The sequence below is a fragment of the Salvia splendens genome, chromosome 11, assembly GCF_004379255.2.
Source record: "Salvia splendens isolate huo1 chromosome 11, SspV2, whole genome shotgun sequence".
Taxonomy (NCBI): Eukaryota; Viridiplantae; Streptophyta; class Magnoliopsida; order Lamiales; family Lamiaceae; genus Salvia; species Salvia splendens.
Genome location: NC_056042.1, coordinates 28,607,972 through 28,680,060, shown reverse-complemented (window position 1 = coordinate 28,680,060; position 72,089 = coordinate 28,607,972). Strand labels below are relative to the sequence as shown.

At 38.0% G+C, this 72,089-nt stretch overlaps 3 protein-coding genes, 1 long non-coding RNA gene and 3 pseudogenes across 4 annotated transcripts; 4 read left to right on the top strand and 3 right to left on the bottom strand.

The window, feature by feature from the left end:
• LOC121756084 overlaps positions 1-1,066 on the bottom strand; it is a 4,423-nt pseudogene extending 3,357 nt beyond the window's left edge.
• A 4,475-nt stretch (positions 1,067-5,541) lies between these two features.
• LOC121754735 lies at positions 5,542-12,410 on the top strand (annotated as a pseudogene).
• A 3,936-nt stretch (positions 12,411-16,346) lies between these two features.
• LOC121755209 lies at positions 16,347-18,631 on the top strand. The gene is made up of 3 exons (XR_006040656.1): positions 16,347-16,448; positions 16,584-16,717; positions 18,596-18,631. It is a non-coding gene; the product is annotated as an uncharacterized LOC121755209 (long non-coding RNA).
• Positions 18,632-20,744: 2,113 nt separating this feature from the next.
• LOC121754297 (S-adenosylmethionine synthase 2-like) lies at positions 20,745-22,879 on the bottom strand. Its single transcript, XM_042149675.1, has 2 exons — positions 22,775-22,879; positions 20,745-22,137 (listed from the first exon to the last, which is right to left on the bottom strand). The coding sequence occupies exon 2, from the start codon at positions 22,126-22,128 to the stop codon at positions 20,968-20,970; it is 1,161 nt and encodes a 386-aa protein (XP_042005609.1). The 5' UTR covers positions 22,129-22,137; positions 22,775-22,879; the 3' UTR covers positions 20,745-20,967.
• Positions 22,880-27,509: 4,630 nt separating this feature from the next.
• LOC121755930 (ATP-citrate synthase alpha chain protein 2) lies at positions 27,510-31,540 on the bottom strand. Its single transcript, XM_042151374.1, has 12 exons — positions 31,273-31,540; positions 30,468-30,644; positions 30,225-30,386; positions 30,049-30,129; positions 29,798-29,849; positions 29,393-29,507; positions 29,219-29,300; positions 28,650-28,745; positions 28,421-28,522; positions 28,211-28,327; positions 28,010-28,126; positions 27,510-27,738 (listed from the first exon to the last, which is right to left on the bottom strand). Exons 1-12 carry the CDS (start codon positions 31,369-31,371, stop codon positions 27,673-27,675), a joined length of 1,266 nt encoding a protein of 421 aa, XP_042007308.1. The 5' UTR covers positions 31,372-31,540; the 3' UTR covers positions 27,510-27,672.
• A 24,698-nt stretch (positions 31,541-56,238) lies between these two features.
• LOC121754097 lies at positions 56,239-60,924 on the top strand (annotated as a pseudogene).
• Positions 60,925-66,804: 5,880 nt separating this feature from the next.
• On the top strand, positions 66,805-71,316 carry LOC121754905 (putative RNA polymerase II subunit B1 CTD phosphatase RPAP2 homolog). The gene is made up of 6 exons (XM_042150194.1): positions 66,805-67,599; positions 67,686-68,279; positions 68,378-68,571; positions 68,671-68,934; positions 69,427-69,585; positions 70,845-71,316. The coding sequence occupies exons 1-6, from the start codon at positions 66,993-66,995 to the stop codon at positions 70,947-70,949; spliced, it is 1,923 nt and encodes a 640-aa protein (XP_042006128.1). The 5' UTR covers positions 66,805-66,992; the 3' UTR covers positions 70,950-71,316.
• Positions 71,317-72,089: the final 773 nt, after the last annotated feature.

Below are 72,089 nucleotides of genomic sequence, written 5' to 3'. Positions count from 1 at the left end.
TAAATCAATTATCAAGCTCCTCATTTCTGACTCCCATAACCTTTTTTCTCAACTTCTACTGTTACTTGTAAAGGTTCTTGGGCAGTTGCTTCTAGAGGGAAGATTAATAATGCACAATAATGATCATAACAGAAGCTACAACAAAGCACCACTAAACCTTGGTCAGATTCACAAAATCAGGTTTAAAAAAAAATAGTTTAGTTTAATAGTTTAATATTTCTCTAAAGATTACAGCATTACATGTGAGGTCAAAGCAAAACAGAAGTATAGGATTCGCAATATGATCAGCCAATTATTACAAGAAAAGAAAAGTAGATCAACAAAACACAATTTTGAAGAAGACCACTAATTTTATGCCAGTCTAACAAAAGCAAAACTCTTTTTACCTGGAATTACTTTATTACATGAATCTTAACTAAGAATCCAAAGCTTATTGTAAGAAAAAAAAGAGACATTATATGATATCTGAAAAAGCTTAGCTCTTACCTTTATAAGAACTGGATACAATAAAGAAACCTCTGAAAGCCCAGATCTTGAGAGCCCCTTTTCCACAGTATAATTTTTTTTCAAACTACAAAAGAAAGACCAAGTCTTTAACAACAGATCTCTACCCAAGATAGCTCTATAACCACCCACAATGCCATTTCAAGAAACTTCAAGTGATAATGGAAAAATGAAATCTTTTTCATCCATAAACCCTTGAAAATTAGTAGATTGCAAATCTGGGTGAATCTTACAAATGGGAATTGAGAAAAACACACAAAATGTGAGTGGTGGGTGTTCCACACTTACCCAGATAACAACAAAGAAAGTGTTTTGGTTGCAGAAGCGGCATAGGTAAACGCTGCTGAAATGAATTAAAAATGGTAGTAATGAATTGCTAATTGTTGTCTGTGGTGGTTTCAGGAAAGGAATATGAAAATATGATCAATTGATCACGGTGGATATACACATTAAATATGTATTGATATTGATAAATACATTAAACAAATGAGAGAGAAAGAAGGACTAGTGGAGTTTTCAGAGGTAGGTGATGAGGAAAAGGCGTCAGTAACACTTAAAAACACAGCACAGAGAAACGGTAATAAAACACAAACAGTAAAACGGAAGCATACATTTTGGATTTTCTTATATTCATTTATACACACACAAATGGTGTAGTGGTTCTTGATATTTTCCTGAGCTCACTACTCTATCCACAAGAGAAAGGGGATTACCTAATCATGTGCATTTTTTGTCCTTGATTGTTTGAATTAGTTTCGAGGAAGGGATAAAATCATAGACAGCAAATGCTGAATGCTGACCTTGAAACTTTAAATATTGATATGGTAACTGCATTTGTCATCCTTGAACTCTTTTTTTTTGGTCATCCTTGAACTCTCTTTACTGCTTATTATTTCATTAAATTCATACAATATTGAAGTTGACCGACAAAGTTAGAACGGCCATTTCGTCGTCTTAGTAATTTATTACTTTTAATGCTAGAAGTTAATTTCAAAGTTTCCATAAATCAACTAAAAGATATAGCGCTTTTTTGTCCTCCTCATAAAAACAAAAATTGTGGATATATACGCGTGCAAGCACTGCCACAGTTATGCAGCTGTCAAACATTCTTTCTAATAAATGTGCATACTTCTTAGCTTTATTTTAGATATCTTCTTTATTCTTTATTCTTGTTTTACATACTTAATTACAAAAAAAACAAATATGCACATCGTACTATACTACTCCTTAACTAGCATAAAAAAAACACAAAATTAGGCTTCTTCTTCTCAATCGCAAAAACACATTACCTAGTTTTGGGATTTATGGTTTCCGACTTTTTCCTCCTAAACAAAGGATGGAGGATAATGTAGACCTCAAACTTGTGCATAATAAATAAAAAAAGCATAAAGTGTTTCATCCAAATAAGTATAAAGTAAAGGCTAAAATTAGTCCTGAACATATGGTCGTTTTACGATTTTGGTCCCAAGACATTATATTTTGAATTTTTGCATCCCAAACATTTTAACTCGGATCACAATCAGTCCAAAACTGACGGATCCGTCAAATTTTAACACTCAACGCATTTACCAAATTAAGTTGAGTGATAATTTTTAATTATTTCAAAATTAAAATTATTTTGAAAAGGAAGACAAATGGCACGTCGTCGCCAAGATCCCCACCTCTCCCGCTCTCCCCCCGCCGGAGAAGACCGCGCCGCGCCAACAAGAAAAGTAACCTCCTCCTCGCTTCATCCGATCCGAGAAACGCAGCCCTTCCCCAATTAAAACCCTAGAAACCCTCACCGACGGAGCAGGAGATCGATCATCATCCACCAAGCGGGCGCCGGCTGCGGAGGGGGAGACGACGCCGGCGAGGCTGTCAGTGTTCAAGAAGCTGATATCGTGCACGTTGGAGGGGAAGGTGAAGGAGAACTTCGCTATCGTGAAGAAGTCGAAAAATCCACTGGAGGGTTTCAAGAGGTCGATGATGGATATGACCGTGGAGAAGCATATGTTCGACAAGAAGGATCTGGAGCAGCTACTGCAGTGCTTTCTCTCCCTCAATTCCACAAACTATCACGGGATTATCGTCGAGGCCTTCTCCCAGATTTGGACGACCATGTTTGCGCTGCCGGTGGGGCATTCCCAACGGCGGAGAGTATCGTGAGTAGCCTCGTTATTGCTAGATGAATCATTAGTCCATCTATCAATAATTAAAAATTATCGATTAACAACTTAATTCGCTCAAAATCGCGTTTAAACACATTGACTGTTACAATTTGACGGTTCATTTTTTGGGACTGATTTTGATCCGAGTTGAAATATTTGGGATGCAAAAATTCAAAACATAATGTATGAGACCAAAATCATAAAACGACCATATGTTCAGGACCAATTTTGGCATTTACTCAATAAGTATTTTTAACACATCATTAACAAGAATATTAAAAGTTAAAAAAATCAAAAGTAGGAGACTCAGTAGCAAATCCATAATAAAAAAACAGGGACAAAACCCAGGAACAAAGCGCTGAAAAGCTTCATTGAATGACTTCAAAACATAATTTTAGACGACGTTTTAATCAATCTCCGTTACGGGATAAGCAACATTGTCGTCCTCCTGAGTTCAATAGTATAGTAAATCGTCCTAGACTGAGACAATAATCACATGTATAAGTCGTGAACTTTGTTAAAAATTGATGTTTTCACCATTCAAGTAATAAAGCGCCTAAAATGATTGAACTTCGTCATCTACAACTAGTAGTACAGAGTACATATATATAAAACAACATTGACATATATTCGTTTCCAACTAGAAATTGACTATCTTCTTCAAGAAACTCACAACTTGATCTATCCACAATAGGGCATCATACTCAATCTCCCTTTTGGAGGTTCAACGATGGGCGATAGGTCCTGCAATTGTCACATATCACATCAAATCCCCTCATGCTGGAGGTGAGGTTATCCGTCCATTATCTAACCAAATCCTCCATAGATCGTCATTGCTAACAAATTAGCTGAAACAATATTGTGTTTCAACTCTTCAAGGCATTACTAAAGTTAGCACAATGGTAATGAGGGTTCGATCCCACAAGGATGAGGCCAAGTTGTGTTCTTTGTGCTCAAAAAAGGTTCTTGGTGATGCCACCATGCCTTAAGTTGTGTATTTGGTTGCACTGGATGCTCTCAGTGCTAAGTATTGTAATTGACCTTTATCTTGTGCTGCAATAAAATAAGATCTAAGTACTAAATATGGCTACTAGTCACTACTTAGGTACAAACGAAAAGTACTCCCTCCGTTCCATTCAAGATGTCCACCTTCATTTTTAGTTTGTTCAATTCAAGATGTCCACTTTCTATATTTGGAATTATATATCTCTCTTCTCTCTCCTCATTAAAATATTCAATTACTTTTTCCACTCTACTTTATCACAAACAACTATTCCACCTAAAACTCCGTGCCACTCAAGAATGTGACCATCTTGAACGGGGCGGAGGGAGAACATATGAACACTAGGAAATTTAAAATTCAAGGAAAATTACGAACATAGAGAGGGTGTGTGTGAGGATTTTATGAAAGATTTTTACCTTCACTACGAGTTACCATTGATGGCCATCTACGTCGATCTTGTGATCACCGTTTATGTTAAAACCTATGCCGCTCACAGCTAATATCCGCGATAATGCGACATAGCTCTTTTTCCAAGTGTGAATTTTTGACAGAATGTGAGGATTCACATTCAAACCACAACCCGAAAATTCGATCCTCATAGATTCCTCCACCTTATCCACGTAATCAAGGTAAAAACCATTGTCACTCTTCCACCCTTTAGCAACCATCACTTTTAGCAAGCTGCTACTCCTCTTCCCTGTCGTTCCACAAGCTTCATGTCATGTCCATGTTGCTTTGCTTGCGTGCGTGACTAGGCATGGGTACTATATGGATAAAAATGTCGCAGTTCGATACATGGATAAGGGTCACTGGCGGATCCAAGTGGGAACAAAGGGGTACGAGTGTACCCCAAAATGTTCCCACTTAATGATATATTGTTATAGGAATTGGTAGATGAGGCGGTGGTCTAGTGGCAAAGGGGTTGTCTTCATAAGTGAGAGGACCGAGTTCGATTCCTACTTGTGCAGTTTTATGGTTATGTTTATTTCTTTATTATAATTTGTAGTTACCGAGAAAAGCTTTTTCCCCGCATATAGAGTTTCTTTATCATGTTTTGCACTCTATTATCTCTTGTAGTTATAGTTCATTTTCCATATTAGGTAATTTTTATTTTCTTTATATTTTTATTTATTTACTTTTGTATATATTAGTTATTTTTTTCATTATCTTTCTAATTCAATTTTAAAAGTTAGATAATTACCTTGATGTGATTTGATTTTATTATCACATTGTTTTTTATATAGTTTGCCTCTTATTATTAATCTTAATTAAGTACTCCATATATTAATGTTTTTATATGAATTTGGAACTTTAATTTCTCGTAGATATTTACATTATCCCATTTTAAAATTAATTGTGTTTTAAAATTTAGTATTTTTTATATACTAATGTGTTATGTACATACAATTCGCACCCCCAATTGAAAATTTCTGGATCCGCCACTAATAAGGGTATCCCATTACTTTGAGAGACAAACATAAGCACTCACATCGGCTACCTACACCTTAGTGAGCCCAGTTTCCTTGTGTAGCAACATTGTCTTTCCTTAGTTGCGAGAAGCTAACGGGATGATGTTTGTGAGCTCGGAATCAGCCATCACGATTGAGATACGAAAACAAATTAACTACCATCAAATAGTGCAATATAGTTAAATACGCAAAGGTTGAGATCTGTACATAACAAGGTCACATACCCATTTTTAATTCTAACACTTTCTGCAGGCTTCTATGTACAACTACGAAGAAAACAACTAGAACACCACCGCACTTCGATCATGTCACGCTAAACATCAATTGGAACAGATTGCGCAATGAAGTTACCTTCGAAATCTACCACGAAGAGCAAGAATGGCTTAACATAGCTCTAGAGGGAGAAGGGCGGGAAATGGTAGATGAGAAGACTGTAAATTTAGCTATATATGTGACTATGAATTTGTAGAATATTTTGGGAATTAATCAACACTTAAAAGGACAAAATTGTCAATCTTTATGTAAACCACATGACCTGACATTTGTACAAAACATGGAATAGTGGATTGAGGACTCTAGGCCCATCTACAAAACATGAGACCAATATAATTATTTATGGTCCATACAAGATGAGAAGTCCATTCAGTAATCTAATATATTATATTCAATCCATCCTGTAAAACACCCTAACGGGTGTGATATCCCAATAAAGAAATGTGTCACTTAGATTGAAATTGAGAGAATACTGTACTATAATCATTTCCAACTAACTAGATTTTCATCCAATGAAACCTTGTTTAAAATATCTCCCAGAGACATATCATCTCCAACGCACCAAGATACAATTCTATACAATAACAATGGTAGTATTTCATATGGTCGTATGCCACCTAAATCGTACCCAAAATGCGATGATTATTGGGTTATGAAAAACACTCGCCTAATGACATGTAAAAGTAGCTCATAACCAACACCGTATTCTCAGTGTTACTTGTTAGTTAGTTATGGTCTTCCATATCTATGTTGGACTCCTTTAATACAGAATGACTCTGATTGCTTGTCCATCCAGGATGTGGAAAGACTCCTTTGGAAAGGCTTAACAGGAATTTTATGTTACAAATCTGCTAAGGTAATCTTACTAAACTTTTCCTCCAAACTTTAATGGAACAAGAGATGTTTGAGATAAGGTCAAAATGAAAGAGGATATGTAGCTTCTTTTGTTTGTCGTTAGAAATAAATGTTCTGAACTTCTTCCTTTTAAATGTGAAATCTCAAGAATTCAGGAAGGAACTTCACTCTTTGTTGTGTAATTTTCTATTACTATGGCATGTTTCTGAAGGAGAATCATAACTGATGTCAATATCGTCTGGTATGTTAGATAACATGTAAGAATGTCATCAGGTTTCAGGAGATATCTCGTACAATGGATATAAACTTGATGAGTTTGTACCTCAGAAGACCTCAGCTTATATAAGCCAAGATGATTTGCATATCCCAGAAATGACTGTACGGGAAACACTTGATTTTTCAGCTCGCTGTCAGGGTATTGGTAGCAGAGCAGGTATACTATTTAAATGAGGAAACTCAGATTTCATTTTATAATTAGTTGTTCTGATATGCCGTTTTCTTCTAAAGAAATTATGGCTGAGGTTCAGCAGAAAGGAGAAGAAGCCAAAATTGTTCCTGATCCAGAAGTGGATACTTACATAAGGAGAGCTCATATTGCAACTTTCCTTGATTTGTAACTGGACCTTGATATCAATCTTCAAAGCGAATTGTTTAGGCTACCTTCTTTCTATAGGACCACTATACCACCTTAATTAAATTCTAAGACCCGGAAATAATATTTAAAATTCAAGTAGAGAAAAATTAAGAATGTGAGCTCAAAATCTACCCAAGATCATTGATCCCAAACACCAATACTGGATTACGTTCCAGTTTACAACATTTGAATATAAAGTCTTTTAATCTATCTTTTGAGTTTTTAGGTTTCATGTTGCTATGTCCTGATATCGGCATCATTGTGCAGGCAATTTCTGTGGAAGGACAAAGGACTTCTCTTCAGACAAACTACATTTTGAAAGTATTTGATCTAGCTTTAGTAAATTATCTTTTTTGATATCTTTATTGGTGCAATTGTCTTTGACAATTTTCGTATTCTTAGATTCTTGGTCTTGATATATGTGCTGATACACTTTTTGGAGATGCCATGAAGAGGAATATCTGGTGGCCAGAAAAGAGACTTACTACAGGTAAATTTGATGCCAATACCTTTTATAGCTTATATGATAAGGAATGATGTTTAAGGATTATCGCAAAATTGAAAACATTTATTGTAACCTAAAAATTAGTTATTGCTGTGTGTACATATTTCAGTAGTTAAGATGAACAGTACCATGCAGGTGAGATGATAGTTGGACCAACAAAAGCCTTATTTATGGATGAAATCTCGAATGGTCTAGACAGCTCAACCACATATCAGATAGTTTGTTGTCTTCAACAACTCGCACACATCTCAGATGCTACAATAGTTGTTTCTCTTCTCCAGCCTGCACCAGAAACATTTGATCTCTTTGATGACGTAATTTTGATGGGTGAGGGAAAAACTGTTTATCATGGACCTCGAAGTGATGTCTTAGAGTTCTTTAGAAATTGCGGATTTGGGTGCCCTGAGAGGAAAGGAGTGGCTGATTTTCTCCAGGAGGTAAGTGCATCAAGTGCACAAAAGTGCGTTTTGTCTTTTGCCTGATAAGATACAACATTGAACTATTGACTCGTCTTCCCAGGTTATTTCTAAGAAAGATCAAGAACATTACTGGCTGGAGACACGACAACCTTACACTTATGTGTCAGTTGATATGTTCGCGATGAAATTTAAGGAATCTGCGCATGGAAAGAATCTTACAAGGGAACTTTCTGTACCATTTGATAAGTCGAATAGCCACAAGAGTGCTATTAGTTTTAGTGTGTATTCTCTGTCCAGATGGACTCTTTTCAGAGCTTGTATGTCGAGAGAGTTTCTTCTGATGAAACGAAATGTTTTTATGTATGTTTTCAAAATCAGCTCAGGTTAGCCAAACTTATTTTCTGATTCTTCCTCTCTTGAAGTGCACTGACAATATCAATTTGCACTTTCTGTCTTAACGGTTGTTAACTTTGTGAAGTATCACTGATTTGCAGCTTGTCTTCATTGCTTCTGTAACAATGACTGTATTCCTGAGGACGCAAATGCACGTTGATCTTGTCCATGCAAATGATTACTTGGGAGCTCTATTTTACACTCTCATTATTCTTCTTATAGATGGAATGCCAGAGCTCTCCATGACTATAGCAAGGCTTCCAGTTTTCTACAAACAAAGGACTTGAACTTTTACCCTGCATGGGCATACGCGATTCCAGCAACCATCCTGAAAATTCCTATGTCATTGCTGGAAGCTCTAATCTGGACATGTCTTACTTATTACGTTATTGGTTTTAGCCCTGAGGCTGGGAGGTTAGTAGTGGATGAAACGCTTAAAATTCTTATGCGCTGCTTATATTTTCTTGGAGTATGGTTGTCTTTGATTCATAACATGACCAGCTTGCATCAGTAAACAGCTTGTCAAGATTATTGCTTAATATTAAGCTAGCAATACTGACCCTCACCGTTTTACAGGTTCTTTCGCCAGATGATTTTAGTTTTTTCTGTGCACTTGACCTCATCATCTATGTTCCGATTCCTAGCAGCTCTCTTTCGGACTGTAGTTGCATCTACAACAGCTGGAAGTTTGGCCATACTGTTTGTGATGTTATTCAGTGGCTTTATAATCCCACGGCGTGAGTAATTTCTTAAGTGTTAGTAGTAATTTAGTATCCTCCATGCATTTATTACTCGTGTAATATTACCTCAAAACACAATGTTCTGAAGAAATGGCTTTTGCAGCATCTATGCCAGTTTGGTTGAAGTGGGCATTTTGGGTTTCTCCTCTTTCATATGGTGAGATAGGCCTTTCATCCAATGAGTTTCTTGCTCCGAGATGGCAAAAGGTGGGTGCTTTGTGCGCGTGAACTTCAAAGTTCTCTCTAAGCAATAGTATATTATTATGATCTAAAACTCTCAACTTGATAATTAATCAAATTCTGACTACCATAATGGCGTTCGGTGTTTCATATTTGTTTGTTTTGGTAGGATCTGACTGGAAATACAACCATAGGACACCAAACACTTGCAAACCGTGGATTAGACTTCAGTAAAGATCTCTTTTGGGTATCCGTGGTGCCCTTATCGGGCTAACACTGCTCTTGAACATTGGTTTTGCATTGGCATTGAGTTACTTAAAACGTACGAACATTACTTAAACATTACAAATGCATGCACGATCTTGTACTAATGAATTCCAAATGCACCAGCTGCTGGTTCTCGTGCTATTATTTCAAGCGACCAACTTTCAAAGCTAAAGGGTAGTAGTAAAGAACTGGATAAAAAAGCTAATATTGAAGAGCATTCCAAAGTTTCTTCTAGAGCCAGTGTAAAATATCAAGGAGGTTAGGCATTTTCACATCTATCTATATCCTATAAAAGTACAGTTATCAGAATTGTAAAGACTAGAAATGGTTTGTGTTCTTTCATTGGTTGATGATCTATTTATGCAGATAGAATGGTGTTACCCTTTCAACCCTAAGTATGGTATTCCAAGACGTGCAGTACTATGTGGACACCCCAGCGGTAAATCTGGAAACTGATTTACTAGGAAATTTCCTTATCATCAGATATAAAGACATACTAATCCAACTGCTTGTTTTGCTCTCTGCTTTCTTTTAGGCCATGAAGGAACATGGTTACACTCAAAAAAGGCTTCAGATCCTTTGTGATATCACTGGTGCATTCAAGCCTAGTGTTCTCACAGCACTCATGGGTGTCAGTGGGGCCGGGAAAACGACGCTTCTAGACGTACTTTCTGGAAGGAAAACTAGTGGCACCATCGAAGGAGAAATAAAAATTGGAGGGTATCCTAAAGTCCAGAGTACATTTTCTCGGATTTCTGGTTACTGTGAACAAACTGATATACATTCCCCGCAAATTACTGTGCAAGAATCAGTTATTTTTTCTGCATGGCTTCGTCTTGATCCACAAGTTGACGAAAAAACAAATATGTACGGTAACATGTCCTGAAGCTTCAAACTTTCGCGTTTTAGTAGCAATTTCCCCATCAGTATAATACCATAATTTTGTTATGAAATCTAATAGGATTTTGTCAAAGAAGTCCTTGAAACCATTGAGCTTGACAGCATCAAAGATTCATTAGTGGGCTTACCGAGTGTTGATGGTCTGTCAACTGAGCAAAGGAAGCGGCTAACAATAGCTGTGGAACTAGTTGCTAATCCCTCCATTATCTTTATGGATGAACCTACCACTGGACTGGATGCCAGAGCAGCAGCAATTGTTATGCGGGCAGTGAGGAACGTGGCAAATACGGGAAGAACCATTGTGTGCACCATTCACCAGCCGAGTATTGACATTTTTGAAGCATTTGATGAGGTAAACAGCTATGTACTCTAGTTTGTTTGATAATCTTGTTTACTTGCTAATATGTCATTTTCAATTCTAGTTAGTACTATTGAAAGCTGGAGGTCGCATGATCTATTGTGGGCCATTAGGTCATCATTCTTCTGAAGTGATTGAATATTTTGAGGTGTGTCTTCCCTTGAGATTTCTATATGTTTCTTGTTATTTGAACTTAATGGATGTGTTTTCTTAGCAGAAAATTCTATATTAACTTTCTGGTTTCAATTTTCGTAAAAGGCAATCCCTGGTGTGGAAAAAATCAGAGATAACTACAATCCAGCTGCATGGATGTTGGAAGTCACTTCCACTTCCTCAGAAGCTGAACTTGGCTTAGACTTTGCTGAGATTTACAAGAAATCCAGTTTGCATGAGTAAGACCATCATGAATAACATCTTTAGTGTAGCTTCAGTAATCTAGTCATGGAAATTTTTATCCTATATTGTGATACCTTTCCTCTTTTATTCAATTATCACTTCAACTCATCAGGCATGCTCTTTTCTCTCTATTTTTTTGGCTGAAGGAGTAACAAAGAGCTTGCAAATAAGCTCAGCATACCACCTGCTGGATCAAAAGATTTGCATTTCTCAACCCGATACCCGCAAAATGGTTGGGAGCAATTCAAAGCTTGCCTCTGGAAGCAGCACTGGTCTTACTGGAGGAGTCCTAAGTACAACGTGATGCGCTCGCTTCATATGATTTTTGCAGCTTTTCTTTTCGGCTTGGTGTTCTGGAATCAAGGCAAAAAGTGTAATTTCCTGCAATACTATACTGGACAAAACTTGATGCATTTCTGCAACCTTCAGAGTTTGCTGTCTGTTTGTTTCTATCCCTTTGCATAAAAAGTTTATTTAACATCTTTTGCCTTGTGTGTGAACAGACATAATCAGCAGAGTCTATTCACTCTGCTGGGCTCAATGTACGCCTCCACGCTATTCTGTGGTATAAACAACTCCTCTTCAGTCCTGCCATATGTTAGCACCGAGCGAACTGTTCTCTACAGAGAAAAGTTCGCTGGAATGTATGCTTCATGGGCTTACTCAGCCGCGCAGGTATGCTGCTCGCCATGCCAAATGCTACCAAAATCACTTGTCACCAAAATGTCTGATGAGTGTTGATATTTCCAGGTCATTGTCGAGATTCCGTATCTGTTTGCACAATCAGTTGTATTCACGGTCATCACATATCCGATGATCGGATACTACTGGACTGCATACAAGGTGTTTTTCTACATTTACACCATGTTCTGCACGCTGCTATACTTCACTTACCTCGGAATGCTGCTGATTGCCATAACACCAAGCTTTCCAGTGGCTGCCATTTCGCAGTCGGCCTTTTACACCATGTTCAATCTGTTTGCCGGATTCTTGGTCCCTCACCCGGTTAGTTACTCACTTGTCTCTCCACAAGCAAGCTTGATTTTGTAATACTATCTGTTTTTGTGGCAGCAAATTCCGAGGTGGTGGATATGGTTTATTACATGGTTCCGACTTCATGGTCGTTGAACGGCATGCTTAATTCACAATTTGGTGATATAGAAGAGAAGATCTTGGTGTTTGGAGAGACCAAAACGGTAGAAGCCTTTTTGAGGGATTATTTTGGATATCAACACCGTCTTCTACCTCTTGTTGCTGTCATGTTGTTGTTCTACCCTATTCTTTTTGCTTCTCTTTTTGGAATTTGTATTTCCAAGTTGAACTTTCAAAGGAGGTAATGTAATATAATCACACGGCATGCCGTCTGATCTGTGTCATAAGTTATTGTAACAAATTCATAGTATCTCTTTGCAGCAAGATCTGCCCTCTGTTACCAACTGCGGGCACAATTCATAGGAGTATCTCTTATATCTATATAAAGAAGGTAATTGGTTGTTAATATCACGAATTTTGTTCTGATTTCGGATTTTCTCACAACATTGAAATGGAAAAATGTGATTATCTCATAGTGACATTCTTAATACATTTGGAAACACTGAAAACGTCGACTTGCTTTCTCATCTGCTTGACTTCTCCTTTTAAGTTCTTGTTCGCATGACCTAGAATTCGCAGTCTGCTTAACACAACTTCTCAAAAAAAAATTAAGGTGGAAGACGAAAACTTGTTTTTTGATGCATATTAAATAATTAATAATAAATATTTTTGGTTTCACGAAAAATCTACACAAGTAATAAAGTACGACCATAATTAAAGCTTTGTTAGCATATTAATTGATTCAATGTTTAATATTTTTTGATAGCATCAAAGAATTAAAGAACATTTTAAATCAGAAAATAAAACACTAATGATGAAGAAAATTAGATTTTAGGTGCATTGAAAAATAAATTTATATTCATCAAAAATTTCAATAATGGGAATGAATAAAGGCTAAAATATTGAGAAAATTTGATTTTAGGTGCAATTAGTTTACATATTATATATATTTATATTTATCAAAAAATTATTAAATGGCTACCGTGAAATTTTTTCTCATTACAAGAAAAAAAAGAGTAAAATGTGGTAGTAGTACAAATATTCAGATTTGACAGAGCGAGAAATTGACGGGAGTCACGGGACTAGTGAAGCCAATTTTTGAAGGGGTAAATAGCAAATTGAGTTATATTCCTACTAGTTCTCCTTGGGTTCATGAAATATTATTAGCTTTTACAGTATTATTTTGGTCTATCTGCAAAATTTGGTTCACCTTTTTTTTCATGTTTGAGAAACCAGTCCACTAACTTATTACATTCATATTACATTATAAATTAATATATAAATATAAAACTCACATTCTACTTATTTTTTTTCACTCACTTTTTTTCACATCTCTTAAAACCCATACTAAGTTAAATGTGGACAACATTTCACGAACGGAAGGAGTATAACTTATAATTTAGTGAGAAAGTTATAAATAAATTGATTTATCATTATACTCAACAGTTTTATGGCTTGCCATAAGTTGATTATGCAGATTGATTAAATTAACTAGCAATCCCAAACAACGGCGGACGCAAAAAAAAAAATTTGGTAGACGCTTCATTGTATATATGTGTGTGAAAGAATAACTACCAATTAGTATATGAAAAATAATTTTGATAATGATCATATGAGTTTTACTGCAAATCGAAAAGTAAGAGAGTGGTTTTAAAAAAAATGATTGAAATATTACCGTAAATAGCTTTAATGGACACAACAAAATAGAAAAATATAATTATTTTTCATGGATGGAAAAAAATATACACTACCATAGAAAAAATCACAATCATAACAACTGTTATTATTATAAGTAATATGAATCGATGGCAAATATAATATTAAAGTTCAAATTAAATAAATCAAAATGTCACCCTAAACTAGAAATAAAAAATAAATAAATAAATAATACAATCAATATTATAGCACATGGATGTGATCAGATCAATAAGTGAATTTCTGTAAAAAATCAAATCAAATCTCAGTCATTGGATCTTGTGATGTAACCGTCAGATTAATGTTACGTGTCATCTAATAATGTAGATTATTAGTCTAATAATGTACCATTTTAGTAAAATAATGTAGCATTTTTGTTTAATAATGTAACATCTTAGTCTAATAATGTATCTTATCACAACCATATAATCTAAGTATCTAAGGGCTGAGATTTGCTTTGACTTTTGACAGAATTTCACTTATTGACCATAGTGCGCCCTTAGGGCATCCACAATGGGGTGCCCTATAGTCCGCCATATAGGGCGCTCTATGCTCCGCCACATCAGCATTTCATCCTCCTACCATTCCACCTACGGTGAGATGCCCTATAGTTCACCCTAAGCATTTTATTTATTTGAATATTTAAAACACTACAAAAATTGGAAAAAAAAACTTCATTTCATTAAAATTCAAAATTACACTACGAAATAAAAAAAAACTACAAATTCTCAATGGCGGTTACGGTCCCAAACTTCTTCAATCATGTCGTTCATGAGCTGAGCATGGTCTTGTTGGTTGCGCATTGAAACCTGTCTAGATAGAACCTCATTGAAGCCCATCGGTAATCCTCGAACGTGGGGCGGGGCCGCCGTGCTTGAGGTAGATTCACCTTCATCATCGCCCCAATCGGTGACTCTTCCACCTTCGTGTTCGACTATCATGTTATGCAAGATGATGCACGCATACATGACATCGGCGATGACGTCCTTGTACCAGAACCGCGCCGGACCCTTCACTATTGCCCACCGCGCTTGGAGCACACTAAATGCCCGCTCCACATCCTTCCGCGCAGCCTCCTGCTTTTGCGCGAATAAAACTCTCTTCTCACCCATTGGGCAGCTGATCGTCTTCAAAAAAACAGGTCACCTCGGGTATATGCTATCGGCCAAGTAGTACCCCATATGATATTGACATCCGTTGGCAGTGAAGTCGATGGCCGGGCCGTTGCCATTGCATTGCTCGGTGAAGAGGTTGGATGAGTTGAGGATGTTGATGTCGATGTTCGGCCCCGCTACACCGAAGTAAGCATGCCAGATCCAGAGCCGATGGTCAGCGACGGCTTCGAGGATCATCTTCGGGTGGCTGCCCTTGTATCCACTGGTAAATTGGCTTCTCCACGCCGTCGGGCAATTCTTCCACTCCCAGTGTATACAATCGATGCTCCCTAGCATTCCAGGAAAGTCGTGCGCCGTCTCGTGCGTCTTCATCAGGGTCTGGCAATCCTCAGCAGTCGACTTTCGCAAATAGGTGTTGCTATAAGCCTCCACAACTCCACTACAAAAATTCTTCAGGTACTCGCGGCCAGTTCTCTCCCCGACGTGAAGGTACTCGTCGAACATGTCCTCCGTGATGCTGTAGGCCAACAGCCGGAGCGCAACCGTGCACTTCTGCAACGGCGTAAGTCCGGGTCTGCCAATGCCATCTTCCCGATACTGGAAGTATTCATCATGTGCCTCCAACGTTTGGACAATACTGAGAAAAATATCTCGTCGCATTCTAAAACGGCGGTGAAAAATCGTCGGGCCCCACCGTGGTTGCTCGTCAAAATAGTATCCGAACAGACGTTGGTGAGCTACGTCGTGCTCGCGGCGGACAAACGTCCGACGTCGAATCGGACATGGGATCCGCACCGCCTAGGCCTGCTCCGCCGCTTCGCGCTCCATTTCGGCCAAGCAGCCTCATGAACGCAATCGAATAAGGCCCGAGTCAAGGCCAGAGTAATGCCCATCCGAGGTACTCCAGTCGTCGCCAGGTTTCATTTTTTTCAGTGAGAAAGATTGGGAGTGAAATATTGGTGTGTGGGGAAAGTGAAAGATGAGAGAGAATTATTGGTGTGGGAAATGGAAGAGAAATGAGGGTTTAAATAAATAAAAATTTCAAAAAAAAAGGGAAAACGCGTTGCATCGTCCGCGGTATCCGCGTGACCCGCAGTGGGGCGGACGATACCGCGGACGATGCATGTTCCTACGCCATCGTCCGTGGACGATGCATCGGGCATCGTCCGCATGGCTACAGTGGCGGACGATAGTGGATGCTGTTATAGCACATCTTTTAATTCTCCACATTAAGATAAATAAATTGCACCGTATTACTAACAATTTCTATCAAAACAACGGCCAAATTTTTAAAATCCTTTTCCTTAATTTTTAAAAACAATTTGGTGCCCCCACATGTCATCTCCACGTGCCATCTGTAGTACTGTAATTATTTTTAATTGGCCAAATATGTCATCTTCTTCATAACCTAGCCGCCATTATTTTCCTCTGCAATTTTATAATTTCAGCCTCTTATTTTCTTCAACATCCGACAATTTATTCTTCTACGCCTTGAGTTTGGTAGGGGCTAAAGATCAGTTTATGAAAATTTTGGAAATTTTAGTTTAAAAAAAATTGGGTCTGACCGGGAACCGGTTCAACGGTTTAGTCATTTTTTCTTAAAATTTAAATTTGTTCCACTTTTTGAATCGCTAGGTTGGGTGAAGGGAACTCATCACTCCAAAGCGCCTCTCCACGCCGCTTTCTCTCCTCACGATCGGCGCTCCTCACCGCCGTCGAATCGCCATCGCACGCACAGACGACTCTCCTGCATATCCCCCTCTAAAATTGTACGCCTCTTCCTATCTCTTCTTTTTTATTCTGCTGATTGCTTACATGTACGTGTGGCTTCCATCTATTTTACATAATGTTTATGTACGTACACCAGTTTTTGAAAATGCGGGGGGTAATGTCAAATTTGTGTTTTCCTGTTCTTGAATTCGATCGATTTTATTTTTGGTAGGTTTTGGTGCCATAATTGTTCACTTAGAGGTATGCTATCTTCTGTATAAGTATTTTAGGAAGAGAAACTGATAACGATGGTGCTAATTTGCTTAGCTATGCTAATTTTATTGATAAATTCAACGCTTGTTACATAACCATCGCTCTCCCAATTTCAAATTCATCCATCGACCACAATTATTTGTCATTTACACAAACAGCGTATGTGCATTGAACGTCCAGTTCGTTGTTTTACTTGATCAATTATTTGAACATCTTCATTCATCCAGCAGCCACTCTATTATGCCTGTGGTAAAGCTATTATATTATCTAACGCATTTGGTGATTCCGCCTTTCATTTCGTACCATAACTCCATAAGAGATTATTGGAGCAGTTTTTATTATTAGCAGACCTGTGTATGGACGAGATGTGCTCATAGAATGCTTCTTGAAAATTGGCTCACGAGCTGGAAGATCTTCTTCCCTTGTTGTAGACTGGGTTGGTGATAATTTGTTAGTTTTTAGTTTTTCATTTTTGGGGAGGGTATACATTTAAATTTCTCAAGTTCCTATTGCATTGAATTAGATAAATTGTTTTTCAAGTTCCTATAATACAATTGATTTGGAATAGTCAAATCAGTGTTGTTAGGGTCGCGGGGCGCCCCGAGGCGATGAGGGGGGACCCCGGGTCGCGGGGCGATGGGGCGACGGGGCGAGAGACCCACGAATCGGGGCGCCAGAATAGCCGAATGATAATTATATTTGTGTCTCTTTTATAAGTTGTTGTTTGAATATTTATCACATCAAATAAATCTACATACATCATTACTCCATATTAAAAAAAGAAGATTAGACGAAAAAATATAAATTTTTAAACAACATAACTAAATAACTAAATTTTATTATCAAAAATCATCAAAGTTCCAAAAAAAGTTGTAAAACATAAAATAATTAACTAAATATGTGTAGGATTTTATGATCATAAATCATTCAAGATAATTTGGATTTAAATTTTTTTATTTTTTTGTTTGATGTATTAGATCAGGGCAATTTTTATAAAGAGAATATAATTTGTGTGTCAAGTTATATCTATGATGAGCCTCAAATTAACTATAGTATTAAAATATTTAGTTATCTTTTATTTGATCATTTCATTTTAATAGAATTAAAAAATTGAAGAGAAAAGTAACCTATGACTTATTTCATTTTAATAGAATTAAAAAATTGATAAGGCCACATGCAATAGCTCACTACTATTCAACTAAGTGGCGAATTTATTTTATGATAAGGCCACGTGCAATAGCTCACTTCCCAAAGCATACCTACCCCTCTTCTCCCCTTCCATTAACACAAATTCTGCAATTCCCAATTTAAACCTAAAAATGGAGCACCCATTTTCCCGACGACCACCACGAATCGGGGCGACCCAGACGACCCAGGCGCTCCACGGCGACCCAGACGACCCAGGCGCGCCCACCGTCGCTCCACGGATCTCGCACGACCCCGCCGCATCGGGGCAATGTCGGTCTCGACCCTTGCGACCCGCGACCCAAGCGCGCTCGGGGCGCGATTTTAACAACACTGAGTCAAATCATGTCAATTTGCTCTTTCTTGACATACAAAGAACTCAATGCGTCATAGTGGGCTAAAAAGTGGAAAATATTGTAGTAGTATATGATAGTATGTGGTTGATGGACCTGATATTCTTATATGTGGTTGTGTTGCAGGGCAAAAGAGAATGAAAGTCAAGATTATACGTATCCTACATATGTGTTTTATTTATACATATATATCTAATGGTTGTGTAGGTACAATTCTGTGTGATGTTCAATAAATAAACTAATTTTATTTTCTAAATATGCACGTTATCGATTATGACGGATGCAATGTAGCAAACATATTTTTCATTAGGGTGTGCTATAAGCCTGTTTTTCCTTGACCCTATTGTTTGTGAATTCTGCTGGGCCTGATGGACAGAGTATGTATCTGATTCTCTTAGTACTGCCAGTTTCCTTATGTGAAATTTATTTCAAGAAGCTGAAAATATGTTCTTTTGGAACTTCCAGATGGCATGCTGTCGCTTCTTGGACATGGGATGCCCAAGACGAGACTTGTGGTATTTGTAGGATGGCATTTGATGGTTGTTGCCCTGATTGTAAACTCCCAGGAGATGACTGCCCCCTAAGTAAGTTAGTTTTTTTTAACATTTCTCGCTTTTTTTGTTGGTCTTATCTTTTTACTCCCATTTTAGTGGTTATCCCCTGTTTTTGGCATGTTAAAAGCTCACTCATATGATTATTATGTCAACTGCAATATTGCATATAGTAAGTAAAATCCGTTAGTTTCTCAGTTCCATTCAGAGGTAAGCTTGAATAACTAATTACCTATCCACCATCGAGGTCCTAATTATCTTTTGATCTATTCACTTATTTACCGCATGTCAAAAGCAGTATGATCTACACAGATAAACAAGTTAACAAATGAACGTGGTGTCAACTGTCAAACACTAGTATCAGCCTCAGGGCATGTTTCATTTCACCAACTGCTTATTTAGGACTTTTGGAGCTGACAAAACCTGCTACTTTGGTTTAATAGGTTGACAGAGCCTGCTACTTTGGGTCATAAAAATATTACATAGAATAAATATGCAACTGAATGAATGCTATTTGGTAATTGGTATAATAGGTTGGGATACTTAATAAATTTGGCTAGTCTTGGTTGCTATAATGAACTAAGTAGACTGTAGGCTTACTTGCTCAGTAGGGAAGCATATTGTTGCCATTGAAATATACAAATATGAATTACGACTAAGGTTTCCTTTAGGCCACTCTACTTTTTACGTGCTTTCCTCCATTTCATCTCTGAGCTCTTTCCTGTCCTATCTCCATCTAATCCCCCTTATCCTGATTATCATATTACTCAAACCACATTTGCATGATATATTTAGACCGATGAAAATCATTCAAAGTTGCAAAAAATTGCTGACCCCTTCTCATTTGATGTCCTTGATCTTGTCCTGGTCTGCTAGAAAATGAAGTCCTCACTTGTAATGGAAATCTTGTAATACTGTCTTTTTTAGTCTGGTCATTCTTTCTCTTAGGGTTATACTGAAAGGTTAGTAGCTATTATAGCTGGTTTTTCTATTTATGACTTGAGAATAACTATTCTTATTGATGTTCGGATAATGATTTCCATATCCATTCATATTTTCATTGTCTTTGAATTTCATTGTATTGCACTCACTTTCTTTATGAATCTATGTTAGAATAGCCACTATATAATCCATACACAAATTTATGTTGCAGTTTGGGGTTCTTGCAACCACGCATTCCATCTTCACTGCATCTTGAAATGGGTGAATTCACAAACTTCACAAGCACATTGTCCCATGTGTCGTAGAGAATGGCAATTCAAGGAATAATTGTTGTTCATTTCTATACATAAGTAGTTATATGCATGTCTCAACTCAAGAGCTGTGTTTTACGAATGGCAAATTTTCGAACTCAATCGAAATTCGAATCTTAATCATGTTTGTTGCTGTGGGAATATTGTAAATCCAAATAATTCGGTTCCATTCTTGATTATCTCATTTTTTTTGGTTTATTTGCTTAACGTCACTCTCTTTGGCACTGCGCAACGGACTTCGACTTCTATATGCTATTGTTGTTGGTTTGCACTTTGCACTAATTAAATAATTCCTTTTTCATGAACCTATGAACTCATCATCAATACAACAGGAATACTATAAATTAACACTATAAATTCAATTAATGAAAGCATATGCTAATGCAACGGGAAGAGTTTCACTTCCATCATCATAAATCAGAGAGCACTGAAACTACGATGTATATAGCAAGAAAAAAGATAAAAGTGATATTTAAAAAATCGCAAGCAATTCATCCATTGATATGAGAAATTCCAATAGCTGATTTCATAGTAACATTACTCAAACATGTATCTTACACACTGCTACGCCAGATTAATTCCATAAAGGTATCTTAGGCTCAAACCAGAAGATGCACCATTTGAAGCGAAAAGCCATTAACAACAAGAGCAGTATTATTCAACGCCTCAACCATATGACAGATTTTCAGTTCTGCTACTGGAGGGGCTTGACGACTTCCCACGTGAAGTCGGGGTCCTCTCTTCCGAAGTGGCCATATGCTGCGGTCTTCAAGAACCTCCCATTGTTGCCCCTCTTCAAGTCCAAGTTGATGGAGATCATCCCAGGCCTGAAGTCGAACTTCTCCTTCACGATCTCCAGAATCTCCTTGTCGGGGATCTTCCCAGTGCCATAAGAGTCAATAAAGATCGATAGGGGCTCAGGCACACCAATCGCATACGACACTTGCACAATGCACCTCCGTGCAAGCCCACTCGCTACAATACTCTTGGCAGCCTGCCTGACAATGTAGGCACCGCTTCTGTCGACCTTGGTCGGGTCCTTCCCTGAGAAGGCACCGCCACCATGGGCACCCCAGCCACCGTAGGTGTCGATGATGATCTTACGACCAGTGAGACCGGCATCACCATGGGGTCCACCAATAACAAAGCGGCCGGAGGGGTTCAGGTGGAAGATTGTCTTCTCGTCCAAGTACTTCACAGGGATGACGGGCTTGATGACGTGCTCCTTGAGATCCCTTGCAATCTCATTTGTAACAGTCTCATCGTGCTGAGTGGAGATGAGAACAGTGTGGACTCTGATCGGAACCATGGCGCCTTTCTGATTGCAGTACTCGACTGTGACTTGGGTCTTTCCATCAGGTCTCAACCAGGGGCATGTACCATCCTTACGAACCTCAGTGAGACGAGCACCTAATTTGGTGGCAAGCACATGGCTGAGAGGCATTAACTCAGGGGTTTCGTCGGTGGCATAACCGAACATGTGTCCCTGGTCACCAGCACCAATATCCTCTGGGCGCTTGGTCAGGTGGCCATGGACACCCTGAGCAATATCCGGGCTCTGCTGCTCAATGTTAACAAGAACCTTGCATTTATCAGCATCAAGACCAACATCATCAGAAACGAATCCAATCTTACGGCAGGTATCACGCACGATCTTCTCATAGTCTATGTTGGCCTTGGTTGTGATCTCACCAAAGACTATCACCATGTTGGTTTTGGTACAAGTCTCACATGCAACCTTGCTGTCGGGATCTTGCTCGAGGCAGGCATCAAGAACCGCATCAGATATCTGGTCGCAGAGCTTGTCAGGGTGTCCCTCGTTCACACTCTCAGAGGTAAACAAGAAGGTTTCCATTTCCTTAACCTGCAAATATAAATCATGAATAAAAACATCAAATGGAGCCTAACTGAAGCCACTAAAGGACCACATAAAGAGTCATGAAGAGCCCTTATCTTTTCTCGGAAATCAAGTAAAGCCTTAAAGAAGAATCAAATATCAATAAAGAAAAAGGAAACTATAGCGTAAATCTCAGTTGAACAAAAAACACAACCGATTCATTGATACAAATGATCAAGATCCAGAAAAAAAAGAAAGAAATGATGTTGAAATTTCTTTCGATTCCGTGCTTATTTATGTGAACTGAACATGATTATGCCGCTAATACACCTCACCGCATCAAACCCAAAATTTTATCATGAATCCCTAAATAGAAACATGAAAAATATGCAAGCCTACTTAAATCACACATGCATACATACACACAACAAAACATGACGAGCTCACACAGAACAAGATCTCTCATACTGCTCAACGAAAAAGAAATGCATGATAACGAAGAATTTCAAGTCAAAATAACATAAACACTAAAATCATCAGTTCGTGTAATCGAACGAAGCAATATGAGGAAGCAGAAAACAATTCAAAGCAAGAAGCGAAGCACACAAGCAAAATAGCAATAAATCAAACAAATTCCATGATTGATTTGGCTGAGAATGTGTACCTCAGATAAATTCAACTCAAACTGCAGAGGAGAATGATTTGGAACTCTCAGAGGCTGGCCAAATGTTTGCGAGTATTGGCGAATCAACTTGAGCTTATTTATAGGGAGGAATAGGATGATTACTTTCAATATTATTCTCTGTATAATTTTGTACAGTAGTTTATTTTTACTAATGGAAGGAGGGATATATAAAATTTAGTATTTGATTTTGTTTACCACGCATATTATAAGCATGTGTAGAATCTTTTATCATTGTTAAGAAAAATGATGACTTAATTAATATTATTATTCTCTTCTATGGATTCTCTTGTTCTCTCTTCAACTCTCCTTTCTAGTAGTGTTAATTTCTTCAACCCCTGCTCTCAAGCTCCTTTCATGCCATTGGTGTTCTTAACCTCGTAACATGAACTTTAGATATTCAAGAATATTTTGATTACTTCGAGCTATCTGATACCGACCAGCTGTTCTTCGAAGGGATCTTTTTGCCCTATCACAGAATCTCCAAAATTTAGTTTCAAAATTGATGCTCTCCAGTTGGCTTGTGTGTTAGTATAGGATGGCCAAAATTTAGTTAGAAAATATAGTTTGTAGGAATAGGACAGGATGACCAAAACTTAGTTTGAATATTGAAAATTTAGTTTTAGTACAGAATAGGAGTAGGAATAGGAATATAGGCTGACCAAAATTTAGTTTGAAAATTGATTCATGTTGACATACATCAGTTGGTGTGTCTGTTTGTGTTGTGTAGCAAGGTAGGCGATTTTATTAATCCTGACGATTGATTTATACGGTTTAGATTTAGTCTAGTTGATATTCAAGATTAAATCATTTTATTTATTGATAAGAAGTAGATGTTCAAAGTCAAATCCAAAAATTGATTCAGGTGACATACACAAGTTGGGGGTGTGTTTGTGTGATAGATAGGTAGACTGATATTTTAATTGTTGAGTAAATCTTATGACTTTTCGTTCTTCATATTTTAATACCTTACCAATATATACCGTTTTGTATTAAATAAAAGTATTTTTCATGACCAGCCACTATTTTTTTATGTGGTAAGTTGACAGGGGAAAATCCTTTGAATAAGTGAATATTAACTTCTCTACTGTTCTCACTATATATGAAAGAATTAAGCTTTGTTTTTTTTTTGTGGTCAGCCACTATTTTTTTAGTTGGTGGGAATATATATTCCATTTGGTTTAATCAACTCCAAATGTGAAGCAAGTCTTGTAAAATTGAAATTTTCTTTAATCGACAAATATAGATATGAGAAACTTTAATCTACATTTAAATGTTTTTGGGGCGCTGCCGACACATGATTTAGCAATTCATAGATAAGGGAAAATTCGAAAATATTTTAATGAATTATTTTGCAGTGGCTCAAATCATGCTCAGCATAAATAGTGGGTAATTCACCCCTATTTTACTCCCAAAAAAGAGTTTTCTAATAAAAATCAATTGCAATTAAGAGAAGGGAGATGTCAGCATGGAATGCAACTCAGTTGATAAATGGTAAGACCATTTCTCAGCAAATAGTCCAATAGCTCGAATCGACTATAGAAGAATATATCTACATTAACTTTTATGTTAGTTTTGTGTGAGTGTAACAATATTTTGATAACACTCTTGAGTTGATTTGGTTGTTAACATTGAGTGATGTGTCATTCTCAAATAGACGATCATAACATGAATAAATAATAAAGAGTTTCATCAATCCAGCCAAATATAAAATAGACGTAATTAAATAACATGACCTAGCTTGTAACGTAATGCATAGAAACCCTAGCTAGTAGTACATAGAGAAACCCTAATACATGGATAAAAATTAAACCCTACTAAATCAAAGTAGAACATTATTATAAATAAACTAGCCCCATGATTGTAATCATGGGGTTTCCCCGATTGGGGAGCCACCCCCGTTTGGTACAAACGGGATGGTGGGCTGGACCGGGGTGCACTGGACCCCAGGAAATGAGCAAAACGAGGGTGATCCAAAAGCAAAACCGCTTCGGCCGGGAAAAGATCCAATAGAACCCGAGCTAGGAGATGTTCCGCCAAAACTACCGAAGGTCTGAGGCTGATCGAATTCCTTGAGAGTTCTTGTTCCATTCACATCCATTGCGAGTGCACCGAGTAACAAGGTGAGGCCAAGGAGCACCTTACCGAAGCCTACCTCCATCTCTCCAAATATCTTTAGTTGTTTCACTCTTTTTGTGTGTAGGTGGTGTGTGTACTTGTGTTTTGCTTGAGGGTATATATATCCTTCGTAATTGGGTGCATGGTGATATATGTTAGTTTTGAATTAGTATAGATGGAAATGAAGAAATAAATGGGGTGGTAGATGTGTGTGATTGAATGCTGCTACTCTTAATTTATGAGCATTCAATGTCTTCCTGATTTATGAAACCATATATTGTGAGCTAGTGTACATGCTATATACTACATTTTTGTGTTATTATTTATTTGCTCGTACCTATTTTTGTAGTGTTGAATTGCAGTGTTATATTATGGTACTGTTTCTAGTGTCATAAGTGGACATGGCTCCGGATGACATATTATATTATTAGACTTGTAAAACGATATTTTTAAGACATCTTCAATTTGATTGACATGTCACAAACCTTTCGAAATCTTGAATTCTCAAATTACCGAATTTCCTTTTTATATATTTTCAGACGAGTCGATGAATCATCATTCCGCAAGACGAGAAACATCCTTTCGGCGACTCGTCTCCAAAAATAAATGGCAACGTCGCGAGTGTTACACCATCACTGATAAACGAGCTCCGATGAATTGGATGATGGCAATGACAGAGTTTTGATTTACAAAGCATATAGAGAGTGAGAGAGAGTATGCATGTAGAGATTGCTTAGGTTGAACAATGCATCGATGACTATGATAGTCCAAAAAAAAAATAGTACTACTACTAATTTTATACTGGATAGTTGAATTCAACGGCAAGTTGTTAATTTAAAATCATACTATATTCCTTTCATACTCTCCCCGTCAATTAAAAATAGTCTCATTTTGTCATTTTACTGGATTGTCCCTATTCTAAAAGTGGACACCTTCTCTTTTACTTTTTCTCTTTTCTTTCATACTTACCAACTTTTTTCTCCACCTCTTTTAATTTATCAATTTATTATAAAAGTTCGTGTCATCACTAGTGGGACTATTTTTTTTATTAACGAAAGTAGCATTATCCAACCATCATCATCTCATTTTAACTTTTAAACTTGAAAGAATGGGGATGGAATCGGAAGCATTTAAGTATTGCAACTGCCCAGACAATAATACTTTAGATAATTAATAAAGTAATTACGTCACATCAATATTAACCTAATACATATATGTACTGAAACAAACTCATAAATTGAGACTTGTTAAGATTATTTATTTAATCATGTAATAGGACATTTTAAATTATTTATGGCAAAACATATGTATATATATGTACTTAAAATTTATTGGTAATTTTTTTTATACAGGACAAAATTAAACAATTTATAAACTTCAAATAAATTAATTTACATTGCAAATAATTAAAATATCATCAAATCATAAACTACTACGTACCACTCATTCACCCCAAAAGGCCAAAATAAATGTAGGGTATAAATGCATACGGTTTGATGCCCACTAGCTAGAACTAATTTCGACAATTCCAATGTATGTTTTACGAAACTATTGAGCTGATGTACATCAGTACATCCTATTTCATATTTGTGCTATGATTTATTTGCTCGTATAGTCGTATTTCATGCTGTCTAACTATTCAATGAGTGCTTGATTTTATGGTTTAACTTTTTTTATTAATCCCATACCATTTCTAGTCATTTTTGTCTCTTTGGTTCAAAAAAAATGACACGTTTCCATTATTATGAGCTGGCTTTAACAATGCATATCATCTCTTCACTATTACATTTATAGATCTCTCACCTAACTGATTCATCAGAATTATGCAACAACTTAAATCTTAACTCACCATAGCTGTTACTGTACTATGCTTCTGAAATTGAAATTTAACAGCACATAACATATTGGGCGGGTTTAATGCAAAATTGATAAAATAAGAGAGATCGATAGAGCAAAAAGTGATTGAAATATTGTTAGTAAAAATGAGACTCACCTAATTAGAGACTGAAACTTAACATGGCATAAATAAAGATTAATTTTGATGGACGGAACAAAATGGAAGAATACAACTATTTTTTCGTGAGGGATGCATTACATTTCAGTAAAGTTGCGAATGCAAAATGCACAAGATAAATTTTGTCCTCAGAAATATGATTTGAGCTTCTAAACTCCAGGGTGGATATATCATATATGGACGGCCTCTTTTTCTAAAAAAAGTTCTGTTAATAATGAATATTACGACTTGGGAAGAGGGTTTTCTTTATTTGAACAATCGGCATGGAACCATGCAGGTTTGTATCTTCATTTCTTTATCTTGAAGAAAAACTGAGAGAACGAGATAGGGGGTAAGAATTTTCCACATAATTTCAAAAGGAGTCTTTCAAAAAGTTCATGTGTATGTTAGCAAATGATATCGTTTTTCATACAAGAAGATAATTTACATGTAATTTACTTTTAAGATTTTCTAGTTTTCCCCAAACTTTGATAAAATGATGTCTTCATTTTACTTTGAATCAATCTCATATAGAGCATGAAAAGTGAAAGACATCATTTTAAAAGATCAACTAAAAGGAAAACAGTAATGTAAAAGTTGGTCTCAAACAGCAAAAACAATATTCATAACTTTCACAATACAAGAACAAATAGTCTTCGAAAAGAGGAGAATAACACACATGACAAAGAGAATTAATCCATCTGCAGCCTGACTTCAGTCGGCTGGACTATAATCTTCACTGCAACAGAGAGCAGCAGAGTCGTTGGGGCTACGACATGATGCATTCGATAGCTTGCTTGCAAATCCCAGTCATTGTAGCCTCAGGCCCATAAACCTAAACCAGTATTAATCATAGAGCCCAGATAGATGTTATTCGAGACTCTATTTCAATCACATTTAGTATTTAAATTGTTAGCTTACTCAGATAAAAAAAAATAGCAATAGGAAATGCAAATGACTTAATGAAGAGAGAATAATTACATTTTCAAAGTTGTTTATGAACTAGTAACTCAGATGTTTGAAGGTAGAGAATAACCGCAGTAAGAAAAGAAGGCATGACAAGTCAAATAGAATGAATATGGGATAGGAGAAATGCGATTTCATACCTCAATGGGAACTCCGAGTTCTTCTCCCAAAGCCCTCATTCTAGCCAAACCAGTTTGGTAGTTGGGGCCACCTCTACGAACATAAAGGTGCATTCTAGCTGCTTTGAGTTTTGATTCCTGCTCAATTGATGGGTAAATTTATGTCATCCCTCAAGAGTAAAAATCAGAAATGTCATCCTAAACTAAAAATAGTTTGAGTACCTTCTCTTTCAGAGCTCTGATAATTCCATTGAATGTAGCAGCAACATCAGTGAAGTTGGCAATGCCACCTCCAATAAGAAGAGCTCTCTTACGGCCATCTGGGTCAGCTGTGGCACACTGCAAGCAGCAATGACAGAGAATTACGTTAGAAAAGTATATCGGGAGAAAGTTTCAGACGTCGAGTACTCGAACAAAAATCATAGTTCTCACATCAATAACAACTCTGGCATATTGCAAAACTTCTTCTTCATTTGGAGCTCCACTATACTCAGCATAGTTACCAAGCTCAGATGCATAGCCCAGATCTCCAACCTTTTTGGGGGAAATTTCAAGTAGAAATCAATAAGTATTCTCAAACAATATGGAACATAAGAGAACGTAATGCAAAGTTTTTGCTTGCTTGGCTGGGCATCAGTGAAGATAAATCTGGAATACTTACTGTATCGGCATATATTACACTTGCACCACCTCCAGCAACCATTGTCCAAATACGCCCTTTTGGATTCAAGACAGTAAATTTCAAAGATGCACTGGTCTATAACAGGATAAAGAATACAGGTGAGAAGATTAGCAATGAAATGTGCCAAGTACATATACATATAGGTTCACAATATAGAACCGAAGCTTCAGAAACAAGGTTCACTTTTGTTATTCTAACAGCTATGAAGTTGATTTAAGATCATATATTTAACTTGAAGTACAACAAGACCATAATATATAATTGAAGTTATATTCCAGTTATCCAGGGTGAAGCATATTAGTAAACAAGCAAAGCTATGACCATCAGCCAAGGCCACAACATGGATGAACCCTGGGGATGGCAGGGCAGAAAAATCCTACTCTCTTTCAACTATCTAAGTGTGAATGATCATACTCATTGTTTATTTAATAAAGAACCACAAAACAATCATTACTGAACCAATAGTCTAAAAATGAGTTTCTTTCTTTCTCATTTCTAGTTTTAGCACATGGAATGACCTTTGGAACACAATAGGTGGTGGCATTTACCTTCTCATCTAGTGAGTGAATGAAACTCTCTGTTGGACTGAGAACTCTTCCAAAAGGTAGAGGAAACTCGATGTTACCCCACCTGAAACAAATCATAATTTCTAAAGAGATAAGCTTTATATTCTAGCAACAAAGTAATTTAAATCATGCTATGAGAACCATGCATCAACATACTTTTTGAAGTTTTTGAAAGCAGCTGTATCATCCAACTCGCCTCTCATATCTAATGGAAAAGGCTCCCCATTCACTAGTGTAAATGGGTTCATCTCAAGAAAACTAAAATCCAAATCTGTGGATAATAAATAGGATCGACGTCAATCTTAGCCGGTTAAAAAATCAAAAGATAAAAATCATATGCTACAATTGCATCAAACAAAGATAACAGAGCAGAAGACAAGGGATGGGGTATGGTATCGGCTGGGGGACAGGGATGAAGAGAAATTGAATAACGTGTTGCTCAATCCTTGATGAATAGTTCCAACAACTTGATCTTTCCATAATTCAAAGTCGTACGGAAACAACTGATGAAGTCAAAGTGTGCTATTAAACTAACAATCAGTTCCATTATGAGTGCAATACCTTGAAATACAGAGAAGACGCCAGTTATAAAATTTCCAATCTTTCCCCGGACCTGAAACAAATAATGAAGAATTTAGTATCAAGAGGACATGAAAATATAGGATAGTATCACTTCATTATGAAAACGTTGGGTTATACACCGCATCACTTCATCGGAAGATGAAAAAAATCAAAATATTACTATAATTATAAACAAATTAATATAGGATATCTCACACCAAATAAAGAGATAGGGTGATTCAGATGTCTACCTCTAATGGCAGTGTAGCAATCAATGGAGCACATACGTCCAAGGTCATTGGCTTTTCAGTTGGGAGGGATATTGTTTTGACCTGCAGAACAATAGATTAGTTGGTGTCTACTGTTGCATACACCGTGTTAACTTCGAAAGTAGGGAACCAAACAAAACCATGTTGCAGCTGTCTACCTTGTCCCAGTTCTCTTCAATTTCAATGCCCCCACATTCTGAGAAGCTAATGGTGGATCCTAACCTATCAGATACTATAGAAAGGTAATACTCTTGATCATGAGGTACAAAAGGTTCAACAATGAAGGTCGTTATAGGGGCTTTGCAACCACTCATCTCAACCTGAGAAAAATGAAAATCAAGTAAGCTTCCAATGTAGCATAACTAATACAAATAGAGCAATCTATTAGATTTTTCTGTCACCTCAACACCAAGGCGCTCTTTGACAAATGCAGCTACTTGAGCAAGGTCCATGTTTAAGGCTACAAGACCACTCTTGCCACGTTTCCCAAACAACATGTCAGGTTTCACAACCAACTTTGTCGATGATAGCCATGGTTCTTTGTTTGTTAATTCAGAAAAGTCCGTTGACTGTGTTACCTGACGAAAATTACATAGTCATCAGCACAACTAGACATTTACTGAGATCAAAGCAAAAAAAACACTTGTGCGACCACTGGGGAAACACAACGTTAGCATAAAAAGCAATAACAATACAACATATTAGTAACTTCACAGAGCTTAAAATCTTATAGCAGACCACATGGCATCCGCAACAACTCAAATCCAGAATCATCTTCATTTGGAAGGAAAAAGAGGAAACATGAGACAAGTTGTAGAATTCTTCTTATCCGTAATGATGTGTTCATGTGTTTTGTCAATGATTATCTAGTAATTCATCATCGATTCATGATCTAATGCGCGAAACTCGTAAATAAGTCCATCATCTCACAAATCCAGCAACTCTCATAAGTCATATCCCTGATCTAAGTGCAGAATAAAGTGACAGCACAGTGATCACAGCATACTAAAGGGACCAGTGAATCAAAAATGTAATCGCGATTCACAATTTTCCGAAACACAGATATATAGGTACAGACAAAAACCCCTAACTAATAGAATTTCGAATAAACAGATTAAGGATCCGATCCATTCCTAGGTAATTCCGTATCTAAAAAAACATAGGATACAATTGAGATGATAAGTAGAGTATATTTTTTGTGTATACCTGAGCAGAGCATATCTGAAGGTCAATACCACATAATCTCTTCAAATGCTCTTTCAGCAGTCTCTTGGAGTCGTACTCTCTAATCTTCTTTCTCGCCATTTCTGATCGAATTCGAGAACTAGTTTATGTAAATGAGTTTAGGCTTACGCAGAGTGAGAGGAGGAGAGAGATCTGGTGAAGATATAGAAATTCTATCTCCGAAATGGAGATGCCTCGGCTTGACCGAAAATAGTGAGATGTTAGGTGAGAGGAGTGGAAGCCAAGAGAGCTCAAGTTGTTGAGGAATAAATAGTTGTTGGGATCCAAATAAATTTATTTTGTAGAGCTTGGTATACCAAAATTGAAAATACTGTGGATAAAACAATTGAAATCATACAGGTTCATTCTAAAATGTCCTATAGTATCAATATTTGTTGAGTTTTTCTTCTGTTTAATATTTATATTTTTCCAAATTACTATAATGCTATAATTTACTATAGTATATTATTAGTCAATTATGAAATGTCTAAACCGATGACATTTTCTTATGCACACCGATTTGTCGCAAATCGATAAAATTTATTATTTTTTTATATCCATCCAAATTAAGTTGAGTTAAATTTTTGGGTACGAAGATTAATAAATTGCGTTGAAATGTAGGAAACATGAATAAAGTAGAAAAGATTAGAAAGTGTAAAATGTGTGATGAAATAAAATAAGAGTGATTTGGTGTTTTGTTTTTGTCAAAAAAATTACTGAACTTAGTCGGGACATTATAAAGATGAATACGACTAAACTTAGTTAAGACGGAAGGAGTACTATTTCTCAGGTATAACGTACAATTTAATTATTTCATAAAACTAATTGTGAAATTAATTGGTTTTGATTTTGTTTAGTCTTGTTTCGATTGCGAAAATCAGTTAATGTGTTTAAAATAAACAATGAAAAAGTAGGTTATAATAATTTAAGTAAAATCACAAATTAGGTGTTTTAACTGACTAGGTAAAAGACTGATATACCCTTAATGGCCTCGGAGGCAAAATGGTAAAAACTAGCACCTAAAATATGATTATTCGTCGTCTGGACCTAGACGTCCCCGAACCGAACCGTTCGAACCGTGCCCGGAACCGCTGGTTCCCCCGGGCCGGTTCAGGTTCCAATTGTGCGCAAACCGTAACCGGAGGTTTTGAATTGCCGATTTCGTCGGAACCGGCGGTTCGACGGTTCCGGCAGCTTTTCAGGCCTATTTCCGACCTACACACTAGGCTTTTCAGAAACCGTCAGCGGAACCACCGGTTTTCGTCAGAAACCGTTGACGAAACTGGTGGTTCCGTCCAAAAAACCGCCGGTTTTTCGAAAATTTGAATTTTTGAATTTTTTATTTATTTAATTTAATCACATTTTTCCCCTATAAATACCCCCTTCCTCTTCATTTCTACTCACCTCATTCTTGTGTTAACAAGTCTTTCTCTTCTCAATCTCAATTTCTCTATTCTCTATCCTCATTCTCTCTAATTGCTCAAGTTGTTTACGTTATTTGCGCTCATAATTTACTCACGTTGTTTACGTTATCATATTCACACAATCACACTACTCTCTATTCTCCACTTTCAATTTCCATAAATATCATGTCTTCATCTCGTCGTGGTGGTGATCGGGGCAAGGGAATTGCCCAAGATCAAAGCGATACTCGTCGTCGATGTGCCCCTACTAGAGCACAAGTTACGGAGGAGGTGGGAAGGCGAGCCGCTCTTCGAGCGCAAGTAAGTTCTAATATGTTTTTTTTTAAATTTATTTTTATTAAATTCATAATTTCATTTTTTAACATCTATGTGTCTATGTGTTTTATTTTTGTTAGTATTTTTACTTAATTGTATAATTTTCGTAGGAGGAAGAAGATCGAAATGCGGCCTTGTTACTTGCCCTCGCCGACCAAGAAGGGGGGCATTCACATTCGGCTTCGCATTTCGAATACTATGTGAATCTATCATCGGACGAAGGCGATGATGGATCGCATCAATTCCTCCCTTCTAGCGCCGGCCAAGTTGGCGAAAATGATGAGGAGGCCGATGCTCCTCCCCCTTCAGGACGGCAAGAGAAGAAGATGCCTCCAAAGTTGAAATCCGATATTTTCACCAAACATTACAAGACGGTCCCGGTGGTAATTTCAAATCCTAATGATCCGACCACTACCATAGAGACAAATGAGTTCAAAGCATATTGTAACTATTGCGAGAAAGTCTATCAATTTGGAACCGGTGGGGGATATGATACTCTCCATCGCCATTTGAAGGTAAAACATCATGTGGAATATGGGCATACTAAGTCCCAAAGGCAAATAAACTTCACTGCCGGCCCATCGTCTCAAACAGGTACGCCTCTATTTAAATATGATCCCAAAAATGTTACCGATGCTATGGTAAGATGGGCGGCAATGAAGCATTTTCCGTTAAATTTTTTTTAATGACAAAAAATATGAAGTTACTATGCAAACCGCATTTAATGTTGCTACGAAAAGAATTCCCCCTTAACTGCTCAAAGATCTAACAATCGGCAGTTTTTTGATAAAAAAATAGAAGTAGGAAAATTTTTATCTACCTTGGGATACAAAGTTAATATTTGCTCTGATGTGTGGACGGATTCTTACCATAGAAATTCTTACATGGGAATTTCATGTCATTTTATAGATAATAGTTGGACTTTAAATAAACGTTTAATTGGTTTTAGACAATTTCCTTCACCACACACCTCACAAGCAATTGCATATTTAATTATTCAAGTTTTGAATGATTATGATTTATGCAACAAAATATTTTCGGTTGGTTTTGATAACGCAACCGCTAACACTGCAAGTATACCCGAATTAATTGCGGCTTGCTCCCCGGTGATAAGTGATAAGTATTTTCACCAAAGATGTATATGTCATATTTTAAATTTATGTGTACAAGATGTTTTGTCTTTATGGCAAAGACATATTCAACCTATTACAACAGTTGTATCCTTGATCCACTGGAAGCCTCATATTGGCAAGGCGTGGAAGAAGTATTTCCATTCAAAGAAAATAAGGTACACAACTTTTAATTTATATGTGTCTACTATATGGAACTCTACATATGATATGTTGCATTCTACATTAGATCATATAGAATATTTGGCTGATTTTTATAGAACTTTCCATGTATATGATTTATATATAACCTCTTCTTGTTAGGATCAAAGCATGAGTTTATTTAAATTATTCAAAGGTTTTAGAAATGCCACCGTTGAGTTATCGGGTGTGTATTATTGCACATCCGTTCGTGTTTTAGAACATTGCATGTATATATCACTTGGTTTTAAAACTGCAATGAAAAATTCCGTAAATAATCTTGAATTAATGTGAGTTTTATATTATATGATTGAAAAATGGTTTAAGTATTTCAATGAGATCCCAACGGTTTTTTTGCTTGCAAAAGTTTTGGATCCAAAATGGAGACTAGTTGTTACTTTAAAAATTTTAGAATTTTATTACAACAATTTGGCTTATATTGATCTTGAACCACTTCGAGCTTTGCAATCGAATGACGAGGACGACGACAACAACATAAACCTAGCCCAAACATTCCAAATAAACCTCCCCCACCTCTCAACCCTGCAAAGAAGTTTTGAGTTCGACTTGCGGGCTCTCTTTCACGATTACGAAGCCAAGTACAACAATGTCCACCAAGTGAGACCTAGACCCCCCGTCAAATACATAACTTTGGCTTCTTCCAAGTTGATGACCCCGACGCCCAATCCCAATTGGCGGACCTATACGGCAACAACAGCGGAGGAAGGACGCCAAATTCGGCAAGTAAGTTAGATTTATATTTATATTTTTTACTTGAATTACAATTTTAACAAAAAAATAATAAATAAACATGAACCGCCGAACCGGTCCGGAACTGGCCCAAAACCGGACAGGAACCGGCGTTTCGGACCTTGACGTGAACCGCCGGTTCACGGTTCAGGAACTGGAACCGTCTAAGCTAGGACGGGCTGGTTCAGGTTCAAGAAAATCTTGAACCGGAACCGGCGGTTCCGAACCGTGGTGACGTCTATCTGGACCCTAATGTGATTATTTGGATATTGGGTACCAAAAAGGGGTGAACCTCGTTTTTTATGTACTACCATTTTTATAGTTCACTCAAGTTTCTATCAATAATCTAAATCATCCAAAATTATATTTGTATACAAAATTTAGAAAATATATCTCTTATCAATATTATTTTATGTGTTCACCTATATCAAGGTGATTTTTTGATCCATCCATATCAAGTCTTCTGTCGCGCTCTTCGTAGATTCATCGTTGTTCTTTAAACCATGAAGATTGTATTTAATACTCCCTCCGTCTCAAGATGCGCAAAACACTTCTTTTGTGAACGGAATTTAGAGAATTGATATTGAAATAGGTTAAAGTGGAGAGAGTAAGTATGAGAGAGTAAAGTAAAGGAGTTAAGATAGAATAAAGTAAGAGAGATAATTTTTTGCTAAAAATGGAAATGACTCACTTATAATGGGACATCCCAAAATGGAATACGACTCGCTTATCTTGGGATGGAGGGAGTATACCTTAAAACTTTAATCAAATCGTGCTCGATATAATTAAACTGAAGTCGTTTACGATAAGGCTTATCCAAATCTTCTTGGAACCCTAGCAAAGCCCAACAAATACTCCATCCGTCCCAATAAATATGCAACATTTGGTTTCCGATATAGGATTTTATACAGTGTTGCTTTGTGAGTTAATGAAGAGAGAGTAAAGTAAAAAAGAGTAAAAAGTAGAGATAGTGATGTTTCTATTTTAGAAAAATATTTCATTTTAATGGGACAACTCAAAAATGAAAAAGTTTCATTTTTAATGGGACGGAGGGAATAATATATATTGAGAAAGAATCATATCACAACTAATTGTCCACAACTTATATTTTTAAAAATTAAAATATTTATGAAGAGAATTTCTCTAATCTCTGGTGTGATACTCTTTCATCCATAGGTTTAGAAGTTTAATTAAATATCACATGTAATAAGCGGACTTTTAAGTTAAAATAATTGGCTAAAAAATTCAGTGTCGAATCCATTTGATGGAATGATGGAAGTTGAAGAAAAAATTGTGATTAGACTTGATTATGTTTGATTAAATATTGCATTATTTTAGTACTATATGTTTTTTTTCTAACTTTATATCAATAGATTGTTTTGATGAGTTTGAAGAAAAAATGGCTAAACATTATTCAAGTGGGGACTCCATACGGCTCAATCGCAGTTCAGTAGAAAACATTATGACCATCTTATGAAAAATGTGTGAGACAGTGCAAACCGTGTGAACCACTTAGATCAAATAAACTCCTTATATCTATAGGAGGAAATTACCACTGATCAAATAAACTCCTATATTTATAGGAGGAAATTACCACTGATGTCAAGAGGGCTCGAACTCGGCACCTTATGCAATAATGTCCAGGCTCCTTGCCGCTAGGACAAAGGCTTTGGACTCTACCAAATCTTAGCTTGTTTATACACTATATGCTTGTTTTGACTCTTAAATAATTGTCCAGTAATTACCTATGATTTGTCTGAAAAAATAGGATCTATTCCGTTCATATTTTTTCATCTAGTTCCACCATCATCTCAGAGCTTTGGGATCAATCAAGTAAAACAAGACAAAGAAGTCCTAAAGTCAACATTATTCTCCACTTTGATTTTTTTAGTGTTAGAAGATCACACGAAGATCACACGAGAGATCACAGTAAATCAAGAGAATTATATGGGATAATATTGTGCCATAAATATAGCATAGTAATTATTATAATTTAGGTTTACCTTATTTATAGAATATCTTAGCAACATTGTAGCCTCTATGTTCATAATGTAATGAATAAGAATATTTTTCCCTATCAAGCTCTAACATGGCATAAGAGCAGAACGATCATGGCTCAGAAAAATATCATCACAGCTGATAATACTTATTTCTCGACCTTTTTTTGACCAAAATCGATCCAACGAATCCAGAACCTACACCAAAATATGTCAGACACAGAAGATACGAAGAAGGTGGAACAGACAGTAAGCCTCAGGAACAGCAAGAGCATTACAGTACCATTCATATTGAATGGTACGAATTACCCATTGTGGGCACGGTTGATCAAGGTGAAGATCGGAGGAAGGGGGGGCCTACTCCCATATCAAAAACGGTTCGGGAGCAAGGGATACGATGAATGGGAAGAGAACGACCTTGTAGTGTTCTCTTGGATCGTCGATAATATTGAAAACGACATCATCACGGATTTTGCCCATCACCAGACCTCGAAGGCTTTATGGGAGAATCTCGCGGTAATGTTCGAAAGCAAGGCAGACCGGTACCTGATTTATGATCTGGAAGAGAAGGCAATCAACATCAAACAAGGCAACATGGATCTAGAAACATACTACAGAAAGATTCACGGATTGTGGATCAATATAGATCGGAGTCAGAAACAGTCGATTAGCTCTGCGATAAGGGGATCAGACAATTCCGGAACTACTTAAACTCCAAACGGCTCATCAAATTCCTGACCGGACTAAATTAGGAGTACGATTAAATCCGAAGGGAGATTCTGAAGGAAGAACTGGCGCCATCAGTGGAGGCGGCGTACGGATGGGTAAAGACGGAGGCGGCTTGACGGAGAATCATGCCACCGACATCATCCTCACCCACCGACGAAGCCAACGGTGGAACCGAATCATCATTTGGCGGAGGAATCGGAAAAGGGTTTGTCGTACAGAACCAACGACCGCCGCACCGAAACAGCGCGCCACCGTCACGACCCGCGGCCACCAGCCGGCCGGGAAACAAGGTCAACACCTCGAAATTATGGTGCTCCCATTGCGGAAGGCAGAAACATACTTGGGAAAATTGCTTCAAACGGATCGGATACCCGGATTGGTGGGAGGAACGACAGAAGGCAAAGAATTCCCCGGCCCAGGCGAAAATCGCCATCGGCGTAAACGGAGAAGGGGTCCCGCGGCGAATGGAGGCCGAGAATCATGGGGAATCGACCAGAGTCGGAACCGGGGTGCGACAGGAGTCTCCATCGGCCGGCGACAACGTGAGGGGTGCCGAAAATTTTGCAGAGTGGACGGAAATCGGAGGAGGCGTCAAAGGAGGTAAAGGGTTTGGATTATATCCAAACTCTAAATTCAATTATGCTGATTATAAGTTTCCCCCACTCAAGTTTGGAAAATACAAAAAAAGAACCCCATCCACTTCTGTATAAAACCCCAGACTTCCGGAAAATTAAAAAGGGACCCTCACTCCCCCAAACTTAATTATTTGTTTGTCCTCAAACAAAACAAGAGAAAAACTAATAAAGAAACACGGATGCTAAGAACAAGACTTCATAGTTGCCTCAAAAATTGTAACAATAAATAAAGAGTTTGACAAGAATACAAATCAAATCAAGCAAAGCTTATTAGTGCATTTTCATTACTAACTCGTTGATCACCTTGAAGTACATGCGCTCGCAAATATTTAGAAGTGTGTTTATCACTCACTCACAAAGTGTATATTGGAAAAAGTGTATGCTCTCAAATCATGCAACATGCAAAGTTTACCATAGGCTTGCTCGAAGTCTAATCCCTCCTCCACTTTATGTGATTAAAATAAAAAATCCGAAAGGTCTTTATTTTAGGTTATAATGTAGGCTCTTTGGTAAGGTGAGGAAATATGGCTAAAAAGTGACTAAACCCAAACATAGCAAAAGTGATCAATTTCTACTACATCAAACTTAGCACCCCACCAACAATTCAAATCTCAGTAAATTCTAGACTTTGTCTAAATTTCTTCTCACTTCCCAAATTCTTTTGATTTTTTTTTCTTTTGATTTTTTTTTCTTTTGTACATCCTTTCTTCTTTTTTTTTCTTTTATGCACAACCAAATATCTCATTTAAACCACATGTGTCTATGCACTTTTCACAAGTAAGCATAGTACTTTTATTTCTACCTTATCTCCCCAACTCTTTTCACAAAATATAAACTAAAATTCACCAAAGAGCGTATCGATATTCCCCTTTATTTAGCTTTCAAAGAAAAAGACTTTAAAGGCTCAAAGTGGCTAGCTAGGGAAAAATATTTTGAATAAGGTCATAAATTTGGATATATAAAGTAGCTAAGAAGGATGGTCTAACGTCCTCTTTTATCATTTAAACACTATATAGACTTAGGCAGACCAGGAGCAAGTTCTAGAAACAAATACATGAATGTAGATAAATCACACAAGAAAGAAAATATAGCTCAAGTCTCACAAGGTATAAGCATGATTCAAGGTAAACAAACAATTCATTAATTATACACCTTTTTACAAAACTCTCAAATCAATGTATCAAGTCAACTCAACCAACACATAAACAAAATTTTTATCATAGGCAACTCGGTCTGATGTCCCTAAACATGAGTATTTCTAAGTTTTCTATGTTATGTTCATGACAAGATTCACCTCGGGTTTATTAAATAAAATAAAACTAATAAAAATAAGAAAAACAACTAAACTCACGGTCCACCACTTCATCCCTCCAAACTTATTCAAAACTAAGTTAAGAATAAGTTTGTAAAGTCGGTAGGGACGTGAGTAAACTAAGAAAACACATTAAACTAAAACAAAATTAAATATGAAAAAAAATGATACCGATGTTGGGTTGCCTCCCAACAAGCACTTGGTTAACGTCTTTAGCTTGACGTTCTTTGAAGCTCATAAGTTAGCCCCCATTCTCGGGACTTCATTTGGGATGCCTTTTGTACCTTGTGTTGATTGACAGTTAAGCACATGAATAATTGGTAGAATCCACGCTCTACGGTGCATATCAAGTGTTGGAGCAGATGATTGTATCTTGTACCGGAGCGGAGGGTAATCCATTGTTGTGCTTCGTGTTCTCCTCATAAATCAAAACATGTTCATAATAGTCTTCACCAAAAAATCTAAAAATGATGTTTAACTACTCATAGACAAGTAGTAAAATCAATAATAAAAGTACTAGACATGAAAGAAATTGATAAAACCCAAGGTTGAATCTTCAATCTTCAGTCTTCTCTTTCCTGGATCTGCAGAGCTCCGCTCCAATGGAAGATGGATGAATTATGTATGGAATATGAAATGGAAGAAAGTGTAGAGGGGGAAGGATTGGAGGCTCTGAGATGAGGATTATGAATTAGGTTTAGGAGTATTTATAGGCTAGAAAAAGGGTTAGTCTTGGTTATTTTCGTTCCCTACAAGAAATGAGAGAGATTTGGTTTCACAATTTAATAATTTATTCTCTTTCTTGAATTTTCCGCCCAAATTTCCGTCAGCTTTGACTGCATTGCGCAATGTTCGTAGAATTGTAATAACTTTCTCTACAAAATTGTTTAAGGTATCCACACGAAGCTCTTTCGAAGACGAAGAGAATGACATGTAGTAAGCACTGATTGGACTTCAAACTTGCTAGAAGAATGGGCTCGAACAGAGGCTGCTACACCTTGACCTTTTTGCATATTTTTTCTATCTTTTTCTATCATTTATCAACAAACACATTCAAAATACCAAATGTATAATATATGCAATTTAAGAACATAATTTGCATGATTGACATTTAAAACTAGTCAAATCTAGCCCTTAAAAACATGCAAAATCCGTGTTTGTCACCCCAGTTGCTAAAAATTCTGAAAACTACCCCAATTTTGTGTCAAAAAATACTTTTTCATCCTTACGAGATATTTCCGCTGCATTTCATGTTTATGACATCACTGAAAAGAAATCGAAAGGTTGGATATTTGATTGTGGGGCAACAGATACAATGACTCCGGATAAAAATGATTTTATTGATTATAGTGAAGATGTTGATAGATCGTATATTCGAACTGCGAATGGGGAATTAATTACTGTTGTGGGTTCTGGTACGATTGAAATATCACCCACACTCCGACTTAGGAACTGTCTCTATGTTCCTACACTGTCTCAAAGATTGATGTCTATAAGTCATGTGACGAAGGAGTTGAATTGCACACTCCTAATGCACCCTGATTTTTGTATTCTGCAGGATATTCAGACGAGGAGGATTCTTGGGCGTGGCACTGAGAAGCGAGGGCTCTATTACGTTGACGAGATAGCTCAACATGGAAGTGCGATGCTGGCTCACAGATCCACAAAATAGGAAACTTGGCTCTGGCACCGAAGACTAGGACACCCATTTCCTGGTTACTTTAAATTGCTTTACCCAAACCTTTCTATTTCTTCTGATTTTTCTTGTGAAACTTGTGTTTTGGTCAAGAGCCACAGACAGAATTTTAAACCTACAAACACTCGTATGCAGTCTATGTTTTCTCTAGTACACTCTGATGTTTGGGGCCCAGCGCCTTTTGTTGGTGGAAACAGCTTTCGATATTTTGTGATTTTTGTGGATGACTATACTAGGATGACATGGATTTATTTTTTGAAACACAAATCAGAAGTCTTTGATAGATTTGCATCCTTTTTCAAACTAATTCAAACACAATTCCACACCACCATAAAAACCCTTAGATCAGACAATGGGAGGGAATTTGTTAACAGTGCGATGACCCAGTTTTGTAAAGATAATGGGATCATTCACCAAACTTCTTGTGCCTATACACCCGAACAGAATGGGGTACTAGAAAGGAAAAATAGACTGATTCTAGAGATGACCCGAGCCATTATGATTGAATCCAAGGTCCCCAAACTTTTTTTGGCCGAAGCCGTCGCTACATCTATCTATCTAATCAATCGCCTTCCGACCAAAATCCTAAAAATGAAAACCCCCCTCGATATCCTGTCTAAACAAGCCCAAATCCCCGACTACCTCAGCCTCTCCCTTAAAGTCTTTGGGTGTACCGTTTATGCCCACATACCTAAACATGAAAGAATGAAACTCTCCTCGTGTGCAATAAAATGTGTTTTTATGGGATATGGGGTGAACCAAAAGGGGTACAGATGTTATGATCCCAACACCAAAAAAATCATTACCACAATGAACTGCAATTTCTTGGAAACCCAATTCTTCTACCACACCCACCTTAGTAGTCATGGGGAGAGCGATCCAGTGTAGGGGTTGGCAGCGGAAGCGTGCGTTCTAACGGATCACATAATACAGATCTATTTAGCAGATTATTTAGACAAAATCTATTCGCATAATTATCACATGTATCATGCTCATAACTTGAATTACATACATGCTTTAGAACAAATAAATCCTAAAACATGCATACTACGGAGTTAGCCAATTTACCTCGTTGATTCTCCAAAGAATCGTCGATTGCTTGCGCCTTCTCCACGATGATCTTCATTACTAGACCACAGATCTTCTGACTGGTGTCCCGAACTGTATTCCGAAATCAGTGTGGGCTGATCTTATCGAAACACTAGGACTCGAATAAAGAAGACAGAACTTTCTCACGGAGGAGGAGCTGAAGATCTCACGGAGGAGAAATTGAATAAAAAAAATCGCCCCCTCTTAATAATTAGAGTGGGCGAAAATTTTCATAAAAAATTATCTTTTCTGTCTCCTTTATTCACCTATTTATAATAGTTAAATATAGGGCCCAGTCAGGGATCTATGGAAGGTTTTGGATATGGGCTCCCCCAATTAGCTTTTTACTAATTAAATTGAACCCACAATTTAATACAAGCTTATATTGGAATATTACGAGCAGCCACTACAGACGTAATATTGAACTCCCCATCCAAATCCGAAATTATAAGTAATCCGGGTTTCCATTTTATTTATTATTTATTTCCCGCGCTTAAGATATAAATGTCCATTAATTAATTAAAGTCTGCTATGGACTTAATTAATTAACATCTTATTAACTCCAAGAGTAGACTTAGCAAGAAACACTTATTTATTATTCATAGAGTAATAAACTCCAACTGGCCAGTTTTTGAATAATAAAACCTTGTTCAAGCTCCTCTTGAGGACATTATCAAACGAGACTCACCTCGCGCACGATTCAACATAATAGCAATCCTAGCACCGCTAGATAATGATCACCACTACCCAATATACCTGGATCGTTGGGTGACGAAAAACCCGCACCTTTGGTAAGTCAAAGTAGTAGATACTCAATATCGTATGCTCAATGCTAACGTACATTGATTAAGAAATAGATATTTATCAAGACCTCGTCTTTCAGTAGATAGCATAAAGACACGTCTTGCTGTTAGATCCATTCAGTGCTATACCACACCAACGTCATCTTATTTCAATAAGGCTTAGAAATAATCGGACTGACATTGCAACCTTTCACGATAGGTAGCCAAAGCCTATCTAGGTTGTGAAATTCTTCTTTTTCTTTTGCAAAGCATTGCATAGAACCGACTGTAGTTACCTTAAAGTGGACGACGCCCACAACCAGTCTACTAAGCAAAAGACTTAGGCTTTGTTTACTTCTTATGCATTTAAATGTTTATAAAACATCTTATAAACGCACAAGCAAACACAATGTAATAATATACTGATTCTATTCGTGCGAAATGCTCGAATAATACTGAATCGGGTCAAAAGTGGATTGTAGAGTTTTTACGTATACAAGCAACGTTCTATTCGTGCGAACTCGCTCGAAACATGCTTTTCAGTATACTAAACCTAACAATCTCCCACTTATACTCAAAACATGCTTTCGAGTATACCCACTGCCAAAAACTCTCCCACTTATACACAAAGCAGGTATTGGAGCTAGATATATCGAACTACCATTCATTTCACATCATGTTTGAAACATGTTGCCACAAAGGCATTTTTCTGTGAAAAATCTGCTTGGTTGTTCTCTGATAATATCTTTTGCGTCACTATGTCTTTGCTGCGTTCTTGATCTTTAATTAATTTCATCTCTTTATGTGATTGCTTAGCTTATGATCTCGTGTTCCTCTTGAGTTAGCCTTTGCTAGAGTAAAAATACTCATAGGTATACTCAAACTTACGATCAAAGCTACTAGGAGTATACTCCTAATGTAAACACATAAACTGAGGATGACTTACTCGATCACTGATTAGTCATAAGACTTAGTCAGTGTAACCCTAAGGACATTACATGAATGACTGGTAAACTAGAATATAGCGATTAGTCTTTCTCAAGTACTATGGTATATTCATTACCTCAATCAAAGTCCTTTGCCATGGTTAATATGATATATACTTGCTATGCAAAAGCACAACTAATATCAAACTTAGTACACATCATAGCATACATGAGACATCTATCTGCAGAACTAGTCTCATAATTCTTGTTCTCACTAAGCGTCAAACGACACTTGACTAGAGACAAGACAATTCCATCTTGAAAGGTAAAACCTTTTCATGGAATTTCCAATGCTAAAATGTTCCAAGCTATGTATAGATATAGGATTCCTAAGAGAATCTCAACATTCTTTCTAGCAATCTTAAAGACTTAGATGCTTAGAATGTAATTAGTTTCTCTATAATCCTTTATCTTAAACTGGGTAGACAACCAGTTTCCTACGCTAGATGCCAATCTTAGTTGTTTGCAACTTTTGTAGATTTCATCATCGTAGAGTACCAATAATACCATATTTAATGCACTTTCAACTTCCTTGTGCTTACTACACACTTAAAGAGCACATGTCAAATTCCAAACATTTGACAATCTCGACAAAACACTTATCTCTGATTTAGATGCTTGCCTAAGACCACAAAGGTCTTCATAAGCTTCTAATCATGTGTTTCTTGCCCTCTATTACATACCTATTAGGATGTTCCATGTAGATGATTTCTTCAAGACTTCTATTAATAGAAAGCTGTCTTGACAATCATGATACATACATTCTAATTATGTAAGTGCTGATAGACAATAGGATCGAACAAATCTTGGCACAACGACAGCGAGAAGATGATATTTCTCTTTGGGCATAGCCCATTGTCATTGTCTAGCCATTTGAGATCCACATTTACACTTGCAAATGTACTAGCTCCCACTGACTGACACAGCCTGTAGGTAGTATTGCAAGTCTTGTAAAACATGTTGTCTATCTAAGATTGTAGTTTGGAATCTATCACCTTTTCAAGGATGAATATCCAAATGAACCAATTATACATTGTAGTTAAAGGGATTATGTTCAAGTTAATCTAAGACCGAGTCTTTCGACACTCTTAGACCCATGAACTTGTTATGTTCCTGGGAACGCTCCCACTACGACATGGTTCTTACAATCTTAGGTGTTGAAGTTGATTTTATTAGTGCAAAAGTTTCTAATGGTATGATTCCTTGGTAATATGGAAAATTCGATATCTCTCTTTATCTGAGAGTTATCACATTGTTAGGCTTGTAGTTCATCTCTTGATCTTCATACAAGAATTGTATCTTTGAAGATTACAGAACTCATAATCTTACATCATTTGGGACAACCTTAAAACATACCTCAGTACTCAACTCCAATTACTTGGATACCTTTCCAACATGCGTTGGAACAACATTACACCTTGAGATGTGCTAGACTAGAGTCGCTCTAGTCCACAACTCGTGTTTTGTAGAAGGTACTGATGATGGTAGTTTCTTTAAGGTGTATCTCGTTATATCTAACGTTTATCCCATCAATGATAAGATTTTCATGAGTACAACTCATCACTTGATCAAACTTGTCTTAGAAAGACTTCGATTCCTTCTTACATAACTATCCCATTCTTTAAAGAATGCTTGGATTCGTTAATGGAGATTAGACTCCCACTACTGATCATAAAGCTTTGCTCGTCTTCTTATTGGTGTAAACCATTGAGACTTGCTAGTCTTTCTACGTTGCACTTCTATAAGTATTCTGAATCAAATGATTCTAACTCATAGTGCATCGAATAGACATTCTCGACTTTCAAGCTATTTAACAACAAATTGTTAAAATCTTGATAGTCTAGATCAGTTTGAACAATAACTAAGTATTTTCTTGGCCTTAAGACTAAGAGCCATAAATACTTTATCATTCATTGTTTAAGAAGTTGATGTGTTGTTTATACTCAATCTTGTTGCATCTATATTGTTTCAATACTATGATGCCTTAAACATCAACCATAAAACAATAATTGAGCATTAAAAGCTCCCACTGCAACAAAATCCTAACTGGATCAAGATCTCTTACTTAGAAGTTGCATTGTCATGTAAGTCATTGTCCTTCTGTAAAAGAGGTCAATCCAACTTACAAAGCATCTTCACTCGCTTTAAACAAACTTTGATGACAATTCAGGCTCTCCCATTTCCATATCTAGTCTTTTGTTCAAATGAACTAGGACTTAGGAAAAAATGCAGCCTTCATGAATTCGTCATCTATCATGTTACTTTCCTCTAACAGTAATATAATGACTAATATTCTGAAGGTTTTCTACTTTTCAGTTAAACCTTCTTGTAGTCATTTCTTATTACTCAAGGCGATGACTTGAGTCAGAAAACTATTTGAGTGATCAAAAGATTCCTCAAAACATTCTGTCCCTCTAGGATATTCCAATAGAATCATCTTGACAGATTCTATTGATATCCAACTTTCATCGTCACTAACCAAGACTTGTCGTGCTACTTAAAAGAAAATAGCTTGACCTTATTCCTCAAAGAACTTGTCAAGTACATGCAAAAAGCATTCTCGAACAATCTTCGTAGAATTATGTCGAGGAAATGGAGGACATGAATTATTGAGTATAAACTCCCAGTTTTAGCGATGAGAATCTTATCCATTTACATTTCCAGTCCACATAATTTTGGCATTCGAGTTTATTCCATTAAGATCGCAGACAAAATATGAATGACATAATGAAGATTTGGCAAATAAACTTATTATCACATACTTATGCTCAATACATAATCGCAAATAACCACAAAACAATTATGTATCTTGCAACTGTAAAATTAAAATTTTGTACCCTCCAGAGGAAGTCAATACGCATTAAAATCTTACAATTTTACTGGTCACAACACCGACGAATAGTCCAGAGACCACAGAGTGGCATGGCCGCCTAATGTTGCCTAAGCACGACCACCGAATTTAGCATTACAGAGTCTCATTTCTACAACACACTCCCATAACAATGCTCATGTGCTGCTAACAAGATCAAGCTATCTCATAAATTCTGTGTGAACTTCTGAATCTCGCAGTTTCTTAGGATTATTGTCCCCACAGAGCAGGTGGCGATAATATTGGAAACCACATTCTAGTTCATACTATTTATCTTCGAGAAATCCGCCCTCATGAACTCGCTATTTCTTAGGATTATTGTCCCCACAGAGCAGGTGGCGATAATATTAGAAAAAAGCTTCATAAATTGCAGACCAATTGATGGAGACCATATACAACGCACTTGTTGTAATTATCGCTTAGATATTTTATATGGTTTTTGCATAATTATCACATAAGCAGATAAAACAGATAATCCACTTACAATAGATAAACACCAAATAAACAGATAATTCCATTTAATGCATGGCATTTAAACACGCTGGATAATTAACGACATTATTTAATCTATTCAAGGGAGATTCAATTAGGATTTATCAAGATAGTGTTGACTATCTAAATCCACTTAGGATTATTCTAGATTTTATTTCGATAAAATCTAATCCTTCAACTCAAGATAATGTTGATCTAGGATTATCTTATTTAAATCGTTCTAGGATATTACTAGATAGAAACGATTCCATCATAATCCATACGATGAATAAAATCCAATCAACCTAGATTTATACAAATCTTTAATTCTATTTAGAATAGACATCTAGAATATATCATATATTACTTAGGATTTCTTAGATAAATAAGTTTATCTAAATCCAATTAAATAAGGATTTTCTTATATATTATCTTTATCCCAATCTATCTAGGATATAATCCATAAGATAAGGATAACTTGGATTAATGTTTATTTTAATCCATCTAAGATTTGTCTTGATAGAATTAAATCTATTCAAATCTATAGGATAAAATAAATTAATATAAATATTAATCCTAATTCATCTAGGATTTATTCTTGGAGTTAATCCATATAAATCCAAAGAATTAGATAATATTATATTATAATTATTCATATCTATCTTAGATTTATCTAGGAACAAATCCATACAAATCTATAAGATAAGAATAAAATATTATATTATCACTATCCAAATCCAACTAGAATTTATCTATGAGTAAATTCATATAAATTCACAGGATAAGAATAAAATAATATTATCATTATCTAAATCCATCTAGGAAATATCTAGGAATAAATCCATATTAATCCATAGGATATAGATAAATGATTAGATTATTATTTTCCAAATATAACTAGGATTTTATCCAGGAATAAAATCCATATAAATCCAATAAATAAGGAAAGAATCTAATTAATCCATGATTTGATATTAAATCAAATCTCATATAATATATATAATTCACAAAAGATATATTCAAATCTTATCACCATATTTATCTTGAATCTAGATGAATATTAGGAAACTATTAAATTATTCTCATCCATATCATCTAGGAATAAAATAATATTATTTATTTCCATAGATATAGATAATAATATAAATATTCCTAAAATCTAGGCAAATCTTCCAAAAAGATTTTATTTCCCTTAAATAATAATATTTTAATGATATCTTTTAATAAAATAATTAAGTAATCATTAAAATAATCCTTCATCGTTATCTCATCGTACGAGATTCGCACGAACGATGAACGATGAAAATCCGACGAGTTCGTCGTCGGATCACGACGTACCCAGTGTCTCGGCACCAGGTGACGCGTCGGGTGACACGGTTCCTCGGCCAGCCCGTCGCCTCCGTCTTCGGCCAGCGTCGCGCACAAGGCGCGTACGCTCTCGTCCTCATCGGCACGTCGGGTGACGCGGTCGCTCGGCCAGGAGCTTGCGCGGTGGCCCGGCTCCTCTCGGCCAGTGGCTCGTCGCCCGACTCGGCACACCAAGACCCGATGCTCCCACTGCCTCGGCCAGCCGTGCGCACGAAGGTGCGCTGCTCTCGGCCAGTGGCTCAAGCGTCGTCTCGGTCCTTCCGCCTAGGGTTTGGGCTCTCGGTGCCTCGGTGTCTCGGCCAGTTCTCGGTCGAACTGCCGCACCGTGCCAGCCTCCGTGTCGATCTCGACGCGGGTTCGTCTGGGGCGAGCGGTCTCGGCCGGCGGCGCGCACGAGCCCTCACTCTTCTGCGCGTCGCCCCGTGATCGTAGCTCCCCTGCTCCCACTGTCTCGACATCCCTATTTCAATCGCGCGAGGCGCGATCCGCCTCGGCGCGAACGCCGACGGATCGCACGTCTCGTACGATCGAAAAATTCAAGTTCCTTGATTCGATAGTTCTTGAGTTCATCATGCATAAAAATTAAACAAAACACCAAGAACATGCTTCGCAATCAATTAACGCATGCATACATGAATTTCGCGAAATTTAAATCCAAATAATCAGAGCCAAAGACTGACTCTGATACCAATTGTAGGGGTTGGCAGCGGATGCGTGCGTTCTAACGGATCACATAATACGGATCTATTTAGCAGATTATTTAGACAAAATCTATTCGCATAATTATCACATGTATCATGCTCATAACTTGAATTACATACATGCTTTAGAACAAATAAATCCTAAAACATGCATACTACGGAGTTAGCCAATTTACCTCGTTGATTCTCCAAAGAATCGTCGATTGCTTGCGCCTTCTCCACGATGATCTTCATTACTAGACCACAGATCTTCTGACTGGTGTCCCGAACTGTATTCTGAAATCAGTGTGGGCTGATCTTATCGAAACACTAGGACTCGAATAAAGAAGACAGAACTTTCTCACGGAGGAGGAGCTGAAGATCTCACGGAGGAGAAATTGAATAAAAAAAATCGCCCCCTCTTAATAATTAGAGTGGGCGAAAATTTTTATAAAAAATTATCTTTTCGAATAAAACTTATTAACTCCAAGAGTAGACTTAGCAAGACTTAGCAAGAAACACTTATTTATTATTCATAGAGTAATAAAACTCCAACTGGCCAGTTTTCGAATAATAAAACCTTGTTCAAGCTCCTCTTGAGGACATTATCAAACGAGACTCACCTCGCACACGATTCAACATAATAGCGATCCTAGCACCGCTAGATAATGATCACCACTACCCAATATACCTAGATCGTTGGGTGACGAAAAACCCGCACCTTTGGTAAGTCAAAGTAGTAGATACTCAATATCGTATGCTCAATGCTAACGTACATTGATTAAGAAATAGATATTTATCAAGACCTCGTCTTTCAGTAGATAGCATAAAGACACGTCTTGCTGTTAGATCCATTCAGTGCTATACCACACCAACGTCATCTTATTTCAATAAGGCTTAGAAATAATCGGACTGACATTGCAACCTTTCACGATAGGTAGCCAAAGCCTATCTAGGTTGTGAAATTCATCTTTTTCTTTTGCAAAGCATTGCATAGAACCGACTGTAGTTACCTTAAAGTGGACGACGCCCACAACCAGTCTACTAAGCAAAAGACTTAGGCTTTGTTTACTTCTTATGCATTTAAATGTTTATAAAACATCTCATAAACGCACAAGCAAACACAATGTAATAATATACTGATTCTATTCGTGCGAAATGCTCGAATAATACTGAATTGGGTCAAAAGTGGATTGTAGAGTTTTTACGTATACATGCAACGTTCTATTCATGCGAACTCTCGCTCGAAACATGCTTTTCAGTATACTAACCCTAACATCCAGATAGTACCATAAACTATCTAAGTTGGGTTGTGCCAGTTCCAAGCTCCTCGATTGAGGAACCAACAGATCCAGTTGTCACTTCCGCCGAGCAGGTCTCACCACAAGAGCCTTCTCAACCAAGCCCCAGCGATCCTACTCCGACGATATCCGAGGTAATATCTGAACCGAGTACAATTGAGATTCCAGTTACCACTGACCCTACCGAAACAGAGGCTCTAGACAATACAGTTGATGGAGACACAAGAAGATATGTGTTCCCCTGTCGAAGTACAAGGGGAGTTCCACCGAAACGATACTCCCAGAGAAGATTGGAATAAAGAGTCGCTATGCCGTGGCAAACTTCGTGCAAGTGAATCTGACTAAAATGGCTCGAGCGTTTGAGGCTGCGCTGTATGAAGAAGAAGAAATCCCACAGACGGCCGAAGAGGCAATGGAACATAAACGGTGGAAGGACGCAATGATGGTTGAAATGAAGGCGTTGATGAAAAATAGTACAAGTGTACGGAGCAAGCTACCTGAAGGAGTAAAGATAGTAGGATGCGGATGGGTATTCACGATAAATAGGAAACTGGATGGTACTATCGACAGGTACAAAGCTCGCCTCGTGGCGAAAGGATATACCCAGACTCATGGTGTAGATTATGATGAGACATTCTCACCAGTGGCAAAAATCAACACTGTCAAAGTACTATTCTCAGTTGCCGCTAATAAGGAATGGCCACTTCAGCAGTTTGATGTGACCAATGCATTTCTCCATGGGGAATTGCCAAAACCCGTGTACATGGAACCTCCACCTGGTTTCTCCGGAGATTTCTAGATGGGGAAGTGTGCCAACTAAAGAAGACACTATATGGGTTAAGGCAATCCCCAAGGGCATGGTTTGGCAGGTTTACAGAAGTGATGAAGAAGTACGACTACGAGCAGAGTAATTCAGACCATACATTGTTCATCAAGAAGAAGAACGGAAAGATCACGTGTTTGATTATATACGTGGATGACATGATCATTACCGGAGATGATGAGAAAGAGATAGCTGAACTGAGGAAGAATCTGTTTCATGAATTTGAGATGAAGGATCTCGGTCTTCTCAAATATTTCTTGGGAATTGAGGTGCTAAGGTCAATAAAGGGGATTTTTATAAATCAGAAAAAGTATGTACTCGATCTATTGGCAGAAGTTGGGATGGTTGACTGCAAACCCGCAGATACCCTGATGGTGCAAAATCACGGACTACAGATAAGGGAGGGGCAAGATAAACCGACAGGGGGATATACCAACGACTAGTGGGAAAGCTCATCTATCTATCCAATACGAGGCAAGATATTGCATATGCAGTGGGAGTGGTAAGTCAATTCATGCATGCACCTCAAGAGGAACATTGGGAAGCAGTCTTGAGGATTGTCTGATATTTGAAGGGAACGGCGGAACACGGACTTATGTTTGCAAAACATGGACACATGGAGATACATGGCTTCACTGATGCAGATTGGGCAGGGAATCCAAATGACCGAAAATCCACTGCCGGGTACTTTACCTTTGTGGGGGGAACCTCGTAACATGGAGGAGTAAGAAGCAGAAGGTAGTAGCTCTATCTAGCGCAGAGGCAGAGTTCAGAGGAATCAAGAGTGGACTGACAGAGATATTATGGCTACGAAAGTTGATGACAGAATTGGATCTCCGACCGACTCTTCCATGCAGATTGTTTTGTGACAATAAGGCGGCCATAAGTATCTCCGAAAACCCGGTACAACATGACAGAACCAAACATGTGGAGGTAGATAGGCACTTCATCAAAGAGAACATTGAAGCCAAAGTAGTAGAAATGCCTTATGTTAAATCTGAAGATCAACTGACAGATATCTTGATAAAGGCGGTGAACTCGAAGTCGTTCCACGAAGTACTGTGCAAGCTAAGTATTGAGAATCCCACTACCTAGCTTGAGGGAAGTGTTAGAAGATCACACGAAGATCATGCGAGATCATAGTAAATCAAGGGAATTATATGGGAGAATATTGTGCCATAAATATAGCATAGTAATTATTATAATTTAAGTTTACCTTATTTATAAAATATCTTAGCCTATATAACATTGTAGTCTCTATGTTCATAATGTATTGAATAAGAATATTTTTCCCTATCAAGCTCACATTTAGTTTCATAATTATGTATCCTTTGCTCATACCCCATTTTACTTTAGTAAGGGTGTGTTCAGTTAGTTTTTTTATGGGATACTCTAGAAATAAATCTAGTTTAGAATTGACATTGTTCAATATATTTTTGTGTTTTAATCTATTTGTTTATTACTAAGATATAAAAGTGGATTTCAAGGTCAATGCCTTACGTCATATAGTCTAGTATCTAGTGTGACCAAAATACCCTCAGCAAAATGGAGGCGGGAGATGCCAATTTGGGGGGAAGCAATTTCATAAGGTTAAAATTGGGAATTTACTTCCATTTTTAGACCGAGTTCCCAAGATATAAAAACCACGGTTTGTGGATGATTTCATTTAAAAGCATTTCTGCCTGCTATAGTGCGGGCCCAATTTTATTCCTAAGGCCGCCTATAATTGATAGTGGGTCACTAAACATCAATAAATAAGCTCAATTCAACTTATATCTAAGCAATTCAAAATCAATAAAAACGCCCTAAGTTTTAATAATGTTTTTAACTATGTGATGATAGTTGAATGATCTATTGTGTTTTTACAAAACTCGGAAAATTGAGTATTAACACTCTAACATATAAATTATTAAACATAAAATCAACGATAACCAATTATATTTAAGATTTAAGTGTGAGGACACGAGAGGTGTTAAAAGCTGTTAGGATTTACAACACTTACGATTCATATGTTATCAAGATGGTGACAACGGTCAAAATGAGAGTCAAGTGATAATAGTGTAGTCATAGTATAAGTTGAATCATAATTAATTGTTGAGTTTATAATTAAATTATAAAAAAATCAATGAAAATCAATACAGTATTATAAAATTATCTTCTTGCACCGATTCAAACCTAGATTTTTATCCTTTATTTTTATTTATTTATGTTTAGTTACCAATAAAAAATCTTTTAAAATTTGTGGTTAAGATCTGCAATTTTCTTATTTTACAATGACTCCAATTACATTACAATTAACAGCTTTGGTATTTCTTTTCTTTTCTTTTCTTTTATTAAAATAGTAGTATATTATTTGCTCAAAGAATTTTTATTATGTGGAAACACAAGTCTATTGCTAGAAGGATATGAATGTGATTATTTACAGATGGTAAATTAGGGGGAAGGATCCTCTGCTGTTTTGCAAATCACGGCACAGCCTGCTGTGCATAAAACACAGGAAATATTGAATGAAACGCAGGGATTGTACCACATCGGCCCACCACACAGAACCTTCATCTCTTCCATTGAATATATATGCAAATAAACTTTTTTTATATAAAAGACAGGTTTCATCTTTTTATCATTAACTATTAAAATTGATTTGTTTTATTCAAAACTGTAAATAGTGATGAAATTTTACAAATTGTTTTATCCACAGAATCATATATATCATGATTACTAATTATTTTTTACAAGAATTTCGTCATTTACATTTTAGAATAATTTATCATTTATCATGTACTAGTCATTGTATTTTACTTTGTAAAAGTCACGACTTAGTAAATTTTTACTAATATAAATATTTGAATTAGTAATTGCATAAAGATAATTAAAGGGGAAAACGAATAAAAATGAAAGAAATTTATAAGTTACAATCCCTGCGTTTCATTCAAATTTCCTGTGTTTTATGCACAGCAGGCTGTGCGGTGATTTGCAAAACAGCAGGGGATCCTTCCCCGTAAATTAGTATGTATAAATAAATAAATAATTTAATATACCAACACTTTCCCTTCCCGCCAATCAATAAAAAGAGATAGCAATCTCCCGCCATATTCACAGCGAGGACGAAACGATGTAGTTTACTCTTTCATTGCCCATGGACTTCTCCTTGTAGACCCCCATTTTATTTAGCTTTCACCGAAATGACCACTGAAACTATCAAAATGCCCCTACTATTTTGTTTATTAATAATGAAATCGAAGTTTTAAAATATAATTATTTAATATATAATTTAATCAATATCAACTCACTACTAATTTAGTACTCCATTCGTCCCATAATAAATGTCACAATTTCTTTTTTTAGTTTGTCCCAAAAAAGATGTCATATTTTTTTTGAAAAAAACTCTCTCTCACACTAATATAAATATATAACGAATAAAACAACATCTTCTAAAATTCTATGTCAATCTCCAAATATGTCATCTATCATGAGAGGGAGGACTAATATTAATGAATTTTGGATGGTGTTGATCAATGGCATGCTATTTAAGTAGTTTTTTAAATATTATATACATATAGTCCGACCCCACAAAAATCAATTCTTAGATTGGTAACCGATTCAAAAATATTTGAATATATATTATATCCGAATTGAAGTTATTTAATATGTTTGATATAAAGTGCATGTAATTGGAATAAAAAGTAACTAAAATAATTAAAAGTGTGTAGATAGTTGTCATGTGAATTATTGTAAGTAGGGGTGGCAAATCGTGCGTGTCGGGTCGTTATCGTGTCGACACGATAACGACACGAACACGATAACAACAAACACGAACACGACCCGTTAAGAAAACCTCAAACACGAACACGAACACGACACGAAATCCTCAGACACGAACACGACACGAACACGACACGAACCCATTAACGACACGAACCAATTCGGGTCAACACGACACGATAACAACACGTACACGAGATGACACGATAACGACTCGATAACAACACGACCTGATAACGGTTAATCCTATTAAAAATGAAAATAATAAGAATTAATAATATTAAAATATTATTTGTTAACGGATAACACGCACACGACACGAACACGACACGAACACGTATTGTTAACGGATAACACGAACCCGACACGAACACGACACGAAATTTTCGTGTCCTTAACGGGTCGACCCGATAAGGACACGAACCCAATAAGCTCCGACCCAAACCCATTATTTTCGTGCCGGTTCGTGTCGTGTTATCGTGTCGTGTCAAAAATTGCCAGCCCTAATTGTAAGTGTGGTGTTTTTATTTACTAAAATTTTTAAAAGTGAAATATAAGAGAAAATAAAAAAAGGGAAATAAGAATCGGAGAAAAAGGAATAGAGTATTTAATCTCATTTTGCCCTCATTTACGAGAACCCTCCCTCATAAAATCCACCGCCATTCACACCCACCGCACCGCCATTCAAACACAAACACACACACGACAACCTCTCTCTCCGGCGACCACTGCGCCTCCGGTTACCGCCCGCGCAAGCACCTCAACCACGTTTGTCTCTTTGTCAAAGCTCTCTTTCGCTGTTCAAACACCGGCCTCTTTCTCTCTCTGCGTTGCCGCTGTCCGGCAGTTTCTGGTGCCACCGTCGCCGGTTTTCGGCATATCTAGGTTAGACTTGTCTCCCCTTTGTGTAAGGAAGTCCCTTACACCTCCTATTTACCCAATTTCTTCTTCAAATTAAAGTTAGGGTTCATAATCATGTTTTCATAATTTAAAGTTAGGGTTCATAATCAAGTAAAATAGGTGAGATAGTTGCAAATCTAACCGTTTGATTTTTAATCCTTTGCCTAGAGATAGTTGTATAGATGGTATAGAATGAAAAGGTTATCTTGGTGTGTGAATGTTGTAAAGTCTAGGATTCTGCTTTTGATTTGGGAAAATTTTTATGCTACTTTGGATTGATTTGTAATTGATCTTTTAAGCATAATTCACACCTTAATTAAAGGAAGCTTGTATTCATGACATGAGAAAGTTTGGGACAGGACAGCCTTTAGAGAAAGTGGAATTGTGGGGATTTTGCATACTTTTTGGATTAAAGACGTCCACCATAAGTTAAACATGCTTATCTGGGAATATGTTATAAATGTTTAGACCAAGGTTGATGGAAAAAGGGAGCCATTATGCTAAATTGTTGTAGTTAGTTTAGAACATAAGTCTACAATATTGCGGCTAGATTTTGAGAGGAGAACTTGATTTATACTTGCATTGTTTTGTGTTGATGTTGATAAGAATTAATGAATTGTACATATGTATATTGAAAGGTAATCCTGTTTCGAGAGATAACAAGGGTAAGGAGAAAGTGAAGAAGTAAGGTGATTCTAACATCAAGACGTTTGGATTTTGAGGTAGTATTTTCTACATTAAATCTTAATTCTTGAATTAAGTTATGTTATTGCATATTGAGTATTGAGTGTTATTTGTTAATGCCTTATGCAAACCTGATGCGTGATTCATCACTTGGATATGTTGAGTGATGATATTGAAAGAAATGAAATATACTTCAATTATGTGATTCGATAATATGTTGAAACAAGTTGTTAATGTGTTATGTTGGACTTTGCTGGAAAAAAATGTGGATATGAGATACATGTTGTGATAGGGTGAAATGATATGTGATGCGTGGTGTGATTGGTTTGAGCCTAGTTTTACAAGTCAACATTGTTAATTCTTATTGGCTGAGGCCTCCCCTATTTGCTGACATACATCTTATGTCTTTTATGAAGATCAATCTGGGTGAATGCAATGCCTGATGAACGGAATGGCCTGCCTGTAAATGCCAATGGCAATAAATATACAATTGACTTGCCTACATTCAGTAGGCGGTTGCAAGCTTTCTACAAGCACTGGAAAGATCACAAAGATGAGCTTTGGGGTTCTTCTGATGTCCTTGTTGTGGCCACACCGCCTCCTTCGGAGGATTTACGGTATCTGAAATCCTCTGCTCTTAACATTTGGTTACTTGGATATGAGTTTCCAGAGACGATTATGGTTTTCGGAGAGAAGAACATCCATTTCATTTGTAGTGGTAAGAAAGCATCATTGCTTGAGGTTGTCAAAGCATCTGCCAGAGAGACTGTAAATGCAGAAGTTGTAATATGGGTTAAGGCAAAAAATGAGAATGGAAGCACTCAAATTGATAAGGTGCTCCGGGCTATCCGTTCTCAGCCAAAGTCAGGTGACCATGATGTACCGTAGTTGGGAACATAGCTCGGGAAGCCCCAGAGGGGAAACTCTTGGAGATATGGTCAGATAAGTTGAAGGTTCGGGTCTAACCCTGAGTGATATATCAAATGGATTATCTGACCTTTTTGCTGCTAAGGACAAAATGAGATTACATGTATTAAGAAAGCTGCTTACTTGACTGCTTATGTAATGAAGAACTTTGTTCTTCCTGAGGTGATTGATGAGGAGAAGAAAGTGACACACTCTGAACTCATGGAGAGACAGAGAAGGCGTCAAACTAAAAGCTGAAAATGTTGATATCTGTTACCCTCCTATCTTTCAGAGTGGTGGGAACTTTGATCTCCGGCCTAGTGCAACAAGCACTGATGATCCGTTATACTATGATTCTCCCAGTTTATCATTTGTGCAGTTGGGTGCCGCTACAACAGTTATTGTTCAAATGTTGCTAGAACATATCTTATTGATACTGATGCAGTGCAAACCAAAGCTTATGAGTTCTTCTTAGGCTCATGAGGCTGCTATTCATGCACTAAAGCCTGGAAACAAGGTAAGTGATGTATATGAGGCTGCTTTGACAGTAGTGAAGAGAGATGCTCCTGAGCTGTACCCCACCTAACAAAATCTGCAGGAACGGGCATTGGTCTGGAGTTCCGTGAATCTGGATTGACTCTTAATGCGAAGAATGAAAGGCTGTTGAAAGAAGGCATGGCTTTTAATGTCTCACTTGGTTTCAAGGATCTACAATCGAAGTCGAGCAATCCAAAGAGCCAGAATTTCTCACTATTGCTTGCAGATACAGTATTGTGACGGATGGTGTCTGTTATGTTGCAACTTCGGTTAGCCCTAAAGTTCTAAAGATGTTGCCTATTGTTTCAATGAAGACGGAGAGGAAGAAAAAGCCACGAAAAGCCAACATGGAACCTACTTCCAGGGCTCTATGTATTCCAAAGCAACGCTTCGTTCAGACAATGGGGGAGATCTCCAAGGAAGAACTTAGGAAGCAGCACCAAGCAGAACTTGCACGCCAGAAGATTGAGGAAACTGCTCGCCCCTTGTTGGGGTGGGATCAGCTAATGGGGATGGAAGATCTACTGTGAAATCAGCAAGTGAGCTAGTTGCCTATAAAAGTGTTAATGAACTTCCACCACCTAGGAAATGATGATTCAAGTTGACCAGAGGAATGAAGCTATTCTAATTCCCATCTATGGAAGCATGGTACCCTTCCATGTCGCTACAGTGAAAACTGTGTCAAGCCAGCAGGACACTAATCGAAATGCTATATTCGTATAATCTTTAATGTACCCGGCACACCCTTCACTCCTCATGATGCCAACTCTTTGAAGAACCAAGGGTGATTTATTTGAAGGAGGTCTCATTTAGATCCAAGGATCCGAGGCACATAAGTGAAGTGGTGCAGCAGATTAAACTCTTCGGCGTGTGTTATGGCCAGGAATCTGAAAGGCTGAGAGAGCCACTCTGGTCACCCAAGAGAAACTTGAACTTGCTGGAATAAGTTCAAGCCGACAAGGTTGCATGATCTTTGGATACGTCCAAATTTGGTGGCCGTGCCAGGAAGTTGAGTGGCACATTAGAAGCACATGCGAATGGGTTCCGCTATTCTACTTCGAGGGCTGATGAGCGTGTTGATATCATGTATGGCAACATAAAGCATGCCTTTTTCCAGCCTGCAGAGAAAGAGATGATTACCCTTCTTCACTTTCACTTGCACAACCACATTATGGTTGGAAATAAGAAAACTAAGGATGTGCAATTCTATGTTGAGGTGATGGAGATGGTTCAGAACATTGGCAGTGGAAGAGGTCTGCTTATGATCCAGATGAGATTGAGGAGGAACAGAGGGAGAGAGATAGGAAAAATAAAATTAATATGGAATTCCAACAATATGTGAACAGGTGAATGATCTATGGGGCAGCCCCAATTGCGCCTGGACTTGGAGTTTGATCAACCTCTCAGAGAGCTTGGTTTCCATGGGGTGCCATACAAGGCCTCAGCTTTTATAGTTCCAACTTCTGGCTGTTTGGTTGAGCTGATAGAAACTCCTTTTCTGGTGATCTCATTGAGTGATATTGAGATTGTCAATTTGGAACGAGTGGGTCTAGCACAAAAGAATTTTGATATGGCAATTGTCTTCAAGGATTTCAAGCGTGATGTTATGCGGATTGATTCCATCCCATCTTCCTCGCTTGATGGCATTAAGGAATGGTTGGACACTACCGACACCAAATACTATGAGAGCAGGCTGAATCTTAACTGGCGCCCTATTCTAAAGACTATTATGGATGACCCGCAGCAGTTCATAGAAGAGGGTGGCTGGAATTTTTGAACTTGGAAGGCACGGACTCTGATTCTGATAACTCAGCAGAGTCGGATAAAGGTTATGAGCCATCTGATGCAGAGCCGGAGTCAGAATCAGAAGATGAAGCTTCAGAGAGTGAATCACTGGTAGAATCTGAAGATGATGATGAAGAATCAGAAGAAGAATCTGAGGAAGACAAGGGCAAAACATGGGAAGAGTTGGAGAGGGAAGCTACCAATGCGGATCGGGAGAAGGGGAAACGACTCGGACAGCGAGGATGAGCGTAGGAGAAGAAAGATGAAGGCTTTTGGCAAGGCAAGGGCTGGACCTAGCAGTGCTGCCTCAAAACGCTCCAAGTTTAGGTAGATGGTTGCTCAAAGTTGAGGTAGTGTAGCTTATTTTGGATATTTATTACTTGTAGAAGACCTATCTTTGGCCTTTTCCATCTTTTGTCAACTTAAGGTTTTAGTTTTTTGTGGTTGGATTAAGAATATCTTAAAAGTGTATTTTGGTTCGTGCATGCTGGTAACCTGAATGATTAGGTGTAGGTTTATAGCCTTTTTGTGGTTTGAATTAAGCATATCTCAAAGTATTGTGCATGCTGGTGACGCAAATGATCTAATTTTAGTTTTTCTAGCTAACAAGCTGTAACGGTCTTATGAATATGTGAGGTAGGAATTCTGAAGTTGTTTGAAGTTGATGAAATTGTCGGTCAAGAGTCCGGGGCTCATAATTTTGTGTATTCTTCACACAAATTGTTCAATTAAATAACAAATGAAGTGAACGAAATCTATATAATACATGCTCATGCTAAATAAATACATTAAAGTGGTCCCTTCAGGCCATTGACAACCATAAGCGTCCCTCTTTTGCCAAGTCATTATTCCTCTCTATTTTCGTTTCCGGCCACAACTTCTACAATGTACGCCCTCTCCCTACCTAGACCATTTAGTGCGTACTATACATTGTTTTCACTTGTAAAATTGAAATACGAGCACACAATATATAAATTTGACTTCATAGATTATAAAATGGAATTGCAACTTCATAGAGAATACGTTAAATTCAAAGATATTTTTCAACCTTTCTCCGGAGTACATCCAAAAGACGTTCATTGGGTTTGACGCTTCTCCATCATGTTCGATGTATCCTTATTTTGCATTTTGAAGTATTGGTACATGGTGCTAATCATATCCATGTCCTCAATTGACTGAAAAATACTCTCTAGATGGGTGAGGTCGACGGCCTTGAGCAGTGCTGGATGTGGCTGTGTCTCTCAGTTCTTCAATATCCGACTTTTGGAGTAATTCGAGCCGTGCGTCCTACTTCATACGTGACGACTTTAGCAATTATGGGTAGTGCCTCAACAACCAGCTCAATGGTCTAATACATGTCTAGTTCATAATAAATTTCTCATCCGACGCTTAGATTCATAGTCTGTTGAGAGAGAGAAGAGAAATATACTAGTATGATACTCCCTCCGTTCCATGTTAATATAGTCATTTTTCTATTTTAGAAAGTTCCAAGTTAATTGAGTCATTTCTATTTTTGGCAAAAAGTAATTCTCCCTTTTACTTTATTCTCTTTTCATCTCTCTTACTTTATTTTTTCTTACTTTTTCACCATCCATCTAACATACTATTCTTAAACTCCGTGCCGAAAAGAAATGCCTCTATTAACAAGGAACGGAGGGAGTATAAGGAATGGATTTTGAAGGGTTGGTGGGTTCATATTTATAAAATTTGAAATTATTAAAAAAAAAAATTAAAAACCCCACCCCACCCCATTCCGGCATGGCGTCACGACCCACAATGGGTGTTGCGGCGCCCCTCCCCACGTCCAGCCCCATTGACCACAATGGAGGAGCCACGCAATCACATTATTCATAAACCAAATCGCTCAAATCAAGATTGATGTGATAAAATCGTGATATTTTAATTATTGTCATTATCTATTTTGCCAAAGTTAGTGTGCAATTTGATTTCATAAAAAAAAGTGAGACAAATTGTGGCATTTTAAAAATTCTTTCAAAATTCGTGGTGTTACTAATTAATATTAGGCCATCCACTACGCTGTCTCTATACCGTCCCTTAAACCGTCTCTTAACTACTATTTGAGCACTATTTGAGAGCCCCACTGTCCTTTTTTCCTCCATTCCTTAACTAAGGGACGGAACCTGCAACGCTTTTTCTCTTAACCGTCTCTATATCGTCCCTTAATTACTATTCATTCAATTTCATTTAGAATTTTTTTTCTACCCAATTCAATTTAAACAAACACACTTTATTAAAAACCACACTTTATTAAAAAACACACAAACTAAATAAACACACAAAATAAAAAAGACACAAAATAAAAAAACACAAAAAAAAAAAAAAACTACTCCGCCGGCGAATCATCCTCTGGAGGCGGTCGAGGTTTAGGGGGTGTCGGAAGGTCAAGTTGTGCTGCCATAGCAACAATTCCGTTCCACCAGGCCGTGAATTGGGCGTACGAGAAGTGGGAAGTGTCTGCCATTGTGGCGGTCATGTACGCCACCATAAGTGTGTCCGAGCCTCCCCGCGAGCCCGAGGCCGGCTGACTTGATTCGCCGAGGCTCTTCCTTGCTCTAGCCGCTTTCGCCGCCTTCGTCCCTTGCGGCCGACGGCGCCCATGCACGGATCCTCCAGCATCGCCGACCGTACCCGCAAACTCCCGGGATTCAGCCTCAGGTTGGCTGATGCCATCGGTGTCACCACCAGACGCACCACCAGACGAGCATTGGCCACTCGCCGTATGCTTCGTGCGCTTCGAGGTTGAGCCCGAGCTGGAGCCGAAACCTCCGGCCCACCGTTCCTCGTCCTTGACGGCCTGCCAAACATCAACAAATCTGAATTGATGACCCTCGTCCTGGTAGTAGGCGTGCAAAGCGGACGTCAAAATGTCGGTGGCCGTGGCGCCGCTTTGGTAGCGCGCCTCTTCAGTCGAGTAGATGCCGCAGAATTTTTTAATCTGTCGGTCGACTCGGTCAAAGTGAGAGCGGAGCATTTTAACTTTGCGCTTGCGGGAGCCTTTCGGCTTTATCTGGTGGTAGACCTCGCAGACCTTTTCCCAGAAACACTTCCGGGTTTGTTGATTCCCGACGATGGGATCGTACGAGACCGTGATTCAGGCGTTGTACACCGCCATCGTTTCGAAGTTGCTGTACGGATGCCGGCCAAGATCATCTTCTTCTTCTTCCTCCTCGTCCTCGCCCGCCTGGGGTTGTACACCGCCAGTGCCACCTCCAACGCCTCGGCCACCTCCACCGCCAGTGCCACCTCCACCGCCCCGGCCACCTCCACCGCCAGTGCCACCGGAAAAATCCTCCCGGATCTGGGATAATCCCTGCGAATACCGCGTGGCGGAGGGACGGACATATGCATCAAGGTCAAAATTGGGTTGTTGGTACCCCCCCGGCGTCGCCGAACCCTGAGTCCCACGGGTTGACGAACCGGAACCGCCCAATGTGTTGATCATGGTCTCCCAATCTCCGAACGCGTTGAGATCCCACCTGCCGGAGCCGGAACCGTCGTAGTTGCCGTCGTCGGACATCTTGAGTTGGTTTATGAAAATTTGAGAGAAAATTTGAGAGAAAATTTAGATGATAGGAAGAATAGAAGTGTAGTTGTGTGTGAAATGAGGATGAGTTTAGGAGTATTTATAGAGTAAAAAAATTAATAAAAAATCAAAAAAATTATAAAAAAAAAAACAAAAAACGGTATTATTACAACAAAATTTTTTATTTAAATTCGAATTTTTTTTTAAAAAAATTTTATTGCGTCAGCACGTGACGACGCCCACTCGCGGGCCGGCGAGTGGGCGTCACGCACGACGCCGGGTTGCTCCACGTCGCCTTGGCGCGTGGCGAGACAGCCCGTCTCGTGGCTCGCCGGGACGAGACGCGGGACGAGATGAGACGAGATTGAGGCTGCAACGCGTCGCGCCGGCGTCCTGTCTCGCCGGGACGAGATGCGAGACGCCGGCGAGACCCGTAGTGGATGGTCTTAACCCTCATAACTCCCTTAGTCCTTTAAGAGCATTGGCAATGAGAGCCGATCGCAAGGGTCGAGTGATCGGCTCTCCCATTGGCGCCCAGCGGTTGCCATTGTGGGGGAGGGCCGATTCCCCCTCCCCAATGCCTCCGCCCCTTGACCGATGAATCGCCCCAGCCGATGCCGCACGGGCTCCGCATCGGCCCTGCGATGGGCCTCCATTGAGGGGCGTCGGGCCGATGACGGAGCCGATTTTCATTTTTTTTTTAAATTTATTACTTCTATACATACCTCATTCCTCCATTTCACACATTCACTCTCATCATTTTGAAGTTCTTCCATTTCACACATTCACTCTTATCATTTTACTTCAATTCATCCCTCATCATTTCACACATTCATCTCTCTAGCAAAATGAATCCCAATGATGCCAATAATTCCGGTGAAAACCAGTTTACTGGCCAAGGAGGTCAGTTTTCGAACCTACTAGCGGGAAACCAATATCTCGGAGGCGGCCAATTTCCTGTGGAAAACATGTTCGGGTTGGGAACCCAATCATCCCAGTTTGGGATGGGTTCAAATCAGATTCCGTCTCAAGGAGGTTTACCTTTTCTCCACGGCATCCAATACATTGGTTGCCCACAAAGTGGCTACGTCGGTTCTGGTAGACCGATGAACACATCGAGTTCCGGCGACGATGTCTACCGCCCAACGATGAGCCCAAGCATGTTTGGTACTCCCGGGACTGACGAATCCACTGTTCCGTTAAGAGACTTGAACTTCAACACCGACGAGTACGAGGTGTCCAATATGGAACCATCTCCTCCTAGGTCCAAGGTGAAGGCGGGGAAGGGGAAGAGGAAGGAGAAAGTGAGAGCCAAGTCTTCTGAGGGTAGGCAGGGTGGGTGCACAAGGAGTACCTACTCCATCGAGGAGTCGATTGCTCTTGCTCGTTGTTGGGCAGATATCTCTGAGGACCCCCGATTGTAGCCAACAATCAGGGCCAGGGCGGTTTCTGGGGGCGTATCACGCAAAGATACGAACAAGTCAAGCTCGATGGAGCCCCGACAAACAAGCCCGATGATCTATGCAAGTATTGGAAACGCCTGGTGTTCGACTACGCTAAATTTCACGGTATCTACGATGGCAACTTGTGGGAAATGCTTGGTGGAGTTTAGGGGCACTGTCAACTCAAAAGGATTCAAGTACTGGGATACATATCAGCAACTGAAGGATTTTCCCAAATTCAAAACGGGTATGTCGAAGGCGTTGTAGACGAGATCGGTGCGGACACGCCTGACGCTCTTCAGGAGCTATAGCAGCGGCGGAGCGGAGCCAATAGACTTGTCAGAGGACCAATCGCCCATTGAGCCTACTCCTTAGCACCCAATGGGCGTGAAAGCAGCCAAGGCAAAAGCGAAGAAGGGGTAGGGGAAGACAGAGTCCAGCGGGACGGATGCCCAATCCGCACCGGTCCAGACTGACAATGCATTGGGTCATGCCGCCTTCGCACAATCGATGGTGCGCCTCTACAACATGCACATGAAATCCAATTCTCGATTTGTGAAGAAGTTCATTTGGAACACCATCCAAGGGTTGAACAAAAAGATGGGTCTTGCCGAGGATGATGAGCCGAAACCCGAGTCCTATTGATGTGTGCTTGTTTTTATCAATCTTATTTATTTTTTAATCTAGTAGTATGTTTTTTTAATGAAATTTATTTTTTTATCATCTTTGTTTAAAAATAAAATATATGAATAATAATAAAAGTGATGCCGTGGAAATGAGATGAGCTTTGAGATAGACTTTGGGATGGACTCTCGTTGCAGAGAGATAGGCTCTGGGATGGGCCTGCTGACGTAGCAGTAAAAAATGGAGATAGACTCTGAGATGGACTCCGGAAATAGGCCTCCAATGCTCGGAATATGATTTTTGGGTCCGTCCTTTAAAATTATGTACTCCCTCCGTCCCGCTTTAGCAGTCCCGGTTGATCAAATTCGGGTGTCCCGCTTTAGGAGTCCCGGTTGAACTCGGTGCATAAAAATTGATGTCCACTACATCAATTTATTTATTACATCATTTAAAAGTGGGACCCAACCTCCATTAAATCATTTATTTATTACACACTTAAAAGCAAAAAAGTAAAAAAGTTGTTTAAAAGTGGGACCCAACCTCCACTATATCATTTATTTATTACACACTTAAATACCCCTTAAAACATGTGCCCGACTCAACCGGGACTGCTAAAGCGGGACGGAGGGAGTACTATTTTTTATTTTAAAATTTTATTTATTTATTGGTGGAATCCATTATACCTGAATTATCCATTTTTTTAAAAATTAATAAATTTATGTTTTATTCTAATTAAATAGTAGTAGGAGTATATTTTTAGCGTAAGCTATTAGTGACTTAGGGTATACCCCTTTATTCATAGCGCTTCGCTCCCCTCTCCTGCTTGCTCTCTCGCCTGCGCCTCCCTCCGCCGCCGCCGTGTCTCCTCTCCCAGCGCCGCGTGCTCTCCTCTCGGCTGCCGCCCTCCCTTTCTTCCGCCATCTGCAACCCGCAAAAGATTATTTCGTCTAAGTAAAATCAAATCATTCGATTGTTTCGAAAATGTCCAAGTATGAATCACTGACAGTGAAGGACGCAGTTCATAAGCTTCAGCTCTTCCTTCTAGATGGAATCAAAGACGAAAACCATCTATTAGCTACTGGTTCATTGATATCCCTCGGTGATTACAACGATGTAGTCACCGAGCGCACGATAGCTGAGATGTGCGGCTACCCACTCTGCCCCAACCCTTTGCCATCCGACCGCCCGCACAAGGGGCGTTACCGCATCTCACTCAAGGAGCACAAAGTCTACGACCTTCAAGAGACGTACATGTATTGCTCGAGTACTTGTTTGATCAATAGCCGAGCGTTTGCTGCCAATTTGCAGGAAGAGAGATCCTCGGATCTCAACCCTGCGAAATTGAGCAGAATTGTTAAGCTATTTGAAGAGTCGAATTTGGACACTACCGTGGATATGGGCAAGAACGGAGACCTAGGTATTTCCGAGTTGAAGATTCAGGAGAAAACTGGTAGAGAAGCTGGGAAATTGTCCATGGAGGAGTGGATTGGTCCGTCAAACGCGATTGATGGCTATGTGCCACGGAGTGACAAAAACTTGGAGTCACTTCAATTGAACAACAATAGAAAAGCTGCTAAAAAGGGAAAAGGTTGGAGTTTTATTCTATAATGTATGATTTGTTCATGTTATTGTCAATTTGGTTCATGTAATCTCCTTGATGTGTGTATGTTGCAGGGCCTAAGCATCGGCTCTCTGATCCAAATGTGCAAGACATTATGTCCTTTGACATGAACTTCACAAGTACTATCATTACTCAAGATGAGTATAGCGTTTCCAAAGCTGCTCCATCAGTGAAGGCTAAAGAATCAAGAGGAAAGTTGAGTGCTAACAGTGTAAATTGTGAGAGGAAGCCAATGCAAAACTCAGCTGCTTCACTGACTGACAAAAATGAAGTTCAGCCGAAAAGGTCTGATATAAGTTTGGGTTCTACTGGAGCAGATGACAATGTTAAAGCACCAGAGGATATTTCTAGTGCTTGCCAAAGTGATGATGCCTGGGCAGCTACTGTTCCGAGGTCCTCTATAAAGACTTCGGATTCAAAGAAATCAGTCCGCTGGGCGGACGAGAAGACTGATTTTGATGGGCAAAATCTTGAAGAGTATGAAGAATTTAAAGAAGAAAAAGCAGCTTTAGTAACATCCCATTCAGCAGTTGAGGAAGTCGGTGAGGAGGAGTCGTATAGATTTTCATCTGCTGAAGCCTGTGCGGAGGCTCTAAGCCGAGCTGCTGAAGCTGTTGCATCAGGAAAATCAGATGCATCTGATGCTGGTATGAAGTTAGGCTTGAGTTTATATTGCTGACATAATGTTGTGCTGTTACTTGCGAGTTGAGACTCTTGTCCATTTCTCATTGTGTTTAACATACAGTATCTGAAGCGGGCGTAATAATACTACCACCTCCTCATGAAGTGGGTACTTCTAAATCTGAAGAAAATGCTGATATTATCGAGACAGACCCGGTGCAGTTAAAGTGGCCTCTTAAACCTGGAGTTTTGAGTTCTGATTTGTTCGACTCTGAGGATTCTTGGTATGATAGTCCCCCGGATGGGTTCAACTTGCAAGTAAGTTGTCTGTCAATGGCTTTTGTCATTTTTTTGTAAGTGTCATTTTGTTTGTCTGTCATTTTCTGATTGGCTGTCTATATGTTACTCTTTGTTCAGTTGTCGACTTTTTCAACAATGTTTATGGCACTCTTTTCCTGGATATCATCGTCCTCTTTAGCATATATATATGGAAAGGAAGAGAGTTTCCACGAGGAATACTTGTCGGTCAATGGGAGGGAGTATCCTCACAAGATTGTTCTGTCAGATGGGCGCTCTGCGGAGATCAAGCATACTCTTGCTGGCTGCCTTGCTCGAGCCTTACCCACTCTTGTGACTGAACTCAGGCTTCCTGTACCAGTTTCAACTCTTGAGCAAGGACTGGTATGCTTGTACTAAAGGGTTTTATTTCTTTCCTGTATTCTGGAGAGTTTGTTTTTGTGGAATGTGGCTGGTAGTGGAACTTTAAATGTGTACAGAAATTAAATTTTATATTTGGATAATTTATCAGTAAAATAGTGAAGTATTTTGTGAGATTCAATTGTATATGTTTCTTCCACGGTGATCTGGACACTTTAAACTATAAATTCACTGTAATTTTTTTTGGATCGGAGGTATAATGGGGTGTATACTGTATAGTTGATCCATCATCATTATGCTAATTGATAGTTTGGGGGAACAGAGTTTGGAGTGGCTGTACTCAAACTCTTTACAATTCATGGAGATATGTGATTCTCCTCATACAACTTAAGTAAGAACTGTAGGAGCAGCGAGCATATTGACTTAGCTATTTTCTTATCTTTCCTTTGTAAACACGTCTTTTTCTTTTTTAGCTGAAACTGTTTTGTTCATACTCTATGTATTTGTATTATGCAGGGTCGCTTACTAGATACAATGTCTTTTACCGATCCAATTCCTGCATTTAGGATGAAACAATGGCATGTTATTGTCCTGTTGTTTCTTGATGCTCTTTCTGTCAGTAGAATTCCATCGCTGACCCAGTATATGTTGGGTAGAAGAGCTATAATTCCCAAGGTGAGACACTTAAACTGTAAGCCTTTTCTGTTATGTGTGTGAATAGTAGAGTACTAATAAGTTGGATACATGGTGAGGAATATTTTTGAAGTACATTAGTTTCTTTGTATTCTTACCGATTTAAAAGTGCAGCTATAGTGTTTTCTGTTATGCAGCATCTATTGGCTGAGTATACCTTGAACTTGCTTACACCAGTTAATTGAATAATAAGACTTGCTTTTTTTTTTGTGTGTGTCTCTCGGCCTAGGTGCTGGAGTGGTTAATGCATGGGTTTGGTCTCAGGTCTCAGTTTGAGTCTACCGTCTTTTATGGTATTTAAATTTAATGTTCCTATTACCAAAAAGAAAAAGAAAAACAAGATTTGTTTAATTAATTGGTTACTGTGTTTGGTCGAATATGTTCTGTTAAGGTTATTGAAGAATCATAACACAAGAGGTAGTACTTTGTAAGATATAATACCATCTCTGAATGAAGCTGGGATTCCATCTTTGTCTAAGAAAGAAAAGAAAATTGAAAAAATGGAGATCAATATGCTGGCTCCCAGTAATAAATTGTAAAAGTCATTGTGCGTGCAAAAGGTGAAAAGGGTTACTTCTCTATAGACACTCAGTCTTTGAATTGTGTATAAACTACTCCCTCCGTCGCACAAGAATATGCACTCTTTCCTTTTTAGTCCGTCGCACAAGAATATGCACTTACTAATTTTGGAAACTCTTTTCTCTATAATGATATGAGACCATTCTTCACTAACAATACTTTATTTATTTTTTCATTCTACCTCTCTTACTTTACCAATTATGCATTAAAACCCATGCCCAACACAAAATGCATATTCTTGTGGGACGGGGGAGTAGTATTTAGTTATGTTGTTTAGCTGTTGCACAGTTTTTACCTGCTCAATTATCCAAAAATCACTCATAGAGATAGTAGCATGTGAACCAAGTTTAGAAGTGGAACGAAATGTATCAGCTGGAATCGCTCTCCATGACCATGAATATTCATTAAAGCTTATGCTTAATTGCTTACACAGTTGCATCTACACCATTTCTAACTCAAATCTTCAAATTCACTTCTGCTATAGGTTTATGTACCTTCTTTAAGGCCTGGTGTCTGTGTACATTTATTGATGTCCTTAGTAGTTGCTCTAGTATCTATTCTTGATAATTCACTGTCATCGTTATTTGTCTCTGGCCTTGTTTGTTCTTTTTCTTGTGTTATGTTTCTGCAAATCATGAAATTTCAAGTGGCTTTTATTTTAGGTTCTTGAGGGTGCACAGATTGGTTCCGAAGAATTTGAGATAATGAAGGATCTGGTCATCCCACTTGGCCGAGCACCTCAATTCTCGACTCAGAGTGGAGGCTAGTCAAAGCCATCAAAGAGTGTCGAGCAGCATATATTGGAAACTCTGCTGAAGCAACATGGGTTAGAGAAGATGGGTTGCGCCTGCTTCTATCTTCTACGAGCTTTGCCTGGCATTTGGCAAAGGCTTTCAATATGGTTTGATGCCATTTGCAATATTCTGAAATATCGATGAGTTTATACCTGGGTTTCAGCCACCAGTCCAGAACCGTGAAATGCCAATAATGCATATATAATAGTTAGCCAGCAAGTTAAAGTATACCTGATTTATTTTATTTTATTACAGTATATTTTTGTGATGATATTTTTGTAAGATACTCCTCCGTATTGGCTTTGCCATTTGGAAGTGGACTGTTTTTTTTTTCCTTCAATATTTAGCCGGGTGTGTTATAATGCTAATTTTTCTTAAATTCCTAACTTTGCTGTGTGTATTAAAAACGTCAGCGCGATCACATTAAAATGTCAACACATATTTATGTTGACATTTTAATAAACTGTGTTGACATTTAAATATTAATATCAACACAATGTATTAAAATATCAATTTAAGTTTATGTTGACATTTCAGTATCATAGTGTTGACATTTTTAATACATTATGGTGGTGTTTGGTTTTCAAGATAGAATAATATAAGATATAGTCTATGATTGAATTATAAGATTATTTTACTAATTATGCCATGATTATCTATTTAGAATTGAGTTGTGAGATTGAATCACATGAACTAAACACACTATAAATTTATTTTCGGATACAATCTTGCAAACCAAACACTCTCTAGGTTAATGAGTTAGCACTTTAAGAAAAATGAGCAACGGATTACACAGTATATTTAGTCGAATTGAATTTTCTGACTAAGAATAAATATTGGCTATGCTATCATTTTCATTAGACCATCCACAATAGGAATAGCCCAGCAATAGCCCAGCCACTGCCACATCAGCAGCACTAAAAATCCTCCTGCCACATCATCAAAACAAGCAAATAGCCCAGCAATAGCCTAGCCATAGCCCAGCCACATAATATCCACATCACTATTAACAAATATATACAAAATGAAATAATTAACAATCACACAATATGCGAAATTTAATTTACGACACAAAAACGAGAAAATTCACTAATATTAATAAAATTTAAAAAG

What these genes read in the sequence shown, in the direction of transcription:
- LOC121754297 (XM_042149675.1), bottom strand. Translation starts at nt 22,128, where the DNA reads ATGGAAACCTTCTTGTTTACCTCTGAGAGTGTGAACGAGGGACACCCT.
- LOC121755930 (XM_042151374.1), bottom strand. Translation starts at nt 31,371, where the DNA reads ATGGCGAGAAAGAAGATTAGAGAGTACGACTCCAAGAGACTGCTGAAA. An exon ending in TTCAGATATGCTCTGCTCAG is followed by an intron (nt 30,645 to 31,272) that starts GTATACACAAAA and finishes AATTTTCGTCAG; the next exon opens with GTAACACAGTCAACGGACTT. An exon ending in AAGAGCGCCTTGGTGTTGAG is followed by an intron (nt 30,387 to 30,467) that starts GTGACAGAAAAA and finishes CATTTTTCTCAG; the next exon opens with GTTGAGATGAGTGGTTGCAA.
- LOC121754905 (XM_042150194.1), top strand. Translation starts at nt 66,993, where the DNA reads ATGTCCAAGTATGAATCACTGACAGTGAAGGACGCAGTTCATAAGCTT. An exon ending in CGGATGGGTTCAACTTGCAA is followed by an intron (nt 68,572 to 68,670) that starts GTAAGTTGTCTG and finishes CTCTTTGTTCAG; the next exon opens with TTGTCGACTTTTTCAACAAT. An exon ending in GAAGAGCTATAATTCCCAAG is followed by an intron (nt 69,586 to 70,844) that starts GTGAGACACTTA and finishes CTTTTATTTTAG; the next exon opens with GTTCTTGAGGGTGCACAGAT.